The sequence below is a fragment of the Amblyomma americanum genome, chromosome 5 (genome assembly GCF_052857255.1).
Source record: "Amblyomma americanum isolate KBUSLIRL-KWMA chromosome 5, ASM5285725v1, whole genome shotgun sequence".
NCBI classification, from domain to species: domain Eukaryota; kingdom Metazoa; phylum Arthropoda; class Arachnida; order Ixodida; family Ixodidae; genus Amblyomma; species Amblyomma americanum.
This window is the reverse complement of record NC_135501.1, coordinates 120,135,865-120,207,953: the sequence shown is the minus strand read 5'-3', so window position 1 is coordinate 120,207,953 and position 72,089 is coordinate 120,135,865. Positions and strand designations below refer to the sequence as shown.

The following is a 72,089-nucleotide window of genomic DNA, read 5'->3' as shown; positions in this document are numbered from 1 at the left end:
CCATTTAATATAATGACTAAATGCTAAAACCGCATTCACATTTTTTCATGAATTTGAAAGGCGCTCGTATAAAACTTTAAGTGACGTATACTTTGAATGCATTAATTTCATATTTACAAAAGCACACTTTTAATATGCTGACAAGATGATAAAACCGCATACATATTTTTTTCATGTGTTTGAAACGGGCTCGAAACATCATTAAGTAACGTATACTTCGAATTCATTAATTTCATATTTACGAAAGTAAACACTTATTATATGGACAAGACGCTAAAGCAGCATACATACTTTTTCACGTGTTGAAACGTGCTCGAAATATCAATTAAGTGACGGATACTTCGAATTCTTTAATTTCATATTTACGAAAGTAAACATTTATTATATGGACAAGACGCTAAAGCAGCATACATACTTTTTCACGTGTTGAAACGTGCTCGAAATATCAGTTAAGTGACGGATACTTCGAATTCATTAATTTAATATTTTCTAAAGTACACTTTTAATATACTGACAACATTCTAAAACCGCATTCGTTATTTTTCACGTATTTGAAACGTGCTGAAAGCATTTCATTTATTTCATTTATTTGTCCCTTAAAGGCCCGAAGGCATTACATAAGGGGGGGGGCGTACATACAGGTTGGAGGGTAGTAGCAGAGAACACAAAAGAAAGAAAGGGGGAAAAATACACGGGGTACCAAAAAAGTGTACAATAATACACAAACTAAAAGCAAGAAATAAAAATATAAAAAGAAAACAAGGAACAGTTGGCACTTCGGTGTCGCAGTATGAATATGTTTATGAGAAGTGATTAGCCAGTTTCTCGCGGAAAAGGCGGCGATCGGAGCATGTTATTACGTTGTCGGGAAGGCCATTCCAGAGCACTATGGCGTCGGGAAAAAATGAACTGCTCATTGCGGAGGTGCGGGTTTTAATGCGTGCGATTGGGTTACTGTGGTTTAGGCGGGATGACGTACGTGGGGGTGGCTGCAGCAACAAATGTCTTGGTGAGCGATAAAAGAAAGAGTGAAAGAGGCATAGACGGGAAATAACACGGCGAGTTGCTAGTGTTTGAAGGCTGAGGGATCGTTTTAGTAATGTAACGCTGGTATTTCTTGAGTACTGGGATGTAATAAAGCGGGCGGCGCGATTTTGAATGGCTTCAAGGTCTGAGATGAGATACGATTGTGATGGATGCCAGACAGATGACGCGTACTCCAATTTAGGACGTACGAATGTTATGTATGCCAACTTTTTTACTTCAGGTGATGCAGATATTAGATTGCGCCGGAGAAAACCAAGTGTGCGTGATGCTTTGGAACAGATGGTCTGAATGTATGTTGTCCATGACAGCGATGATGTTATGTGTACTCCTAGGTATTTACAAGATGATGTTCTCGTGACGGCGACCGATTTTATGTTGTAAGCGCTATCAATAACTGTGTTTTTGTGGGAGAATAATATGGATTGGCATTTATTTAGATTAAGAGGCATGTGCCATTTGTCACACCACGCTGAGATAGTGGTTAGATCCTGTTGAAGAGCGGCAATGGCGCTAGCGCCGTGGATGGGGCTCTAAATTACGCAGTCATCTGCGAATAAACGTAGCGTTGATTTTATGTTGTTCGGTAGGTCACTGATGTAGATGAGGAATAAAAGAGGTGATAAGCCTGCACCTTGAGGTACGCCGGATGTTACGTCGAAAAAGCTGAGCGACAGTTATTAACACAGGAGAACTGCTTACGTCCTTTAAGGAACTGCTCTAGCCAGGAGAGCAAAGTTTGTGGAATGCCGAGCGATGACAACTTAAAAAGAAGAAGATTATGGGAAACACGATCAAATGCTTTTGAAAAGTCGAGAAAGATAGCGTCGATCTGGACAAGGTTATCTAAGTATTGTAGAATGTCGTGGGTGAATTCGGCGAGCTGGGTCTCACATGACAGCTGCTTCCGGAAGCCGTGTTGATTGGGATAGAAAAAGTTCATTGATTCTAGGTGGGTCATAAGATTGGAAAAAATAATGTGCTCAAGTAGTTTAGACGGTATACTAGTGAGGGAAATGGGACGATAGTTGTTAGGGCACGTGCGGTCATCCGCTTTATATATGGGTGTCATTTGAGCTTTTTTCCAATCGTCAGGGACAACCCCGGTATCTAAGGAGTGCGTAAAAATTAGATGCAGTACCTGGCTAGACAATGAAATGGTATTTTTTAGTAGCTTACTGTTAATTTGATCGCAGCCGGCAGATGTAGATATTTTCAGTGAGGCAATAAGCATTGATACACCATCTGGGTTAATTTCGATTTTAGGCATTTCTGAGAGTGAGATTTCTGGAATGTGTTCATTAGCAGTAACGTTAGCAGCGGAAAAAACTGACGTAAAGTAATTGTTGAGCGCGGTCGCACAGTCATCGCTTTTGATTGGTTTTCCATCAGCATCTAGGAGTTGTACATGGCGATCTTGTGGTTTATTAGATAGCATGCGCCAGAATTTGTTGGGGTTAGAGTGAAGGATTGATAGTAAATCTTGAGAGTAAAACTTATCTTTAGCACTTGTCAGTTCTGTGGTATACTGTTGGGCGCACAAGCGATATTTTTCCCATGCTAAGTGACTATTTTGAAGTTTTGCTGTTCGATACAGGCGCTTCTTTTTGCCAAGGAGAGACTTGAGGCGTTTGTTAAACCATTGATTCTTGGTATCTGATTTAATAAGTAGTGTTGGAACGTGCTTACTTTCCAAATGTAGTAGGGTGTCTTTGTACAAATTCCAGTTCGAGTTAGGTGTGCGATTTAGATAAGTGCAACGAAAGTTGTCGAAAAATTTTTCAAGATCATTGTTCATAGCATCAAAATCAGCCCTTTTGTAGTCTTTTATCAGTTTGCTGGTTGGTGATTTCTTCTTTAAAGGTAGCGTCATAGAGATGTGAACAAGGTTGTGGTCGCTTAATCCAGGAAGGACAGTAATAGATTTTACGTCGTCCGGGTGACTTGTGAGCAAAAGATCTAGGATGTTGTCTCCTCTCGTTGGACTTGTTATCACTTGCTGAAGGTTAAAGTCAAGGGTTAGTTCTAGAAAAAGTTTCTGTTCGTTCGTTTGCAGGTGTCGAATTTGTGTCGAGAGCAATGACCAGTTAATTTGTGGGTAATTGAAATCACCAAACAGAAATATGGGTGCTTTGGGATACTCATTCCTCATTATCGTTAATTCATAGCGTAGGGAATCGGGGAATGATACGTGACTGTCTGGGGGTCTATAGCAGACACCGAACACTAGCTTTCCGGAGGCGTTGTGAAGGCATACCCAGATCATTTCTAGGATATTATCATGCCGGATAATCGAGGACTGCAGAGTGTTACGAACGGCTGTTAGAACTCCTCCCCCTTTTCGGTTAGAGCGATCTTTGCGGTATGTGGTGAAATGGAAATCTGAAGGGAACAATTCGTGGTCTTCTATCTCTGGGCGCAGCCAAGTTTCTGTGAGTATGACCATATCGGCGTCTGTGACTTCAATGAAACTGTGAACCTGATGGCGTTTAGGTAGAATACTCCGTATATTAGTAAAAGCGATGTTGATGAGTGCGGGTGAATGACGATTGCTTGGCGGAATCGGTTCATGCAGTTCAGTAGAGTGTCACTTGGCTTGCTCTGAGGCCTGCTGTGTATTGTCCTGTGCTCCATTTATCTTTGCCGCGGGCTTGGTGTTCGTATCTGTTTCTGTTATGGTATCAGAGGCATGATCGTAGGTGTAATATTTCTCGCCAACGATAAGTTTATCGTATCGAAGCTTAAAGCTACACCCTCGGGGCTTAATGAATTGAACCAATTTGGAGCGAGCGAATCGAGTGGCGAATTCGAAGTCTTCTCGGATAACGTAAGGTGTTTCTTTCAATTTACGACCACATGCAAGCACGCTTTCTTTTGCCTTGTAGTGATTCATTTTAACTATTATTGGTCGCTTTTTTTCCGTTGAGAATTGACCAATGCGGTGGGCGCGTTCTATTGCGCTTGGTTCTAGATTCAGCATGCTTTAGGTTGCGAACGCTTCGAATGCATTATTTTAATTTTTACAAAATACACTTTTAATAAATTGACAAGATGCTAAAACCGCATCATTCTTCCACTCTCCTGCCTGCGCGTGGCAGCGATCAGCGTGGGTTTGAAGTCCTCAGTTTGGTGTGACGTCATCGCTTTAAAAACCTTGCGTCATCCTGTATCTTGACGTAATCGCTCTAAATTTGGCTCCATCGATGTCACGCGACTTTGGTGTGATATTCATTGCCTTGACACATCACTGATTTTTTGCGTCATCTTTCTTTTGGCTTTTTTATGACGTCATAACTTTTACATTCGAATTACATTTTAAAGTGAAAGCTTTACTACTCCTCTCCGCAGCTCCGCCGTGTGCGCGCGTTTGATCTCGAACCGAGGAGAAACCAGGTTACAGTGATGAAGACATTCAGCCTCCGCCGCCGAAACCGAGCGCTTGTTGGCAATTGAAGAAAAGACGTTCATAAACCTGAGAGCAGAAGACGTGGAGAACCTGTCGGTCCAAACTTGCTGAGCTTGGTCATCGGGAGAGAACCTTTAATGTGACAGCATTGTTAAAAGAGAATCAAAGAACAAGAAACCAGATTACGTGTGATGAAAACTGTGCACTGCTATGCCATATTTTTGCAGAATCAAATATTTGCGAATTCCGCGTCTGCTGAAATTGACGAAAAAAACAATATGGGGTTCAAGCTCCAACGTTGACTTCTCCTGAGATATTAAATCAAGCTTATAATGGGATGTGGCATTTTCATATGCACAGTCTCATGCAAACGTTACTAACACTATGCTCTTCTTGCTTACAATGCATACTATATATTCTGAAGGAGCACTAAAATTGCATATCTGCCATAGGAATGTCATGCCTCGTATGCACCATATGCGCCGGGTACGCGTGTTTGACTTTGAACCACGTGCCACTCTGAAGTTACTCAGCCGCCGCCGCCGAAACCGAGCGCTCGCCTCTGTTTCTATACGCCGTCGGCGTTCATTGTGTTCAGTGACGTTGGCGTTGACAGCGTTCTGGACTCCGATGATTTTTTTAAACGACGGGTGCATAGCTGGCTCCCTGTGTCAGTGGACGCCTCAATCACTCTTTGAGGTATATGGCGGTCGTGAGAGAGAGATGTGGGATGCATGCATTGAGCTCACAACGTTGTCGCACACACGCGGCTCTGCAGCAATAGGCAGCTGCGCTCATTGGGTGACCAACCTCTCGCGATCAGCCATTAATTTAACTGCCACCTGCCAGGGTGGCAGGGCGGGCACACTGCCATACAATGTGAGGGAACGCACTCAACAGTACAGACACCAAGACGCGTCTAGTTGCCCGATACACCACAGCTTTCACTCTCTAACCAGGCTCAACAGACGTGACCCACTAATGTGACCCACCAGATGTGACCACTAATGTGACCAACCAGGGAGAGGAAGGGGGGTTAAGTCTGTTAGTCACGTTGTAGTACTGCGGGTAGGCTGCCAATAGCGACTTCTTTTTTCCTTGAGTTGCAGAGCGAAGTCCCTGGGCATATACTGGAGGCAGGTTTCCTTTTGTTCGTTTGATGTGGTTCGGAGTGGTTTGCATGTGCCAGGATTCCAGAAGGAGCATTTTGTGGTAATTTGTTTCGGTTCCGAGGATGCGGGTTTCTTCAAAGATGATTTTATAAATTTAGTCCTCGGAATGCTCGGCTGCACGATTGCGCTTTCTTTCTAACTTGCGGACATTGTTTTTATGTGAGCGAATTCTTTCTTTGAGATTTTTGGTTTCGCCGATGTAGCTTGCGTCGCTGAGGTGCAAGGAATTTTGTAGACTATTCTTTGGGCTCTTTCTCTCAGCGGCCGGATTTTGCGAACAAGTAGGCAAAGCGCAAGGGTTGGAGGGCTTGTGCACAACCTGAAGACCCCCTTTCATCAGGATTCGGGCGATCTTGACAGTCAAATCTGTCAAAATGTTTTTCTTTTTATTCTGTTCCACATTTGGCGTGCTCGAGACTGTAGAGCATCTTTTAGTGGCGTTCCCAGATATGATCGGGAGAGACTCATGTTAACATCTACTTTGAAGCCTTTTGACAGCAGGCCTCTCTCGCAGGATTTGGTCCTAGGCGCTAGGCCAGAGACTTGGAAAACTCCACAGGCAACGCGGGCGCTCTCACGCTTTTTAAGAAACACTGGCCTTGATTTCGTTTGTAATGTTAAAAAATGTGCTGTCTTTTTTCATCTGCCTTCTCCCATCAATATCATCCCCCATCGTGACCCCCTTTCTTTTCTCCTCTTCCCCTTCCCCAAAGCAGAGTATTATGCATCATATTTCTTTTTCCGGCCAACCTCTCTGTCTTAATTTCCCGTGAATAAACCCTCTGTCCCTACATCGTGATACTTTTTTAGAGGTAATCGGGCTCCAACTGTTCCCTACGAATTTATAATTTCCACGGTTGTTACCTTGCTGTGAGCAACATGAAGGCCTGAGAAAATCTTGCAGAGTAAGCTGAGATACAGGACTTAATAATTGAATTGCAAGTTTTATTTAAATTCTATTGCCACAATGGATGGATGGATGCATGGATGGATGGATGGATGGATGGATGGATGGATGGATGGATGGATGGATGGATGGATGGATGGATGGATGGATGGATGGATGGATGGATGGATGGATGGATGGATGGATGGATGGATGGATGGATGGATGGATGGATGGATGGATGGACGGACGGACGGACGGACGGACGTATGGATGGATGGATGGATGGATGGATGGATGGATGGATGGATGGATGGATGGATGGATGGATGGATGGATGGATGGATGGATGGATGGATGGATGGATGGATGGATGGATGGATGGATGGATGGATGGATGGATGGATGGATGGATGGATGGATGGATAAGGCTGAACCCTGCAAATCATGCGGTGGTTCAACCCAGCGAGCCATGACTTGTGAAATTTTACTCTTGTCTTGATTTTAGCCACCAATCAGACAACATTCGCTTGGTTACATCCAGCCGCTTAAAATCTACTTTTTCTTCACTGTCCTTAAACCCCAATACTTTGAATAAATCAGCCCTGCTGCTTTCCACTGTACGGTGGAGCCCTTCACAGAAAATTATCGCGTGTCCAGCCGTTTTCTCCTCTTCTCCAAGCGCAACGCACAACGTGTCTATTTCGTGATACCTGACTCCATATGTCTTAGCAAAACTCCCGTCATGGCCACAAACAGCAAAGAGCTTCGTCTACAATTATCATAGATATTTTATTTGGCAATTTTCTGCTTAAATATTCTGTATGGTCTCAGGATGCGACTGGATGGATGGATGGATGGATGGATGGATGGATGGATGGATGGATGGATGGATGGATGGATGGATGGATGGATGGATGGATGGATGGATGGATGGATGGATGGATGGATGGATGGATGGATGGATGGATGGATGGATGGATGGATGGATGGATGGAGGGACGGACGGACCGACGGACGGACGGACGGATGGATGGATGGATGGACGGACGGATGGATGGGGACGGGGATGGATGGATGGAGATGGATGGATGAGGATGGATGGATGGATGGATGGATGGATGGGGATGGATGGATGGATGGGGATCGATCGATTGATGGATGGATGGATGGATGGATGGATGGATGGATGGATGGATGGATGGATGGATGGATGGATGGATGGATGGATGGATGGATGGATGGATGGATGGATGGATGGATGGATGGATGGATGGATGGATGGATGGATGGATGGATCGATGGATGGATGGATGGACGGACGGACAGACGGACGGACGGACGGACGGACGGACGGACGGATGGGTTGGTGGATGGATGGATGGATGGATGGATGGATGGATGGATGGATGGATGGATGGATGGATGGATGGATGGATGGATGGATGGATGGATGGATGGATGGATGGATGGATGGATGGATGGATGGATGGATGGATGGATGGATGGAGGTAGGGCCACCGCTACTGCACAGGGACAACAGCCTCCACTCGCCGATTTTACGCGACGGCTGGAGCGGCTACAACCCAATTCGATGACCTCGTCCTTGTTATGCACTCGGCGATACGGGGTTTGATTTTTCTGTTATGAGTAGTCTGATCGCCACCACTCTCCGAAAGGTTCTGAGGCCTTCCTATGGGCCCGTAATCTCCAGCGCTGGTAGCCTTGTTCTGACGTCAATCGGCGTCTGCACCTGCCGCATCCAGATCCGCGGTCTTACTCGTAGTTTAACTGGCACCTTTGTCGTATTACGTGACTGTTCAAAAGATCTCATTCTCGGCGTCGACTTCCTTATTTTTTTATTTTTTTATTATTGATACCCTCAGGGCCAAAGGCATTTCAGAGGGGAGTGGTTACAAATCACAGAAAATGAACAAAAACAAAAATTCAACATACAAGCGTCATGTTCCTGGTTATACAATTCAGAAGTAAGCATAATATGTAAGTGCAAGGTAAGAGAACAAAACAAGGGAAACTAAAGTAAACAAGGGAAATGGAGAATGATAAGTACATTTGTTGTGAACCTTAGTATACAATGTTAGCTAAATTGCTACGGAAGCGCAGGATGTCTTGAATGCAGGTTGTCGATCCGGGAAGGTGGTTCCAATCTGCTGATGTACGGGGAATGAACGACTGAGAACAAGCTTTTGTTTCGTGCGACGTTATACCGACCTTGTGAACGTGGTCTAGCCGTGGAGAGATGAAAGATGGAGGAGATATCAATTCATCGCGTAGATTGGGACAGTTGTAAAACATTTTATGAAATAAACATAACCGTGAAAATTTTCGACGGGAGGCTAAGGGTGGGAGGTTGAGCGTGTTTTTCATGGAGGTGACACTTGCAGTACGATTGAAGTTAAGTAGGATGAAACGGGCGGCGTTATTTTGTACAAGCTCGAGTGCATTAATTGAGTTTGCGTAGCTGGGGTCCCAAATTGCAGATGCGTATTCTAGTTTACTACGGACAAGGGTTTTGAATAACATGAGTTTTAGGGAGGTAGGGGAATTGGAGAAATTACGGCGTAGGTAGCCTAGCATGCTGTTAGCGTTGTTAATTATGGCGTTAATATGGAGCGACCAATTTTGAGTGGAAGATATATGAACTCCGAGGTAGCGATATGACGTGACGGCCTCCAGTATGGTATTATTTAGACAATATGCACCTGTAGTAGGTGATGTGCGGGAGACACGTAAAACTTTGCATTTAGAAGAATTAAGTTGCATTAACCATAAGTTTCACCATGCAGATATAGCAGATAGATCATTCTGTAGAGCGCATACGTCGTTAGTGTCGTTAATTTCGCGAAAAATTACGCAGTCATCAGCGAATAAGTGTATGTTAGAGGTTACGCAAGAAGGTAGATCATTAATGTAAATAAGAAATAAAAGAGGGCCTAAGACGGATCCCTGTGGCACTCCAGAATGGACGGGGGTTGGTGGAGAGGTGGCATTGTTAGCAGTTACGAACTGAGTGCGGTTGCAAAGGAAATATTCGAGCCAGAAAAAAAGCCTAGGATCAAGGTTTAGTTTGCTTAGCTTAAAAAGTAGTAATTTGTGGCATACCTTTTCGAAGGCTTTTGCGAAGTCGAGGAAGACGCAGTCAGCTGTTGAGCGGCAATCAAGGATGAGATTAAGTTTATGCGTAAATGATGCTAACTGAGTTTCGCAAGACAGTCGCTTACGAAAACCGTGCTGCATGTCTGTAAAAAATGAATTTGACTCCAAGAAGTTCGCGATACCTGTGTATAATATGTGCTCCAATACTTTACATGGAATACTTGTCAAAGATATGGGACGGTAGTTAAGGGGTGAATTCTTGTTACCTGATTTATGGATTGGGACCACCTTCCCGACCGTCCAGTCAGCAGGCAGAGCACCGGTGTCGAGGGGCTGTTGAAATATCTTGCAAAGCAGCAATGAACAGTAAGTTTGAGAACCCTTAAGAAATTTCGCATTGATTGAGTCAGTACCTGGACTGGAGCATGGTTTAAGGGATTCAATAATCTTCTCAATACCGCAAGCTTCGATGCAAATGGGATCCATAGTTATGTAGTTGTAAGTCTGCGCTTGTGGAAAAATGGTGTTAGTACAATGAACAAAGTTTTTACAGAATGTGGAGTTCAGTACCGCTGGGCATTCTGCATCTGGGATGGCAAGGCCATTCTCGTCTAATAAGTTAATGGTATCGCTGTGGCTGGGGTTGACAATGCGCCAGAACTTTTTAGGATCAGTGGAAAGAATGCTAGGAAGTGCATTGTGAAGAAAATTATTTTTTGTGCTTTTAAGTGCAGTTACGTAAACGGCGTTAGCTTCGCGGTACGCCTCCCATTTTGCGTTACTACCAGACCTTTTCGCAACTCGGTAGAAACGTTTTTTTCGATTGGACAGTCGTTTAAGATAGGAGTTGTACCACGGGGCTCTCGAGTGGGAACAGATTGTCCGTAATGGTATGTATGTATCTGTTAATTCTTTAACCTTGGTAACGAATAGATTCCAGTTAGTATCGACAGAGCGGTCATCAAACCCGTTGCAATAATAATCGATAAATTCGGCGAGTTCCCTGTTAATGGCCTGAAAATCAGCTTTTTTATAGTCGCGGATGTGTTTAGAAATCTTCTCAGCTGGGGGAGTAACGATGCAAATGTCAAATGAGAGCGATAGATGGTCGCTGAGACCAGGTAGGTAAGTGATTTCTGAGGCCATATCGGGATGGGTAGTCAGTATTAAGTCCAGCGTGTTTGCAGTGGTATTAGTAATTCTTGTCGGTTGAGAGACTAGTTGGGAAAAAGAAAAAGTGGAACAAAGGTTTAAGAAATCGGTGCTTAAGTTAGAAGAAGGGTTCTGAACTGGGGTATCAAAAGACCAAGATATGTTAGGAAGATTGAAGTCGCCAAGTAAGAAAACAGGCGCCAGGGGGTGTCGTGTGCAAACAGCATTTATGGCATCGTGCAGATCATCGAGGAAGTTAGCAGAGTGACTGGGAGGACGGTAGCATACCCCGAAAACAATTTTAGAGTGTCCAAGTTCCACGCATGCCCAGACAATCTCGAGATCTGTTGTGATGTTAATAGCGTAAGACCGGAGTGTTTTACAAATGGCAAGTAATACGCCACCACCCTGGCGTGACGTGCGGTCGCAGCGATAAAAAGTGTATCGGGATGAGTCCTGGAAAATTTCGGTGTTACGAATGTTAGAATGAAGCCATGTTTCAGTAAGTGCAATAATATCTGCGTTACACGTGTCAGCTACGGAATGAAATGCATCACGTTTGTTTACGATACTTCTTACGTTAGCGAGAAGAACAGATGTGCGTGGTGAAGGCGACGACTGCCCACGTCCCCTCTCGTGATGCTACGGGGCGTTTTCGGTGTTTTGGGCATTTGATGAAGGCGACCGCGGTGTGTCCTCTTCGAGTACTTCGGTGGGAAATTCCTTTATCAGTTCGATGTTGTTTGTCACGCTGTCGTACATGTAGCACTTATTGTTAACGTAGAGTTTGTTGTAACGAAGCTGGAACTTTGGTGACTGAGGCAGGCTTTTAGCGAAATTAGTAAGTTGCTGGCGCGCGTTACGGGTTGCTGGCGAAAAATCCTCTGATACAGAAATGTTGTCAGTTTTCAGTTTAGCTCGACATGCTAGTATTCTGCCACGGTCTTTAAATGAGCCGAACCGGATAACTACAGGCCGACATTTTTGATGTGAGAACGTACCTATCCTGTGGGCGCGCTCAATGACCGGTTGATCAAAATCAGTGCCTAAAGAAGTTGAAAATGCAGTGATAATTTTTTTTTTCAGTCTGTTCCCAGGTTTCACGTGCGTCGGGTATACCGCGTAAGATTAAATTGTTCCGTCGTGAACGGTCTTCAAGGTCATCTATACGAGCCTGTAATTCATACTGTCGCGAAGTCAGCTGTTCGACAGTATCTTGAGTTGCGGCGACGTCGAGTTTTAGGGTTTCCAGAGTTTTGCATCTGCTTTCGATCAGTTCCAAACGGTTGAACACATCAAGCAACTTAGTTTCGAGGACTGCCTGGCTTGATTTGATTGTGTTAACGTCTGCACTCAGTTTAGTTTGGCCAGTCGTGAGTTCAGACGTTTTTTTGTCAATGCCTTTAAGTAACTTCATTATCTCATTCATTTGCTGAGAATCGCGTTCCGGATCAGTAGAGGCAGAGGCGGTACGTGTGTTGGGACCAGGGTTGGACTCGACGTCGCCGCAGCATAGCAACAGATATGCAGAGTCAAAGCAATCGCAGGCAACAGCACAAATCACCCTTGGGCAAGGGAGCGAAATAAGGAATCTGTTATCGTTTTTCTTAACGAAAAGAGAGTGCTGGTTACACACCTGTGGTGCGAAGAACAGATGCGTGTTAGCCATGCTGGCGCAATGGCTGCTCCCTTGCCCACTGAAGATGGTGACGGGCTGCAGGGCCTTAAAGTGCTCGGGCTGCTGCGGTGTCGCTGTGGTAGCGAAGAGCCTGATATCTGGTACGATGACAGGAGATTGTTCCGCGATGTAGGCGCATGCGTGGCAAATGCGATCGGTCGCATCGGCATCGGGTAGACAGCCAGCTTCATGAAGTGTGACTGGCTGCGAAGCAAGCAGGCAAGCAGGCAACAGAGCATGGCGCGGCCATCAATCTTCGGGAACGTATAGCAACTTTTTCGCCCATGCGACCCGTTGGTACTAACACAGAACCCCGCAGAATAATGTTGCGCGTTTTAGGCGACCACATAACTATCCCTCCGCGAGCAAGCAAATTCGTCACAGTCAAGTGTAATGACAACACCGGCACTCTTGGCACCACAGAAGCGAACATGTCGCTGCTACTCGCTCGACAAGTTTGTGTAGCTCGAGACCTGGTAAATTTCGCCAATGGTCATACCGACATCATAATCATCAACTTTACTCATGAAACGCAACATTTGACGAAGACAGCGGTCGTCGCTTATATGGACGAACTCCGAAAGCGTACCAGCCAGTGCTCTTTGTCCAACAAATCGGACTTCGACAAGGCGACGGCTACAGCCATTCCAACCGACGAGAACCCACACCTCTTCGCCAGTAAGAAAAGCTGCGTGGAAAGCCACGTATAAAATTTCAGCAACTCTGTTGCGTCAACTTCCAAGGTCCAACAGATGCCGCTTACAAAGCACCGAATTATAGTTGCCGACGTCCAAAGACCAATAAGTCAGCGCCCTTATCAGGTGCCTTCAAAAAAACGTGCCGCCATCCGCCGCCAAGTTACACAGATGCTCCAGGAGGACGTCGTACAACCGCCCACTAGCCCTTTGTCACCACTTGTTGTCCTCGTCAAGAAGAAAGATGACACCCTACGGTTCTGCGCCATGCCACCTTACTTTTCGTTCCTTGACCTCCGCATTCGGTATTAGAAAACAGAGGTCGGCCAACGCGACCGAGAGAAGACCGCCTTTATTACTCCTAACGCTTTACACGAGTTTAAGGGGCTCCCTTTTGGCTTGAGCTCGGCCCCTGCAAAATTCCAACGAATGATAGACGCCGTGCTGTCTGTCCTGAAGTGGCAGTCGTGCCTAATATATCCCGATGATGTTATTTTCTCGGACACCTTCTCTGAGCATCTGAAACGCTTGTGTTTGCCCTTTGCCCTGTAGAGAGTGTAGTCGGGCTGCTGCTGCTGCTGCTGATGATGATGATGATGACGACGTTCCACCAGTCTCTTTTTCAAGCTATAAAAATATCACCATGCGTTTCATGGGCTGAAATTTCTGCGCCACGTTTTCAGCGCTTCAGGCGTTAGCTTAGACCCCGAAAACACGGCCGCGGTATCTTCCCCAAGCCAGCAGACAAAAGGAGCCTGCGTCGTTTTTTGGGCCTCTGCGTGTGCTATCGAAGATTTGTTCACAAGTTCTCCAAGCTGGCAGAGCCTCTGACCAGCCTCACGAAAGACGCTGAACCCTTCTTCTAGAGCCAGGACCAGGAAGGAAGCTTCACCGAACTGAAGTCCCGTCTCCAATGTACGCCTGTACATTGCAACTTCGACAAAGAGGCCGGCACGGAACTGCACACTGATTCTAGTAGTACTGGTCTCGGTGCAGTCGCTGCTTAGTGCAAGGATTGTCTACAACGCGTGATTGCGTACTCCAGTCGCACTTTAGCCCGTTCCAAAGCCAATTATTCCCCCACCGAAAAGGAATACTTGTCTGTGCTTTAAGAAGTCGCAAAGTTTTGTCCTTACTCGTATGGACGCCCGTTTCGGTTCATGTGTGATCATCATTCACTGTGTTGGCTGGCGAACCTGAATGATCCCTAGGTGCGGCTTGCTTGATGCAGCCTTTGGTTACAACAATTTCATGTCACCATCATGCGCAAGTTCAGCCAGAAACAGCGATGCTGGCTGCCTCTACCGCGCTCCTATTCCCCGCCCCACTAACGAGTTCGACAGCAATTGTTTTTTCTTCGTGCTGTCCCCTCTTCCGCCCTCGCCTGCCAAGAAAGGGCGGACTTCGAAGTGCTGCCCCTCATCGAGTATCCGAAGAAACCAATTCATCTCCGCCTCGACTTTTCAAGTCAAGCGCAGACTGTCATCGTATTGCTTGCCCGATAATGTCGACTGCAAAAAAACTACGGCCCAACGGACACTGTCTGTCTGCTTGCACCCTACAACGCTTCATGACGAAGTTCAGCGTGCGTGCCACGACGACTTTCCTTCGGGTCACTACGTATTTTTCCGTATGTTGGCGCGGATATGGCAAAATTACTATTGGCCCAGGCTTGCTGCGGTCATCCAACGCAATATACGAACCTGCCGTGAGTGTCAGCGCCGGAAGACGAAGCCGACTAAACCAGCCGGGCTCCTGCAGCCTATCGATCCCCCACGCCTCCCATTTCAACAGGTCGGCATATGCTTACTCAGCCCATTTGCAGCGTCCTTCATTGGTAACAGGTATATGACCCAACCACGCTAAATCCCGTCATTTCTTTGCGTGGCTCATTCCTTTCCACCTTGACTACCATTGGAACAGCCTGAGATGGAAGGTACACACGTGGGCTTCTACCGCACGAGGCGAATTAGGGGTTGCTTGACGGCGGAACTTATCTATAATCCGCCAAGGCAACGGTTTGGTCCAGGACCGTTCTCCCAAGTACCTCACCCTAGAAGAGCCGAGCAGCAGGCCGGAAAAATCTTGTACCCACTAAAAAACTGGTTTGTATCCGGTGGAGCTAGAGATCAAACCCAGCACCTCCAGATTCCTCGTACAGACCCTCGAAATTCTAGATCATCTCGCATACCTCCAGAATGTGGATCTCACTTTTGAAACGCTTTACAATAGTAAGCCTTAATAAAGGAAGAAACCCTTGACCAGGCTGTATTCAATTATTAGAGACTACAGATTTTCCTCGAGGGCTATAAAGTCCTTACAGGCAGATCGGTCATTATAATACCTTCTGCAATGACTGATCAACACTCCTGGCTATCAACTGGGAAATGGCATGCATATTCTAAATTCGCGCTTCTTGTTTTCTCCTGTTTTCCACTCTGTGACCCTACTTACTCCTCTTTCCATTGTTCAGCCTCTTTCCATTGTTCAGCCATTGTTCAGCCAGAGCTGCTCACATTACAATGATCATTCAGTCCAACCTCCCCGTCGTTGGCGACTTCCGCTCTGCTTAAAACAAGGTATTGTGTCTGGCAGTACTAAAACATTATTCTCTGTGGATTTTCGTACGGCATCTCTTTTATAGTTCAAAGCTTGGTTTACAAGAAAATTTTATATTTTCTTCAGGGAAACGTTTGATAGGAGTATTTATGGGTAGCTCACTCTAATTTAGACTGAATACGTTTTGGGCTGTGCCAGCCACGGCGAGCTTTTGCCGCAACACTTGACACTTCCGCGCTCTGCGTCAGACCAAATGGGCACGAAACAGCACTCGTCAGGAGGACATAGCGGTATATCGTGCGAAGAGAAGACAGCAGAGCTTCAACAAAACAACGTGCTCCAAAAAAGCTGTGGTCGTCACACACAGCACTGTCAAATATAGCGCCGTGGCGTGATAGCGCACTTGGTGCGAGAACAGCGGAAAAACGACCCATGCACACGGAATTGCGCAATACACTCATTTTCGGCTTTCTTCCTTCTTTCCTGATCTAGCGGTGAGGTGTTTTGACAAGGCGAAGTGCTGTTAGTTGCTGTTTTCTTTGCATGTAATTCTACCACTGCTACGTTTTCCGGCAGAATTTTGTGTATATTGATGCTCCTTTTTCTCTGCAGTGACATAATGGTGAGACTTTTTGGCGGTGCTTGGTGAGAAACGTCAAGGCAGGGGAAATGAAAGGCGAAAAGGGCGCATAAAACTATAACTAGACTGTAGGAATGGGAACACATGAATTATAGTATAATTTTCAGCAGTGTGTATCCAAGCGGTCTTTTTGAACCGGAATCATTCGAACCAAATGAGATTAGAACCAAAGTAATCATTGTAATATGCGCTGATCAAGTGGCTAGTCGTGATTTAGAAGTATTAGTTAGAATCTCTTTTTCAAAATTTGTTGACACAGACGAAACTTACCAACCTAAGATTTAAACAGCAGGGCAGATACGAAGATTTTTCCTCGGCAATGGTCCAACTTTGTCAGTTTTCTGCGCGTGCAGTTAGGCAAACGGTTTTTGTGGGCAAAGTTATGTACAAAGAAAATAAGAGTTCCGCAAATGTTACTTTACTGCATCTCTGAAAAAGTCGAGACATGCAATTAATAGCCGGAGGTAGCGACATAATGCGTGTGATTTTGATGCGTAGTAATATAATAAAGAACGTTCAAAGAGTATATTATCCCTCGCAGTCAAAATAGGCAGCATTTTTAATTATTTGATGCTTAATAAAGCAGCTGAACAAATCCCATTTGAAGAGGTAACTCCTACTCTACTGATCTTAGGGCAACGCAATTGTGCGAAATTCTGTTTCGTTAATATGCACGTATATATGATCGTGTTTTAGCACCAGATAATCGACGACCTCATCTCTATAGTTTCATAATAACTGAGGCCGAACTTTTAAGAAGCGTATAGAACGACGACCAAATTAGCGCTTTCTTTTACTCAGTCCTTAAATCTGGAAAATCACCGATGGACCTAGCATCGTACTGTCCAATCGCATTGGCTAGTTGCGTGGACAAACTCATGGAAAGAATGGTACTTACGCGAATTGAGTGGTATGAGGAGCGCTATCAAATATACCCAGATGTAATGTCTGGGTTTCGGCGGTGACGTTCGTCTATTAATAGCCTGATTGACCTGGTGTCATCAGTTCAACATCCGAAGCATCTGAAGCGCTTGACGGCGGCGTTGTTTCTGGATGTTAAAAAGGCGTACGATAACGTCACTGGTCAAACTTGTTTGAACTCTCGAATCTGCAGAACTTGGTGGTCGCATGTTCTGCTGGATACGCAGTTATTTATCCAACAGATCGCTATTTATGCAGACGGAGGACGGGCCAACATCTTCACGTTACACTTCCTGTGGAGTCCCACAGGGAAAGTACTCAGCGCAACGCTTTTCGATGTTGCGCTTGTCGGCCTTGTCGATGTGCTGTACTACCACAGTCGGCGCGAGTCTCAGTCTATGAAGACGATATTTGTATCTGAGCTTCCGAATGCTTCCGAAGGCGGAAGCATTCTTGCGGCCAACCTCCACCTGCAAGGCCTGGAGCTTTCTATTTAAAAATGTTCTGTTGTTGCCTTTACACGCACGAGCATGTCCCATTACCTCGTACGCATAAATAGGCTTACAATACCCTACGAAAGAAGCCATCGATCGTGATCGAACATGGAGCCCACATGTCTACATAAAAAGGCGACTGACATCGGTCGTTCACGTTCTCACCTTTCTCGGGGGGAAGTCGTGGGGAGCATCAGTGCAGTCGATGCTCCAGCTGTACACCGCATTATTCATGCGAATTCTTCGTTACAATGTCTCTGCACTAGGAAACTTGAGGAAAAGAAACATGCGGTGTCTGCAAAGTGTTCAGGCACAAGCTCTCCGCACGTGCCTAGGACTGCCAAAATGCGCGTCTGCAGCCGCAAAAACAATCATCGCTCAGGAGAATCCAACGACTGCCTATGTCACAATCGAAGCCTTGAGAGCGCATATTCGTCACCTCTCTCGGATTCCCACGCACCATCTTGCCAGTCTTCCTGCTAACCGGCCGAGAACATCGTTTGCGAAAATTATTGATGCCCACCGCGACTTCCTACCAACCCAATTTACACCAGCGTCTAGACTCTCTTCTCTATTATGGAATCTGCATCAACCTTGTGTGCTTCTTTCCATACCGAGAAACAAGAAAAAAGGCTCATTTATCGCCGACAGCACTAAAGCAGACCACTCTTGAATATTTGCATGAGAAACACGGACACCGACTGCACGTATACACCGATGACTCAGTGACCCCTTCCAGTTCATCGGGCCTCGTAGTCATCCCCGTAAGGACCATAGTAAAGAAAGTGAGAACATCACACCGAACTTCATCTACTGGCGCAGAACTTGCTGCTTTTCGTGTCGCCATTGAGCATATCAGTGAAGAAACATCCCAGCTATGGTCTGTTATCACTGCTTCAAAGGCAGCTCCCCAAGCGTTACAATCTGGTCTTCGTCATGGGTCTCATGAACAACTTATCGCCGAAATCCGAGAGCTCCACCGCACAGCCATGGCACGATATTGTTTACCGATGGCTGCCAGGGCACAGCGGCTTCGCAGGCAACCACCGCGCGGACAAGGCCTCGCGAACTGCTCACCATGAAGGTGTTTGTGAGTACATCCCCATCTCGAGAGCCGACGCAGCGGGTAGGCTTAGACCACTGTCGCGGGACATCACGCTTGCCGCGTGGTTTCAGGACAATTCTCGCGTTCGCGTTTAAAAACCTTAGACCCAGATCTGAAGCTTCTGTTTCCATCCGGCCTACCACGACGTGAAGCAACTTTGTTGTGTCGCCTGTGGCTTGGGGTAGCTTTCACCAAGCACTACTCCTTCTTAATGGGTATGGTTGACAGCCCTGCATGTGCCATCTGCGGGTGTGATGAGACTATAACCCACATTCTTTGTGAATGTCCTGCCTACAGAGCCGAAAGACAGTATCTCTGTCGTGCACTGGAGCATTTAGTACTGCGGCCACTGACGGAAACGAAGATTCTCGGCCACTGGCCGTGAGAGTCGTCGGCGGTGAAGGCCTCCAAGGCACTGCTCCGCTTTTTGAAGACTTCTGGCCTGTACGATAGGCTGTGACTTTACTGAACGCTGTGACTTTGTGTAGTGACTTTAATTTGCTGCAACTGTGTTTTCTCCTTTCTTTTTTCTCCCCTCACCCCTTTCACCCCATGCAGCGTAGCAAACCGGTTATTCGTCTGGTTAACCCCCCTGCCTTTCCTCCTCCTCCTTCTTTTAATATTGTCGCGAACTAGAAGACGACAAATTGCGCAGTGGCGCACCTCGGAGCGCTCGCGCTCTGCCCGCAGCCATTAAAACATGTCATCGCCATCTGCCAGGGCGCCTAGTTTTTGGGCTTGCCGTCACGTAACAATACACTAGTAAAACAGCCACTCGTGAGGTCAGATAGAAGTCGCACACTTTGAGTAAGTTGAAACTGGTATCATATAATTAAGCCAAAGTTCTTTAAAATCTGCTATTTGTCAGAGCGGTCCATCGACCCATTCCTCTTTTGTTCTCATACCGGACACTTTCTACGAAATTCGCTATAAAAATTTCGGATGACGTCACTTTACAAATTCCGGAAGAATCGGCCCGCAGTCACCACAGAAATTGAGATGATTAATCATCTTCAATTGAGGCTCTCAGTAAACGTGGAAAATCAGTTTTAATGCCTTACTACTTCTTGGGTTACATTTGAAAACCAACGTCATTGAATAGATTCTCCTATACCAAAACTATTCGTTGTTTTCCAGTATACGCCGCCGCGGTGGCTAAGTGGCTATGGCGCTCGGCTGCTGGCCCGAAAGACGCGGGTTCGATCCCGGCCGCGGCGGTCGAATTTCGATGGAGGCGAAATTCTAGAGGCCCGTGTGCTGTGCGATGTCAGTGCACGTTAAAGAACCCCAGGTGGTCGAAATTTCGGAGCCCTTCACTACGGCGTCTCTCATGGCCTGAGTCGCTTTGGGACGTTAAACCCCCATAAACCATTTTCCAGTATACATGGCGTAAATATCTTAGAAGAAGACCTACAATTTTTTTAATTTCTTTTACTAGCTTTTCGTAGCGACAGCTACATTACGGTAGGATTTCGAGCCTTCAGCGTGCGGCGCGCAACCCTGTGGCGGCGCCAACCATGTGGCTGCACCGCCACGATGTCACTTGGTTGGTCACGTGGCGCGGAGCAGCTGCAGGCTGCGTGGCGCCGTGGCTGATCACGTGGTTAGTCAGGTGACCAAGTTCCACTCGGCCATCTGTGGTTATCGCGTCACTACAGGTTTAACCAGAGCTAAACCACCGCCAATTTTTTTTTTATGCCACTGAAGCTGTCGTGAAAATGTGTGTACTATCATCATAGATATGATCCCTTTCGGGAAAGGAAATAACGTCACCCTGCAGCCTGACACACAGTTGCATCGGTAATGTGATGGTTAGCAGTGTAATGTTACACACCGTCGGCTGTAGCTATATACAGCTCTGGAAAACAACTATTGGGAGTAAACTGCACAGCCACCCGGAAAGCTTGCGGTGCGAGGGACCATATAACTGAGATCTATGTGCGAATTTTGGCGTTTATAAGAGTTACATACGGCAGTAAGCAACCACACGGGAGTTGATGTGGTTGTGTTTGCTGAATTCATCATGTGTTTCTTTATTGTAAAGTCGCGATCTGGCAAATTCTTGCAACTTGTTCTAAGCGCTCTCTCGTGTCTAAATATAAGGACGTGTGTTCTCAATACCCCACCCAGCCATCAGAGAATGCCATAATTAGCATTTAAATGAGCAAATTTCTTCCCACAGTAAAAGGTATGCGTCTTTTTAGCCCGTTTATGCACATCCCTACGCGTTAGGAAACGTGCAAACAGTACCGGAGCTTCTTTTCTTTCCTCGAGTAATACCATTTAGAAAGCAACTCAAGTGATGTTTCCTGTCGTCCTTAGAGGTCTTGATTTGGCTAACGTGGACATTAGGATGACTTTTTTTTTTCACCAGTTTGGAGTTTCGTGGGTTCAATGGTCCTATTCAAGTATTAATTTTTCACGAATCTATATTATTCGCGAGAAAATTTTCTAATTTCTTGGCTTGAACCATGCTCGGCCCGACGCTGGATTCAATCAGTGGATTGAAGATGTATTGCAACGAAACAAATGCAACGATGGAAATGGCGAGTGTGAAAAGGAACAGCAGTAATTTAGTACTGCACAGGTAACCCGCTAGAAAGCTTTCATTTTTTGCCTCCCTAGGATTGTTTCTATAACTAAAAGTGAAATTGATTGTCGTCCTTGGGATTATAATTTAGTTTATGAGGCATGAACTTCGATAAACGAAATATTTTTCAACATTTTTTCTTTACGAAAGCGCATTCTATTAAAATCGGTTCCTGAATGCGTTAAGCTGCAATTCCCATAATCAGGATGAGCCAGCAACTTACGTTTCATACCACTTATCGCTGGTCTAGTATGCATAACAAAGTTTCTATTCCGAACAAAGTACTTGTCTCTATCAAAAGTATCACCAACTAACCCAAAGCTTCACCATCCTGAAACCAAAGCCCGCAGCTTGTGCGAATTTGGAAACTCCCCATTGAAAAGAGTCTGTACCAGGGAGCCCCATTGTGGAGTTTATTTACGGTGGCGCCATCTGGATGCTGTCAATAAAATCAATCGTTTTATGTCCCCAGTTGCTTCTAAAAACGCTTCACTCTTCTGCTTATTTTTCCGGCAAATATATCTATCGTATAGTTAAATCTGTGGACTTCTATTAATATATCTGCTTCGCTCGATTTTTTGCCAGGCGTCTCTGCGCTGATTAACAATAATAATAATTGTTTTTTTTTTGGGAAAGGAAATGGCGCAGTATCTGTCTTATATATCGTTGGACACCTGAACCGCGCCGTAAGGGAAGGGATAAGGGAGGGAGTGAAAGAAGAAAGGAAGAAAGGGGTGCCGTAGTGGAGGGCTCCGGAATAATTTCGACCACCTGGGGATCTTTAACGTGCACTGACATCGCAAAGCACACGGGCGCCTTAGCGTTTTTCCTCCATAAAAACGCAGCCGCCGCGGTCGGTTTAACAATATGAGAGTTAGCAATTTCATGGCACTTTACATTATTCGCCACGAGCGCCACAACAATCCCTAAGCCGTCAAAATATGATCCACTTGGGAGGCCACCTTTCGATATGTTGGCCCTTCTTGCAGCCCCTGACCTTTTGCAGCCCCTGACCGAGATGCGGCGGAGATAACTCCCATCGCACTCCCCATCAATGCACAGGACAAACAAATACCAACCCCGTCATTATCATCCACTCGCGGGCTGCGTGCCGATCCTTTTCCTTCGGCCGAGTCACCGTACTTGCGCTCCGAATTTGGGGCACCGACCCCAATGAAGATCATGTCGTCACCTTGGCCCCCGAAAATGAAGGCAAAGAAGGCAGCATACCCAAGCTTGTGATTACACCTACCGACTCAACGCCCACACATAACCCCTTTTTGCCTTCTACCACAAACGCCATGAGACCTTATGACTCAATCTACGTATCAATCCCCTCTTCACAAACACTTTTCTTCGTCGGATGCCATCATGGTCTGCCGAATCTAGACACAACCTCCACTATCTACGCTGACTCCACCCAACACTCTGTATGAATGCAGGCCCATGGTATGATGAGACCTCTACATCATTTCATATCATAGAGATACACACCCATGAACCACAACTACTAAAGCAGTCAAATGTTGCCTTGGAGCACTTGGAGGGGAGGCTAACCAGTGACACCATTGAAGTCCAGGAGGCACTCATCGCCATCTCCATGGCGTCGGCCACAGCCACCGTAGTCTTGGACTGAAGTGTCCGCCAGTTTTGCTGAAACCATAATCTTGATTCCTCGAAATATATTTTTATTCTGTCCTTCCATTCGTATGAAAAACATTGCAACATGTACGATCACAGAGCTCTCACTCAAATTGCTTGTTTCTTACGATGGTGTGTCTCGTTCACATTTTCGCATTCTACGGCGCGGGCAAGGGAAATCCGCCGCCGCCGAAATATTGCCTCGTTCATACTTCCTGGCCACCAGGTCCCTGCTTCGGACGCGAGAGTTTGCGTTAAACGCCTCCATGGACGCCTAGTCGTCGGCGTGTCGTCTGCTCGTGGCGTATGCAGATGTAATGAGAAAACAGCATAAATCGACGCTGCCTACGTACCATAAGCGTATGCTCGCTTGCATGCGCTACTCTCAGTAATTTTGCGAGACGTTGCGCCATTTCTCAAATTCGCACTTTTTGTTCATCGTATGCAAAGAGAGATACAGCGATAAGCTCAGCGTAGTGGTGTAATTTTGTTATTAGAAAGAGAAACATTTTTACAACAAACAGACGTTCTTTTCCAGGCCTTCAACCATTTGAATCCTCACACGAGCCAAACAACTAAGCAAATTTACCGGCAGTAAGGTTTTGTGATAGGCGAGAACAGACGACGCGAAAGGCCGGTCTTCCCTTTTTGGCCAGTGAATCAACTGGAAAAGGGAGTAGCAACGAAGACTTCACTCCGAACCGAGGCACGCTGCTTAATAAAGCGCCGTTGTAGAGGTCGCTTTGGCAACGCAACTTCCTCGTCGCTGTCCTACTGGCTAATGGAAATCAGCATAATTTTTCCAACGGCACAAATCGGTCCGGGACCGATTGGGCTTTCAGCTGGGTATCTGGGCGGAATCTATGCATCGGCGGCTGATTCTCCTTGCTCTCACCGCCGAACAGCCCATTGTGAACGAGTCTTTAGACGTGTAATCATTCTAGTTTCACAAAAAAGAGAGCCTAGAATAAACGCTTTGAAGACCATATGACTCACTCATTGCCGCACCCAAGAGCACTAAAAACACGAGGGTCTTCATGATGCCTCAAGAGAGCCAAAAGACAAACTGTCCGACCTAGAAAGACCTCTAAGGTTATGTACGTGGCAGGCCTGTCTCTGGTGCTGTGTTCGCGGATGATAAAGACCACCTTTTTGAGTAGCTCACCTAGAGCGAAAAGTTGCGATGCACGAAGGAGGAACCCATTATCTGTGGTGCGAGAACTAGCTTGCAAAAGTGTTGTTGACAGCGGTTCGCGAGAGCCATCCGGCTCGTGCCGATGCTGCAAGCCCAAACCTTCAAAGCATCCGTACCGTCCTTACGGCCGATTTACTTCTGAATGAGGTGCTGTGCTAAAGTTCTGCTGGTTACGGGCAAAGCTGCAGGAACTTATCTCCTTCTTAGTTGGTTTTCATCATCTTTAACGCTTTTATGCACGGGAAGTTACTCATCTCCAAGGCGGCTCTCATGGGGCGTCCTACGAAAGGTGACGTCAGAATTGCGACGGTGTATGTGCGTGTGTAGCACGGGCAAACTTGTTCTGTCTTTCCTACAGCTGATTTCGCGCTGCAGAGTTGAGTAACACTATCAAAAAATTCTATTTCTGATTCAACTTTTATTCATTCCTTTGTTATACATAACTGGCCTTCTGGGGATGTGAGTTAGGGGGTTACACCTTAATAGAGAGCACAAAAAAACTAGCTGCTTAACCGCTTTAAAAGCAAAAATCTGCCTACAAACTAGATATTTTGTTACGCAATATTCACCACTTCACACTGTCACGTAATATAGGTTCATGATCAGCAAAGTTCTTAGCTCTCGTTCCTTTCGTGATATCTCCTTAACTAGTAAATCTCCCGAAAATCTACTGACCATTGTCTAAGAGCTATAGTGGCCTGATCAAGGGCGAAGGCCAGTCATTTGATTGTTGTACATTAGTCGGTGCATAAAAAAGAACAGCTTTGTTATATTTGCGATCCCGCCTTCGAAGTGCTGTTCCTGGCTCATTACGCTGACCGTAATATCAAAGAATTCTTCGAAGTTTAAGTCCACGTAGTTCTTCTCGACGTCAAGATGCTGGCCATCAGTTAAGCCCTCGTAATATTACAAGGGGCTCCCTACATACCAGACACTTTCAACAAGCAAGCCTCTTCACTGGCATATAAGCGTATATTCCTTGGATAGGAAATAAATCGTGCGAAGTCATAATTTTTCTGTTTCTACTCGGACGCTTTCTGGAGGGCCGCAAAATATTAGCCGAAGAAACTCCTCGACGCTCTCTGTACAAGAAGGTAAAGGAGCAGAAGTGATGGCAGCACCACATATCTCTCTCTCTCTCTCTCTCTCTCTCTCTCTCGCTTCTAAGAGTGAAGTCTCTTTCGGCACACTAGGTGTGTTTGTCCATAGGTCCGTACCTTCCAACGCATCCGCAATATGTCCCCAATTGCACTTAATAGATTCCCAATTTGCAAATTCACAGTCGTATACTTGCTGGCGTTCTGACTGTCCCTGCTGCGCTTGCCTCCTCTTGGCCCCATTGCGAGATAGCAGACTGTGATTAATTTGAAAGGAAGGTAGAAAGCTGCAAATGCTAGCTATCGTTTTTTAGTTCATGTTGAATACATAGTAGAGGCGGCGTGTCACGTTCTGGATGAAAGCGGATTTACTCGCTGAAGGTAAACTTCCAGGACAGCATCGCGTCAAGAGTTTTCCAGAATATTCTTGCGCTCTACGGCAGGGGTTCTTTGCCTTCAGTATCGTGCATATTAATTTTTGGCGGTGGTACGCTATGCCTTTTGTGAGAACAATCAAGCGTGGACGTGGCGTGCCATTTGCGCCACGGTGTTAAGCTATTTGACGGGCGTCGCTCGGCGCTCTCCGCCGGAGCGGGGCTTTCGAATCGTGCGAATAAAGGCCCAAATTTGTTGCACAACAGCGGCGAAGGTAATCGCGTGTTCCCAATTCTGGAAAGTGACATTTCTGTTAGTAATGGCCAGCTATAAATCTATAGTTGCAATCAGGCGCCTTTCTGTAACTGACAAAAAGTTTACTATTACAACACAGCTAATCACTTCGATTGATAACAATATTCGTGGTTTTCTATTGCTCATCTGAACTGTTACAATGGCGCAAAAACTTATATTTACCTAAAAAACTCATTTTTAATGAACAGTGGCAGGCTTCCGTGAAATACCTTGTAAATTCCGTTGCGTGGAGAGGGCGCATTTGTGTTCCCCTTTTTCCGCTCCCTTCCAAGAAACATTGTCGAGCAGCATAGTAGAGGCGCACGATGATGAAGCATTCACGGCAGGCCACTGTGGATCATGGCGATAAGAAGTTCGTTAAGGGAATTTTACATGGCGTGGCACAAACCTTCCGCAATCGGGAACCAAAATCGACAAAATAAGCTGAAAACGCCGCCCGAGTTTTGCTGGTGACTCATCGTACGGAGGCCCTGATGTCGTGTAGGAAACACTCAGCAGATTTAATCTCAATCGCGTGTCATTCAACCTACCCCCCCCCCCCCCCCCAAGAAAAAATTCAAGCTATGTCGTCATTGAGAGTAGATGTATTCAGGACATGCACTTCTTCTAGGACTGCTCTAGGAAGATTCCTAGGAAGATTCTAGGAATCTTGTAGGACTGCTCATAATATACTGATAGCTACACATAAGTCTTGAGAAGCGTCTCTTATCATCCGATTTTCTCAGGTTTTCTTCGCGAGCGAGAGCGTCCTCTGTTTTGCCGTTTTTTACGTATGGTGACCCCTACGCCAGCGCTCGCCACGCGCCGTAGCAGAGGGGATGCTGCAGTAAGCCATAAAAAATTGTTATCTGTACTGGCGGTTTCTGTCGACTCCACCAGATGGCCCTCAGTTGGTGCAGAAGGCGACCTAGTGGGCTCTTGCTGTGACCCGGAATTGTAATCCCGGATCAGAGCTGGCCAGCGCGGTCTCCCACTTTGGTGAACCGACTAGCTTCAAAAGTTGCAAACATGGGCTTTAGAGAACGCAGACTTCCACATCCACCGGACGCCGTCAACACCTCATCCGCCGACAACGACATTGAAGAAGAAATTGGGGCTGGTTACTAGCAAGGCTGATGGATGGCGCCACGAGACCTGCGCTCTTGGTTTCACTCGCAATAATTAATGACTGCAACTCGCGCGGTGCTGTCTCCTCTCTTATCAAATGGCACCGCGACACGCCCACAACGGGAACTAAATGCATTCCATGCTTTAAAGAAAATAACGTTTTCAAAAGTTCTCAGATTTCTTGCTCACCGAGTATGACAAAAAAAAAAATCTGCTGTACAGAAATGTCGAGGTGTTGCACTCAAACTCAAACGTCGCGTTTTAACACCTTCCGCGTGACATCTACAACTTTCACAGCCATTTTATCAGGACATTTTATCAGTGGAAACGCCGGCGCCGTTGTGGTGCATCTCGATAACTCACGATTGCCCGAGAAGGTCTTGACGTCATGACCACATGACCTCACTCCGGTAATTCAAATACTCCATACGATCAGCTTCACATAGGGTCAGAATCATCGGCCATAGCGTAGGATGGCGTAATCATGATAAACCGGAAAGAAATGCTTTCTTGTGCACTAATTGTCGCTCTTCTCCGGGACTATGTTCTTGCCGTCTTCAAATAAGTTACTCCACGGATGAAGCCATCGGTGGAAGCCAAATCCACTTCGAACGGGAAATATTTTATTGCAGGGATTCTGTTCAACGAATGCGCAAGAATTCTTGACTGATTCGCTGGTTACTTGCCTAGTGAGGGTTGGATAACGGGTGAACGATTTCAGCCTTGCTTGCGGAACCGTGGCTCTTGAGCAGGATGAAGAAAATTAGAGGAGAAATTCCTGAATCAACTGACTAGAGCCTTTGGGCTTAAGCCACATCTGACACTGCTATTAATGAAGCCTCTTCGCAAACTTGTATGTGTTGATGTACTTCCTTTGTCACTGGTATCTCTTCAAGGATTTTTGAGGCCTGGTTATAGGAGCTTTCAGAATTCCACATCTTAGGGAAACAAACAAAGGGCATTCTGAGGACCATTACTGTTTTACGCTCGCCGTGCGTTGCCGTGCGCGGAGTAAGGATTTGAAGAGAGACGAAAGCCCGGCAAGGTTCACATTCTTCTGCGGTTAAGTGAATGGGATAGACCACCACCTGGTAACTAGGTTATCCAGAATCACCAGGATATCCGGCGCTGGTTTATCCCGTGAACTTAATCTCAGAAGAATATGAACATCACCGTGCCTGCGACTCTCTTCCAATCCCCAATCCGGGCATAGCAACGCACAGCGATCGGGAAATAGTAATGCGCCTCACAATGAGTTTGACATGCTTCTCTGCGATCTGCATTCTGGTAACCTCGCAAGTAGGCACAGATTAGCAATCATAAATATATATCCTTAATAAATGAAAATAAACATATCCCCTATTCAGGCTAAGCTTTGGAATCATTCAACTTTTCTCTAGCCGCTGATTGTTGCATGTAGTCGCTGCCATTTATATAAAGAAGTTGTTGTACGTTGAAGTGCGGCGCTCCGCATATGACTCTTCATCTACCAAAGCACTGTTTGTAAAATTGGTGCGACAAACAGCTGCCAACAAGGTTCTAAATGCGCTTAGAAGGAATGCTATTGTTCTATGTCGTCAGTGACTTACCTGTTGTGGCTTATCTTCAACTCTGTTGCTAACTTCATCTTACGGTCGGTGTGCCTGAGCTCTGCATAAGACGACTTTAACAATATTACCCAACGTCAATTATATGTGTACATAACATTTCATTCCGGTAAAGTTTAAGCACTAATGCTCTGATACCATATCAAAAAACGTAATGACCGAGAAGTGAACGTATTTGGATTGGCACATATTTACCTCTTCAAAATAACCATTTTTAAGAACATTCATTGAGATGCAGTTTCAAATACGACTTCAGGCAGTAGCCCAGGTTTAGTTTCTCAGAATTTCACCCTCATCCAGGGCTGTGTCATAATTGGATAAAAAATTCCGCTACAGTGTGTGTCGGCGTATCGTTAAATGTTTTTGAAAATGAACTAAAACTTCAAGTTTATTTTTTATTAAATCACATAAGTCACAAAGACTATTGAGCCAGAGTATCAGAACCAGTTCTCCTAAACCATTTTCACATGTGTTCCCAATTTCGTTGAATGCATTATCAAATAAAAGGATAAAAAAGATTATCTCAAGAAAGAAAAGAATCGGCCACAAGCGCACTGACCAAGTAAGCTAGCCATATAATTATTTGTTTGTTACAGCTCTTTAAAATTCACAAGTTGAGGCAATTAACCTGCTATAAACTCTGTTCTCTTTTTGTGCTCTACTTTCTGCTGCCGTCTCATGTTCAAGCGCGAGAGAGAATGCCCATGGACGTCTTGCATTTGCTTTCGCAGTCGGCATAGCTGTAGAAGTTGTTCGCATTCCCTCCACATCCTCCGTAGATGAACTGCTCGCAGGACTGGGTCGTCGCGTTGTAGTAGAAACGTGGCATGTAAGCCAAGCAACGTCCAGCCTCTGCCGGATAAGTGCACTCCAAAGGCGTTGCCCCTGCGGAAGCAGGAAGTTCGCGTAATCGGCAGCAAGTTCTAGCGCAGTCATGACCAAGATAACCTGAAATGACGAAAGGATGACCGCGAAACACTAATAGTGCCGTGCTGTCAGAACGTGTACGCCCGTCAGCACGCTTAACAAAAACGCTCGACATGGCGGCTTGGTCTGGAGCCTGCACCGCGAAACGTTGGCCGCTGTCGCCGAGATGATATCAGAATCAGAATCAGTCTTTATTTGTTAATATATTTCATACGTACAGTACATGATGCAGAAGTAGGTCCCGAAGTCGAAGACTATAATGGGACCTCCTAATCAAATACACTGTATAAACATTCAGTAGTTGAGACAGATCAGATGAATATGAGAAATTGAGCATATAAATATGGAGTACAACTGAAACCAGACACATGGGAGACAAATAGACAGTGCTAAAATCTGTAGCAAAGGGCCACCGAAACATACTAAATTATATATCATACTGAATGATAACGAAGGTTAGGAAGCAGTGCAAAATACGTGTATGAAGAAAAGGAAACGAATTAATCACACTGAGTGCTCTTAGCTAAATATTGATTGTTTAATATCTGCTTTAAACAGGAAGATTGAATGAACATTTTTAGTTCTCTCGGTATGGTGTTTCAGAAAGCAACTGATGAGAAATGAATTGCCTGTTTCCCGTAATTGCTGAGAACTTTAGGCAGGACAATATTGTTATTGAGTGCAAACCGGGTTATGTTATCGTTTACAAGATAACACTGTGGTATGAGAGGAAGAGATATTTCATTGTTTCCAAGTTTGTACATGAGAACGCCAAGAGAGTTGTCGGAATCCGGGCTTCCCGCCGTTGCCATTGCGCAGCTGTTGCCGGCATCCCGCGTTGTTATCTTTCCCTTCTCCCGCCTCAGGCGACGGACAGGCGGCTGGGTCACTATCCACTGTCATTCGGCAGCAGCTCCGCCCCGGCTTCCCAAGGGCCTTTGCCATTGGTGCCTTTTGGCGGAAATTAGGAACCCCCCTTTGGCGGCCGCGTCCCGCGCGACCGTCCGAGCGGAGCCCAGAGAGAGACCCCTCCGAGACAGCGTAAGGTGCGTACGCTACTGTCTGTCTGGGTCGGCCTTTGCCGTTCGGACCGGTGCATACTCGAGCCTGTCCAGGGGCCCAGCAACCTCCAACTTGTCCGCCTTGCGTTGGCTGCCCACTCTGTTACGCAAACGGCCCAACGGTCGACACGCGAGATCACAGCTCTGCCACGGGGACCATCTCCTGCAGCGACGTGCTAGCGGCGCGCATTGCTCTTTTCCCTCCGAGCGCGCAGCGGAGCCTTGCTCCTAGCGTGCACCGGGACGGGGTGACTGTTGAGTCTGTGTACCGCTGGAGGACGGCGTAAATAAACGTCTCCTTCGCGATCATGGGGGCCTGTGTCTTTGCGGCGAGTCGCTCTCCTCTCTGCAGAGGTTGAGTGCGCCGCAGCGGTGCCCTAGGGTGCGTGCGATGACGGCTGATTGGGGCCCTTGGCTCGCGCGAAGCTCGAATCCCCGGTGGTTAGTGGTCTGTGCCCACTGAGAAACCCACAGAGTATCTAACAAGCTGTGATACGGAGAGGATGTTTTGACCCTGAAGAATAAAGGATGCATCGATGTAATAAGAACTGTAGGTAAGTATACGAATGGCTTGATTTTGAATTATATGCAATGATTTTAGGTGAGTAGCATACGTGGTTCCCCAGCATACTATACCATAACTAATGTGTGGGTGTCTAAATACGTAATATGAGGATATTAATGGGCTGTTAGAAAAGTTTTGACGCGCTTTAATAAGTATTCTTAAAGCGTATGCCAATTGCTTCTTTTTATTGCTTATGTGTTTATAAATGTTTAGATTGCTGTCCAAATACGCTCCCAGAAATAAGGCGAAATCGCTAGCCTCTATGAGACACTGATCAATTGAGACAGGAGGAATGGAAAGAGACGGAAGTTGATGCGAGCTGAAAACAATAAACTTCGTTTTGCTAGAATTAATGGTCAAACTATTTCGATTGCACCAAGATAGAAGGTTCCCCAGATCATGGTTAAGTTTTGATACGGGATTAGTAACGCTTGAATCTGAGTTATAGATTCTGGTGTCGTCCGCATATGATATGCAGTTGGAGGAACCGAAGCACTTTGGTAAGGTATTAATATAAATAAAAAAATGAGAGGGGATCAAGAATAGAACCTTGTGGTAAGCCTAAGTTTGTAAACACAACATCAGAGTATACATCTGAAATAGTGACAGTTTGTGATCTATTTTGCAAGTAATTTTGTAGCATTAATAACAGGGGCCGGCAATATCAATTTCTTCTAGCCTAGAAACAAAATTCTATTATTAATGGTGTCGAAAGCTTTCCACAAGTCTATAAAGACGGCTCCCGAAAATTTTCCTTCATCAAGGGCAATTATTAATTCGTCTGTAATAGTTAAAAGAGCAAGTTCAGTAGAATAGCAAGAACGAAATCCATTCTGACATCGCGATAATATATTAAACTAATCCAAATATTTTTACGAGACGATTCGCAATTAATTTTCACTTAATTTGTTGAAACAAGGAAGAATGCTATTTGGACGATAATTTTTCATTAAAGGAATATCACCCTTCTTAAAGACCGGCATAATCTTTCGACGCTTTAATTCATGCGGAAAAATACGATTTAAACATCAGGTTCACAATATGTGATAGGACGCCACTAATTAGATGCGCAATCATTTTTATATCAACCGGATGTATGTTATCAAGGCCAGGACTTGTTATTTTTAACTTACGGATTATACCATTATTTCCTGTGGTGTGGTTGGAAAGAGAAAAAAAAGAGTAGGGAAGGCTATTGGATAAAGGGGGTTGGAGAGTTTCCTTAGGAGGCTTGTTGCTCTCATTAAAGAAACAATTAAAAGCAGTTACAATTTCTTTTGGGTTACTGTACTCGATACCATTATGTTGGATAAAGTTATTTCTTTGCGCTTATCGTTTCTTCCTAAGAACGAATTAATTATGTCCCACTTTTTCTTGCACCTTCTTGCCACACTCAAGAAATTTTTGTTTATGATAGGTTTTTTAGCAGTTTTTATTCAGACAAGGTATTCTTCTATTTCGTGTAACGAGCAAAAAGTGCAAGGTTGAAGGGCTGCATTTTGTTTCTTTTTTTTGTTCAGATTTCATTTTTTGCGCATTGCTTTAAGAAGGCTCTCTGTGAGCCAAGGGCTCTGTGGACGAGCTAGTTTGTCTTTTCTACACTTTCTTATCTCGGAGTGGGAATGAAGACAGAAGTGCTAAAAACTGCGAATAAGCTTCTTGAGGATAATGCAAAAACATAATCTACTGCCAGTCAGCCTCAGCCACTGCAGTTAAGAAACTTTCTTTATCGAAGATAATCTTATTGTATATTGTTCTTCTATGGTTTTGACTTGTACTTGGAAAGCGCATGACTATTGAGAAATGATATGTGATGTCTATATCAAGGACGCCAGCTTCTGGAAGGTTTAATAAATTTGTGAAAGCGTGATCAATGAGTGTGTTGCTACCAGAAATGGTGAATCGAGTTGGAACCGTGATGATGCAAACGAAGCAAAAGGTGTGGAATGAGCTGCTGTAGTTTATGGTATCTAGAGCGAATTCATCGAGGAGACTGATGTTTATGTCACCTACTATTATAAAATTTGCATTCCAAAATGAGAGATTACCTAATTTCTCCTGAAATACGGTACAGAAATCGAAAACTAGCGACGACGATGACCGGTAAGTACAGGCAAATATCAGTTTTCTATTATCGATATCTAAAAATAAGGAATCAACGTAGACCCCAAAAAATTCACAATCAGGTATGTTGAATTTTAGAATTCTTCGTTTATAAGTGAAATAACTGATGGGATATATGTACGGCAGCTCCACCACGCTTAGAAAATTGTCTGTGGGAGAATTGTGAGGCGTATGAAGGAAACGAGAACAATTTTTTATCATGCTCACTAACGGAATATATTTGATGGGGCTGACGATAGCTGGGGCTCAGCTCGATTTGACTTGTCGACTTGTCTTCCGCTTGTCTGTGTGGTGGGGAGAGTGGGCTCACTTGACACGTCTGTTTCGCCACGTTGAGAAAACAGAAAAAAACGTCGAGGTTTGCGTATCTTGAAAAAGCCATATGGCGTGCAACAGTACGCGCGCGTTTCGAGCATGGACTCAGCGCTGCCTCTTGAGAGAAATAACATTTGGAAAAAGAACAGGGAGCGGTGGTTTGTGAGGCATATAAATGCTGGACTACAAGAAAATCTGTAAGCCACTTAACACGCTTTTGCACGCGCACACGTATGTATTATGTACATCCGGTGGCAAAATAAGTTGCGGCACGCGATAGGTGGCCGAATTTCAGATAACACTGCATCGCCGCACTATCTAAATTTGCGTTTCTGGGGTCCAAATATCGCAGTGCGAGCGCACGTCCTTTCATGCTAGCAGCCGTGTCTTTTTCTCGCCTGGAGCGGTCTGTCGGATATCATTCACTTTTTGGCGTTTCTAATTTAGACAAAGCAAGCAACGAACGCTTCACCCCTCCAATGCGCCCGCCGAACGGCGAGCGTAAGGCACTGAGTAAAGAAAGCGACACTAACGCCAAACGCTGCATGCAATCAGCTAGTCCGCTGCAAGAGAGAAAAATAATACGGCTGCGAGCATGAAAGGACGCGCATGCGCACTGCGATGTCTCGACCCCAGACGTTCAACTTCAGACGGCGCGGCGATGCATTTTTACTGGACTCTGGCCCCCTGTCGCATGCCCTTAGTTATTTTACCAACGGTCGTACGTGCATGCGTGTTTGAATAGCCTACCACCTACCGTGTTCTGCGCGGAAGCGAAATACAGGCTAAACAAAACTGCAGTGTGAGGTTACGTCGCCTCCTGCTACATAAGTGTCATCTCCTCGTTACTGTAAAAACTTCACGCTGTCATTTCTGTTTGAATGCATAATGGTGTTTCTTTGTACATTCTGTGTTTTCGAGTTTTGCATGCAAGTAAGTCACTTCGCCATGTTTGTTGCATATTCTGCATTTTGTTCCTTTTCATGTGTTTTTGTTATGATATTGTTCGCTGTCTGTGAGGCGCTGCCATTCAAGCCCTTTCATGCTTAGGTTTGCCTTATTGGGTTTCAATGCCAACTGAAACAAATAAAGGTATCATCTATCTGTATTTAATTTTTGACGCTCCTAAGTTTAGCCCACCTGTGAAATTTGACCTTCGATTTGGACCAAAATTGAATATCCAGACTAATTTGAGTACGGGCGTCACGATTTGTAATCCACAAATTTGACCCCAGTCACACCCCAAAACTAACCCACCCAACGCTAAAAATCTGACCTTCTTAAATTTGGAAAACACCATGTCAAACCTAATCTGACTCTGCTCATTCCATTAGTTTTATATTGCTTCGACCTTGTGGGAAGCCTTGACATTGAAACTGAATCCAAAGTATGTCGTTTAGCAATTTTCGTGTGATAGTTTGGCAAGATCGTGATGCTCATAGTCAAATTAGTCTGTACATCGGTTTTGTTCCAAATCTGAAAAGGTCAAATTTTGGAAGTAGGCAAAATATAGGAGCGCAACGGGTGAAATTTGTACACTACCGTCGTATCGAGCACATTCAAATCAGCCTGGACATCGATTTTGGTCCTAATGAACATTGAAACGTAATCCAAACCATGTCGTTTAACGGTACTGGCGCAGTAGACAAGTAACAGCAGCTGTCGCTCGATCATTCGGTGTAACGTAGTTAAAGCGCTACTAGTTTTTCTTTCAGTCACGACGAGCCTTACATCCACGACGCGCACTCAAGCGGAAACAGCCATGAACGTGTGGGGTGCCGTCCACTTCTATAGTCTGGGACCCAACCAGAGAATTTCAGGCCGTTTAACATCTGTCGACTATGTGGACACATTGTAGCAGGTGCTCATGCCTCACGTGCTGGATGAGCCCTTCACGGAAGAAGCGTCTACGGGTTTCAGCACGACGGCGCCCCCATCCACACTGCACGAGCTGCGCAGGACTTTCTAGATTACCAAGCAGGTCATGCAGCTTCACTGGCCTCGCCGAAGCCCCGATCTAAACATAAGTGAAAATGTTTGAGGAAAGATGAAGCTACGACTTCCCAGGTTTCGGAGATCGAGTTGCACACGGCGGACCAGGTTTTGATTGGCATGCAACAAGAATGTGATCTTCTGTGGCGCAGCAACGAGTTCGCAAGCGCTCTCTACATATCGCTGCCCAAGACAATTGACGCTGTGCATACTGCACAAGGTGAGAGCACGTCCTACTTTTCTACATGATTATTTGTACCATGTAGCTTTTTTTTTGAAGCGATGTTTATTGCCTCATGGCCTAAAGGTTATGAATTGAGAGATGAGTAAGATGCCTAAATATATGTAAAAAAGTGGGCTGATCTGATGAAATCAAGAAGGGGACGATGATATGTACCTGTGGCCAAACAATATAGGAATCCTGATTGTCCGGTGAGAGACCCACTGCCGGCAGGTGCCGAATTCTCGTCGGCTTCAGCGCCGGGCAGTCCCACAACAGGCGGTGGATATCCGCCTCACAGCCTCTGATTTGCACACTGGACACCCGTGGCGGGGATACAAATCTTTGAAATGCGGCCACTTGCGTGTCACAGCTGGGGTTAGGGCAACCCCGACCCGTATCCTCCGAAGCGCAACCTCCTCTGCACGGTTAAGACCACGGGGGAGGGTTTCCGCACACAGAGCGATCAGAGCACGTGTGCGGTGCCCGAGGTGTTCCTTCCTTGTTAAAAGGAGGGTGGAGTCATCCAGAGTGAGGACTTGAGGCAAAGACGAGTTCTTCGTGTGTTTCTGCTCCTTTAGCGGTCGACAAGTTTTTCAGTCCTTATTTCTCTTACAAACCGGGACTTGTTTGTCCTTGATTTGTGTTTGTGTTTAATGCAAGCTCGTTTAGGTTTTGTTTAGTGTCTGTTATAAGGTTTAGCGTCCCAAAGCGACTCAGGCTATGAGGTACGCTGTAGTGCAGGGCTCCGGATAAGTTCAACAACCTGGAGTTCGTAACTGGCACTGACATCGCACAGTACACGGTCCTCTAGCATTTCGCTTTCATCGAAATGCAACTGCCACTGCTTGGATTGAACCCTTGTTTTTCGGGTCAGCGGGCGAGCACCATAACCACTGATCGACCGTGGCGGCGGCACTCGTTTTGTTTTATCTATCTGCACCTTCAAACGTAGAAGATGGCGTATAGCGGGCACTGTTTAATGCTTCAGTATTACTAATCCCATTAAATTAAAATCTCTTGCAGTGTTTGTACCACACAGATGGTAGAGAAAATCCCAGCGATGGCCAAAGAAAAAGGGTGACGTCATAAAGCGGCCGCACGACGCACACGTGTAGCCAAGCACCGCCACTTCAAGCAATATTCTACATTCGTTCGTCTATATATACCCGCCCCTGAACGGCATTCATAAGGCGCCATTAATGCGGTCATATTCGTAAAAAAATTTTTGCGCAACTGTTTTGTCGTACAGCGTTCTGGGTGGTGTCATACACGCCTGTATGAGTGTGTGGCTGGTGTTGGGCCCTGACCGCCTGAAATAAACTCAGTTTGCAAACCTCAACCAAACGCCTACGTCTTTCGTGCATGACATGCCTTCGCATTCCCACACTGAAGCAGTCCTAAGTGTGCCGAATTTTTTTACGTACGAAATAAAATACGACCGTTAAAAATATTAAGCGCAGTTGTGCGTTTTAGAAAACTGGCAAAAACATATAATGCATGTCTGAATGGGATAATAACGACCAGATGTCGTGTCTCGGTTCCGCACTCTCCGGTCTGTTTTTATATAACACTCCGCATATAGTACACGCTATTCTTGGATGCACTCTAGTCCGCAATTCTCGTGCATTTTCACAACGATTACATGTGCCACGTTAGCGCACAATTTAGGAAAGCCGCTTCGTTCTTGGTGTTTTCTGAGAATAAACAAGATTTTTAAGCATGAAAATTTTGCTTGTGTCCGAAATCTGACAACCAATGTTCTTTCTGCTTGCCTCTTATTTGTGCCACCCTCTGTGCTGATCAGCGCAGCGCAAGCTCACCTAGCTCACAGTCCTACGAACCTACGAGCGTGAACCTCCCCGAAGGGATCTAGTAAGTTATGTTCCGGGCATGCGCCCGCAATGGCATCGGAGCGGATAATCGCACTGTCACCACCATTACATCAAAAGTACCGGCGGCAATTCCGAGCATTATAGGATACTACCACAGGCACAAATTCGAGCCCTGAGATCAGAGTGAGCAGCGGGGAAAGGGAGGTGGCGAACGAGTCCTCACCAATTCTCGCCGAGCGAGCGCCGTCTCGTTGTGGAGTAACGCTTCGGCCCTCCTGGCGAATATTTATCCTACGCTGTTATGTTCTAAAAACTTACAATATGACATAAACTCACATAACTTTACACAACAACGTCCCTTCCCTTGTCTATTCAACACCTAACAAGGGCCTCGATTCTGGCAATCTAGATGCCGAAGGTAGCATGAGAGGGTTCTCGCACAGCTTCCGCCCTCACCATTCAATCAAGTTCCTGCGAACTGGTACGTTACTGTGAGTGACATACACGGGTAATAAACCTTACGTTTGTTCATGAACAGATTTATGTTTTCCGATTTTGGAATTATTTTTTGCTCTAAACTTTCACCTGTTGATTTTAAACACTACGAGACACCGTACTCGAATATTTGAAACATATTTGCTTCAAAATTCTTAAAAGATCATTGGCTTGCCCATTAACAATCTTTTCGTTGTATTCTTGTTCCACCTGTGGCATGCCGCGGAAGAGGAGGTGGGACCACCTTACACAGTTTCCGAAAACTGAGAGTGAAATATATCTCATGCCTTGAGGACGAGCCGTAGGCCGCATACGCGCCTGGCTGCGCACAGCTTTCGTGAACGTAATTACACATTTTACGAACATAGATTATGTTGCCGCTGTGACTCAATGATATAAAGCTGCTTAGAGATCAGGAAACCGGGAGCACAAGCCTCCTCTCACCGCGGACGCGTAGGGCTCATTCGCTAAGCATGTTAATACAGCGCAAAAAAAGAAAAAGAAAACGCGTCACACAAGTCAATTTGAGCACAACGCGAGTTCTGATCATCAAGTGGGATTCTTCACTCGTTCGAGCCTTGACCTTCGCGGTCGAATGCGCTGATATTTCTAGCATATCTCTCGGAGAGTAGTTACCGCGAGCCATAGAGATCGGCTATTTCGAGAAATGATCGAAGCAGATGTGATCCAGAAATAATACGTTCTTGAACGTCACGCCTGCAGCCTGCAGTGTAAAAAGTCTCATTTTATGGAATTTTTTTTAGCTCTTGGCAGTAAGAATGTTGAGGCTTTGCATAAACGCATTTATCGCTGTGCGCTGAAAAAGTGATCTCCTCTCCCGCGAGAAAGAATTTGATTAAATTTTGTAGGTCGCATTCTTCGAATGGAATAAATATTTCGTTTCCTCTCAGTCGGAATTTTATTTGACAGAGTTCATGCGGTATAGAAGGCCCTTTCCGTGCTTTTTATGGCATAGCGTTCGATGCCTCGTGACGGAAAAACCACTGCGTGCCTAGTGATGACGTGAAACGAAAGCATGACATGGTCGAGCCCTGATTAGGCTACAAGGTGCGCGAGGTCGTCAGACAAGGGGACGTAGCCGACTTGTCAGGTGCGCTGCAAAATCTCGGCGTGGTGAGTCACAAAAAATAGTTAGTAAAAAACTTCGTTGCTTTGCCACGATAGAGATAACGCTGCAGGGTCACCGGACATGGCCTAACCCTGACTGGTCGGCAGGGTATGTGACGTCCTGAGACCAGGTGACATGACCGGTTTTGCAGGTGCACTGGTCACGTGACGTTGTCAAGGGAGGTGGTCGGCAAGGGTTGCAGTTGGTAGCTCTACTTGGTTCTGCCCAGAACTGTCTGGACAGCTCCGCGTGTCCAGTTGAAATGGAGCTAGGATCAGCGCCCGCGTGCGTCTACCGCAGTGAAAAATCTTTGCAAGCGGACAGACTGGCGAAGGAGTATGTCGCTGAAGACGGAGTATGGCCGGCTGCACAGACTCAGCTTTGAAGCGAGCAGCGATGACGGAGGAGAAGAAGCAAGCTGAGCGGAGTTCAGAATTGAATGCTATCGCATTCTGAAGAAGTGAGGTGATGCAATGTCGCCTAAGTTTTTTTTTCCCGCAGTTTTCATATGAATTAGCACCAAGTGGGAGATATTTTCGTTTTCTCACTGAGCAACTTGTACTGGTCTTTCAGATAGTTTCTCAGCTACATAGTTTTCCAAAAGCAATGGTGCCGTACGTTCTCAACTTCCATTCGACAAAACGGCAGTCTGCTACGTTCGCCGAGCACTCCCTGCAGAAGCCTACTCACTATTGAATCACGTGGTCACGCAACATTGCCGCACCAGTGAACACAAATATATCTTTGCATTCAATTTGTCTTTAAAAAAACTACAAAACTTATCACGTTATCTTGTTCTCGTTATCGGCTCAGGCTTAGCACCTTGCTTATTTCCGGAAAAAACACCATACGCAGCCAATGCTCTTAAAGGAAGCCACATAAGCAAGGTCGCGCTCCAGTTCATGCCCTCTAGACACAAGCCAGGGCCCGAGTGTTACGCGGTGCGGCCGAGTTTAACGCGTTAAAGCTCATTTGTGGCCTTGCTTTATAAAATCAGCAAACAAGGAGAAAAAAGATGAAGGCTGCGAAGCCTGTAGAGTAAGCCAAACCCGCATGATATCTGAAGTCCATTTGAGCGTGCCCCCGCAAGAGTAATTAATGGTCACACTCATTCCAACCAAACTGCCACTCATAATTCGCCAGCGTCAACAGATTAATTTTGGTGCCCGCCATTTCTGAATGCATGTTCTATAGTAGGATAAACACTACAATAACCTGGCGTCGAACCATACCCACTGCTAAGTTTACTGCATAAATTCGCCGCGGTTTTTTTCCTGGGACACAGGAATCTCATCGCAATAACTGTCAATCAGTGATCGCCCCTCCGGGAGCTCTTTCTTCCCTCCGTCGCTGTATGTGGTATTCTCTCGCTATCTTTCGCATTCCCTGTTCTGCACAATTCTTTATATAACCTCCTGATGCTCCATGCCAATATAGAATGCACAGCACAACGGCAACGAAAACCACTCGAAAATGATTTTCTTCTAATCATTACATCCACGCTTCTGTTATAATAAAAGCTATTCCTCGTCATTTCAAGTATATTTCTAAATATTTTATTCATGGCAACACAGCGTGCTGGTTACACAAAGCAGCATAATTTCTTATGTTCCTGAACAAGTCAGCTTTTCTTCATCTCATGAGCTCTACAAAGACTTCTTATAATCTACAACACCTCGTAAAAAGTTGCTGTCAAACACTGACACAACACTGGCTAAAATACATGACCTTGCAATATACGTCATAAAACGAGGTACGTAATAATTGATTGCTCGCTTATCAGATTAAAACTGTGAAGTTAAGTAGAAACCTTCATAACGAGAATTACAACATAGCTAGCACGACGAGGAAAAAGACCGACACTTCAGGCCTCTCCATTAGCGAAAACAACAATAAGGCGACTAGCACTTCTATTTCGAGACGACAGGAATGTCAGCGATGTAATTTGATGATTCCTGGATGACAGAAACCTACGCAGTTTTGATGAAAGTGTACTTACACGGCCTGAATGGAGCTTGAAATGCTTCGCTGACATCTGCTGGATCCTGTTTCCTTGAGACTAGAGATAAAGCAATAGACTTAGCAGAGTATGCTCATAACTTCAATTACATATCTTCGTACAAAAATACCGTTAATTCATGAAATGCTATGAAAACTAGAAAAAAAACTGCGCTGAGGTTTCCAGCCGTGAGCGCAAATCACAAATTTAAGCTGTAGCTTCAGCAGGACAAAAGTACTGGTATTAGCATGTGCTCCTTCTTGCAGAACGACATTGTTCAGGCATCACTGTTCATATATGACATAACTGTCTTGTCAGATGACCCAATGTTCCGCAAGATCCCTCAATGCGTAGCACGTTTTTGGCTTTATTATTTTCAACCAAGTGTTAAGAAGCCTGCATTTAGCCTACATATAACCGCCAACATAGCACAAAGCCTTGCAGTACGGACAGCACAGCAGGAGAACATGTTGAAAAAACAAAGATCAAGGCAAAATATTTCCTGTTAGGTCCACAGCACAAAACAACGAAGGGAGATGACACAAGAACTAACTTCTACTAAATGCTTTATTTTGCGCCCACAGGTGATAGGTAAAAATGCACATAAAAAAATAAGAGATAATTGAGGCCTTTGCAACTGAAGAGCCTGGGATCGAAAATTCTGCGAGCAGTTCCTTCTTATTACTATCAAAAAGAGGCCTCACCTCCTTGGATGCAGGGCAGAGTGCGAACTTGTGAATCGTGCATAACAAATTGAGCTTTTTCTTTGTTCGCATTTGGTTTAAGTTTGTTTTTGATTTTCAGACATCTGTTGTCAAATTTCAAGCTATGATCCGGGTAGCCTTTCATGTGTTTTCCCCGAAATAAAGACGAGAGGATAGCTTTTGGAAATTATTGCGGAAGGCAACAAGAACAACATTGCGGAAGGAAATGAGAGGCAGCGGTCGCACTCACCCCAGCATGTGTTCTCGCACTCTTCCAGAGTCTCGAAATTGTTCTCGTTGCCCCGGCAGCCGCCGTAGATGAACTTCTCGCAGGTTTTTGACCACCGGTTGTAGTAGTAGCGGGGGTAGTGCGCGCCGCATGGCCCGGGATACTTTGGCTCGAAACAGAGGGGGTTAACATTCCCTGCAAACATTTCACAGGCAAAACGTTAGAAAAGACGACAATCAATGTATTACTATTTTGATGCTGCCTATTGATGCCACTAGCACCTTTCCGTGCGATGTTAGTCGTTTTTTCGCATGTGAAAAAGTATATTTTAAGTGTAGAGGCATGTCAAGCACAGTTGCATCACCTTTATCGGCCTGGGTAAGTACAACAGAATCACTCGGAACAGGGTCAAAAATATTTCAAGAAGACAATATTTAAGAATGCACGCGTAGATAGCTGATTTTCAGGCACTGTCTTCATTTACTGTAATACGGCCTGTCAGTGTATGAATCGTCTTCACGTATTGCTTACGCGCAAAATTAAACGGACAGATCCTTTTTTCTTTTCCACGCGAAGATGGCATGGCCGCAGCTTTCACATGCGAAACATTTATTTGGAGATGAATGGCCCACGCCTGCTTGCCTGGCTGGGGTGTTGTTACTTCTGCTGAGGATGATGTAATGCCAGCGAAGGAAACCCGGCTTTAACTGTCGTAATTCTTTTTGCACCTCGCTCTAAAAGCTTTATAATACTCATATTAACAGTCATATTAGCGACCATACATCATATTCACTGACTTTGTTTATCACAACTTCTACTCGCTATAAGCTTACATCTTATTTCAAAACTGTTGAAGCAGTAGTATCACATCAAAACTACTGGCCTCAGTTCTGTTGATATCTCGCCCTCTTCACTTTCTCATTCGTACATGTCAATTTCCTTTCCATTAAAGCATTAAGCTACTCTAAAGCACCAAGGCCGTCCGATAGGAGGCCCGCTATTCATAAACACGGGATTCAGGCTTGTGCAGAGAAGATTACAAAGCCGACAAACGACGCCACTCTTAATATGCGAGCCGTTCTGTTATTGTCTCTCAGCATCCCATGCTAAATTCCTGTAACAATAACGTAGCAATAGCATGTGACATGCCACTGAACGTAGGCGTAGGGCTATGCTACAAAGGTATTCAACTCTCTCAGATGCTGGAAAGTTGCACAGAAAGTTGAGAAGCTGCGCGTCTCCAAAATTGGACGACTGGCTTGCGGAGAAAGTATTTAGTTGACTGCCAACTTTCAGAGAAAGCTGTATAGTTTCTCTGTACCAGTACGGCTAGGCGAATCTTGTTTCTAAGAAGCAATTATTCCCTAAATTGACATATACTGCACTATGAGGGTAAATACAGTCTACTAGACCACACCTACAGAAATACATACTGAAAAAACATCATTACCTGGCTGACGCAGGCAAGTCATTTCGCACTCCTCCTTGGTCCTATATTTGTTATCGTTGTCCATGCATCCAACGTACCAAAACTGCTGGCATTGGGCAAGGGTCACGTTGTACGTCCACAATTTCTGCAACATCCTGCAACGCCCTTCCTTTGGCTTGATCAGGCACTTTCTGTTGTACTCATTTAGAGCTGTCGAAAACAAATCAGAAGAAACACACGTGTCTCTTTGACAGCGCACTGTCTAGATGAATGACCGCGTGGCCTCTTTATAAGACGAGTTTTGTGCGAGACAAAAAACTCCAGCTGAAATGTCGAAATGCAAATCCAGTGCACACAATCTGTGTTATTGTCTTTTTTTTTGCTTTGCTCAGTAACATTCTAGTTTCAGTTTTTTTTATTCCTGTTTCGCTACTAAGCATTCCGGTGGTAGCTATAGCAGCGTAGCTTTTCAAGAATTAGCATGTATATCTTTTCCTCATGACGTTCTCACCAGCTCATTTCTGAGCGATTAAGAGGAAGTGTACACGTGAAGGGTGAAAATCCGCAAACACCCGCTGTGCGGGATGACCCTCTGTGACTACACTATACGCAGATACATGTGCCGTGTGGGCCGCCTTCCTCAGTCCTTGCCTTTTAGAGCGCCGGTGTTATGCGTCCTTTCGTGTGCTGAGCCCCGTAGCCGTCGGTGTAACTGAGCGCAAGGTGAGCGAGGAGACCGGAGGAAAGCGAGGGCGCTACCCTCGAGACAGGTTTTACCGCGCAAATGAAAGTACCGCCGCTCGCTCACAGATGGCGCCGGAGTAGTGCGCACTGCCGTCCATCACGACTGCCATCACGTCCATCACGTCCATCCCAACTGAAAATTTTCATATGAAGAGTTCCAAAATTCCATGGAGTCCGTATCAAACATATGGGCCCGAATGAACTATATAGAAGCAGGCATGGAAACATACGGACTTCACGTGACGTCATGTACACTGTATCAAAATGGTATAGAAGTTATGTGGAATGCATATGGACACTTTACAGGCAAGATATGAATTATCCCATGTTTGCCGTACCTCATGGACTCCGTGTTTTCAGTTCCATGCCAGCGACTCATAGGGACCGTCTCAGTAGGGGTGTGCAAAGGAAGGGTAGCTTTTCTGCGGCGGCACGCACCCGCGAGCTGCCACTTCGCAGTCGCACCACGGTCCATTCCTTTGGCGGGCGAGGCTGTGAATTGAACTGCTCGCGATAGATTATCCGCGTTTGCCACGCCACTCTCAGCGTTGTCTTTCTAGTATAAATAGTCTTCTCATGAACCAGGCATCGCAGCAGCAGGTCGAACGTATCTCAATCCATTGCTCCGATCCCAAAGACATCTTCATGACAATAAAAAATGGGAGAGCAGTGCTAAACGAAGCACTTGCGCGAAAAATAAAGAGTGTTTTGTAACTGGAGATATACATATCTCTCAAGTTTCTTACGCCAACGTATAGGAAAATAAATATCAATGGCACTTTGGTGACCTAAAGTGCGATGAGGCGAAAGCCTTTTGCGCGGTGTTGCTGACCCTCCCGCTGTTCGTGTGCTGAAACTACTAACCAAAGACAATGTCATTGTTAGGAATCTTTGTACTGTCTTTATTCGAGTGAATCGTCTTCGGCTAGGTCAATTTCAACTTGTACCATTTCTACTACGCCATTGAGGACGACATTGGTGACCTCATCAGTTTGATCGACAGCTATCGTGAAAACTATAGTTTCAGAAACACGACCGGACACGCTGGCGAGACCCAGGCTAACTCGATAGTTTTCTAGCGTGGAGTCCGTGGTCTGTTCATTGATAAGCGTGGACTTATGAACATTTTACAGATCTAGGAAATTCGTGCCATCCGGCGAGACTAGCGTGGTTACGTCCGCTCCTTCGAGCATATCCTCCGGAATTGCTTCTGCCGTTTCGTTATCGGACTTATCAGCTTCTGGCTTCGTCATGAGCGTTTGCAGCTCGGAGCTGTTCGCTGTCGTCATGGAGCGAATGACTACAAGAACGGGATTAATATCAAGCTAGACGCCCGATTCACTGAGCTGCCTTGCCGTTCTGTTAGAAAGAATTTACGGACAGCTTGGCAATATTAGGTTCATTTCTACTTGTACCATTTCTACCACAGTGTTGATGACATCATCAATAACGTCATCAGCTTGATTTGCAGCTGTAGTATAACAGGAAAGCGACCGGACACACTGGCGAGTCATGAACCTATAATGGCTTTCGCCTTAAAAACACCTACAAAGCTGCGCTCAAATTTCGCGTTAAGGAATATTGTAATCGTCCTAACAATTTTTTGGGTATACTTGGATTGCGAAAACACTGTTCCAATAGTAACCGTGAAAAAGCCGATGGGCCTGTGAAGCCTCGACCTTTGAACCTTGAACTCTGTTCTCTGACGAAATAATTTTCTTGAGGTGTGGCTAAGGGAAGGTGATGTGGTAAGAAAGTTTTAAAGAAATTGCCTTGAAGGACAATGCAAGGCAATCTCTGGGCAGGACTCAAGCGAATTCTAAGCCTATATTAGGGTTATATAAGTGTCACAAAATTCGGCGCATATTTAAAAAATCGGCGCTGCGCGCAAGCAATCGCGCCCGCGTGCTGTAAAATAAAACAAAAAAAGCGGAGAAGGAACCAATGAGAGCGCGCAGCTTTGCGTATGATGCTGCCCTTCGCTCCCTGGCGCGGCGCCAACGGAGACATAGACGCGCGCACTGCCGATTGTTCGAGAAGGCCAGAGTGATTTCTACTGATTCTCGACAGAGAGGGCATAGCCTCGACCATTCTAAGTGGTGCCCTCTCTCTTTTCCCCCTCGCGTCGCCGACGGCGCAAGACGAGCAAGTCCTCGATGCTTCTGGAACCTAGTCTCCGAGCTTCACCAATGGAGTCGCGCGCCCAGTGCGAGGAGAAGGAACTTGTGCAGTTGATACTGCAAGTATGTGCGCGCCTACCTTGGACCAAAGAACGAACAGACGCGCACCACGCCTATAAATGAGGGCTTTAACCGCTGTCTGTCAGCCCGAGCCGCCGTTTAAGCTTCTGAAAAGCGCATCCGCTTGACTCCCGAGACAACACCACTCGTCCAGCCACGGACCAGGGAGGCAACGTGCGCCAACCTGCGGATCGGCCCCGTCGTGCTCCTCAGGTCGTCGGACTGTCAGAGTGCCCGTTGAATAAATTGTTTTTTGTTGGTTTGTCTCTCTGTGTTAGCGCACTTTAGGTACATAGATTTTGTTGAATTGTAAACTCTCTCGATTGTTACTTTTCATGAGTTGCCTTTATTTGTCATTCAGTTTGTATGGGCTCGTACGAATGATTGTGAAATCCTCTGTATCGTCTCTTTGCTGTACAAACTGTTTTAATTGTGAACCTTTGGCTCCGACCCACTCTCTGGCTTCTGAAAGCTGGGCGCCAAACGACCACCCCCCTTGTCACTTGGTCGCTGGGCTCCGGCTGAGCTTGCCACGCCAAGTCGAGGGCATCTCCTTTGTGACCGAGACCGGTCACACGCTCTAAGGGTGTCTGGGAGTGCACGAAAAACTGGGCGAAGTGGTGACAGTAGGGAAATCGCAGCTAAAGGACAATCAAAGACAAGACCAGTTGCAAGTACTTCTTAATAGCCATAGAGAATTGCTTAAACGTTGCCCTAAATAATGGCTTTAGCTATTCCGAAACCAGCGCCGCCGCGGTGACTGAGTGGTTACGGCGCCCCTCGGCTGCTGGCCCGACAGACGCGGGTTCGATCCTGTCCGTGGCGGTCGAATTTCGATGGAGGCTAAATTTTAGAGGCTCGGGTACTGTGCAATGTCAGTGCGCGTTAAAGAACCACAAGTGGTCGAAATTTCCGGAGCCCTTCACTAGTGCGTCTCTCATAGACTGATTCGCTTTGGTACGTTAAACCTCCATAAACCAAACAAACCCTCATTCGAAACCAGGCGCTTTCCCACGTCTTACTCGGCTTAACGGCGTTAAAAGTCCAGTTTTTTCCGCACATATTCCTGCCGCGGTGATATTCCAACATACGGACCAATAACATGCACATGCAAAGATAAAACCCAGCGCATAAAGCGTCCCGACGCCGCGCTGGAGCAGTGGGAGGTAACACTGGCCAGCCACAGCCTGACTGAGAGACGAGAACGCGCTAGTCGTTATTACCAAAGCGTTGGCTACAGGAGTATCGGACTGAGGACCTCAGCCCCAGTCTCCTTTTTTTGCGATTAAAATTTGTTCTCTCTCTTTCTATTTCCCTCAGTACACTCAGCGTTCATGTAGCTCCAATACGAAAACCGAACTTGTTTTCACCATCCCACTGAGGATTACTTGATGCGTTTGAGTGAAATTTACGTAATAAACTTCGCTCTCTGAAGTTCTCGGCGAATATTACCCTTGATAGATTGCGCTCCATAGTTTTTGCAATAGAAACACCTTTTCTCTGCCGAATGACCCTTGTTTTTCATATTGGAGCTAGTTGTACAGTAGGAGACAAAAAACTCTGTAGCTCGCGCTCCGTGAATGAACCCGACAGCTTTATTTTTAGGTGCCGGCTAGACACCGCGCCTGTTGAGGTGCGAACCAAATTCATGTCCATTCACCTCCACAAATGTGCGCTCCAGCCGGCAGTTAATAATGAATCTATTGGCTTCCTTCTGGGAGCACGCGGTCTAGAAAATTTTGTCCCCGAGTATAGCAAGGTCGATTTAAATCACATTATCTCGAACTACCCTCAGTCCCTACCCGCCAGTCACTTCATTACCGTGTCTGACCATGAGGAGGCTTTAATGATCAGCCCCGATCCGGGAACACTTATCAAGCTCCTACAGCTGGCTGAAGATGCTGCAAGTTGCCCACGGGATAGCGGCCGTCGTTTAAGCGGGGGGAGGAGGGGGGCGCTTCGGGTCTTTCCTCTGTATCCGCTGGTAATAGTTTCACCGCCACCACCACCCCGAGTAAACATTTCCACCCCATTTGGTAGCCCCTGTCAGAGCATGAGTTAATAAAAGAAAGGCTGCGTAGTGTTTCTTAGATGTTTTAACGGGACGTGTGAGTGAGGAATGAGGTTAACACTATGCAAGGCAGCTCTTCTTTGTAGAGCATCCTTGGCGTGAAACATCAGAGACACATTTCTCTTCTTTGTTGCAGTAACTTTAAAAAGTCGCGACACCTTGCGTCGTCGTTTACCGTAACAAATCACAGACATATTCTGGCACGTACCGGTTGAAGCACCACACTTCTCTACAGATGCGAGATAAGCGTAGCATGGAGCATTTAAATTTTGTCAGCTTAAAGGAAACCAGATAGACAGGAGGGAAACCCACAAACAACACACATGTGCCAATAGACTGAACATTCTCCTCTCCCAGATTGAGGGCCGTGCATCTCAATGTGAAAGACTGTGGGCAGTGTCCTTTATAGCTCCAGCCTATTAAACGCGTTCGAAAACCATACTTCACGTTGAGAGAACCGACGTCCTATAGTTTTGCATCTCTTCACCGAGTGTCGTTTCTGTAAACAAAGTTGAAAAAGTTCAATACAACCGGTATCCGCAGCCGTGCCCTCAGAAACTTATAGTTCGGGTTCCTTTATTTCATTGCGACGCAAACTCTTCATGGCGGACCGCGTGAGGAAGGCGAAGATACGCGAGCCGCGTGGCAGATAAGCTCGGGCTCAGATTCGGCTCGTGGGAACTAGAACATGCCTGCTTGTGGAGTCCGGCAGATGGCTCAGTACGGGTCCTGTCTCCGCCATTGCTGTACAGGTGGTGACCCGGATGTGATAACTGTGGCCATTGGTATGAAGTTGTAGAGCCAAGAAACATCGCGAGCACCCAGCTAACAACGTCCTATCATAAAGCATGCAAGTCAGTCTCGCCTCCGTCGCACCAGGCCATGGAAACCTCAGCTGATGGTGTCCTACGGCCGTCGTACTGGGAGAGCAACCCAGCGCTCTGATTTCTCCAGATCGAGGCACACTTCGACCTTGCCAAGATGAGATAACACACCATACGGTATTTTCGCATCGCCACCCCACTACTTTCCACTTCTGTCGAAGAGGTAGCCATCTTATACTGGTTCCTTATCAACCCTCCGGCTGATCACTGCTACAAGCTCAAGGCGCCGGCGCTCCTAGTGCGGTTCGTCATATAGGCGCAAGCTTCGTAATCTGCATTGCACCATTGAACCTTGCACGAGGCGTGGCAGCTGCAAAAGCCGCAATTAGCACTTAGCTCTCAAAATCGGTAGCGTTTTTATAAGAGGCTAGAAAACAGGCCTGCCTGCGAAATGGTAAACATGCGCACATCCAACATCAGGACCCAACATCCGGAAAGGTCTGCCAGTAGGCATGGCGGTACGCATCGGTTGGCACTCGGATATCCCGCCTTACTACTTTGCTTGGTTTTAGGCTGTGATCGTGCTTTCATGCTTTCCCTTGAAATGAAAATGAAAACTGTTTTTTTGAATAAAATAAATGACGCAGTAACTGTCTTAGATATTTCTGTGGACACTCGATCGAACCACGCTATGAAGGAAAGGATAAAGGACGGTCTGAAACAGGAAAGGAACAAAGAGGTGCGTAGTGGACGTCTCCGGAGTATTTCGACCACCTGGGGATCTTTAACGTGTATTGACATCGCACAGAACATTGGCGCTTTTTGCGTTTCGCCTCCATTGAAACGCGGCCACCGCCGTCGAGTTAGAACCCGGGGTACTCCGGCTCAATAGACGAGCGCCTTCCATTGAGTCACTACGGCGAGTCTGCTTTCCATTGATAAACAGAAATTCAGAGATTCGCTTTTCTACTTCGTATTGCTGAGAAAAGAAGAAATACTGTGAAAAATTCAAAACTCACGGTTGCACTTGGCCATGCATTCCTCTTCTGAGTTGTAGTTGTTGCGGTTTCCTTCGCAGCCACCGTATGCGAACAAATTGCAAGTCGCCGACTCCGGTTCGAAGTTATAACGATAAATAGTTTTATCGCACGGTCCCTTGTCTGCCTCCACAAAGCAGTCCAGAAATGCTGGAAGCGATAAATGCAGTTTCGTAGCCTTGTACCAGTTCTGTTATGACAGTCATGCCTAGGATTATGACCAACAGCGAGATGCATTTTTTGCCTTTATCTCCACCATTGACTTCATGAGTCCTACCATTGACTTCATGAGTCGAGCGCAGCAGCTGTATTAAAGGATGCTACTATGTGCATCCCTCTACGGCACTATTTCCCCGCACCACCTACCTTCGCCTTCCTTCACAAATATAACAAAACTACCAGTCTTTGTTTCTACTCATTAACGGTCCTACCCGAGTACAGTGTTTTGCAAATGTCATCAGGCCACAGGTAATTTAATAAACCCGTACATACCAGTCGAAAAAGCATAGAACTGTTCTTAAAAAAACGAGAGAATGTTTTGTTGCTTTGTTATAACCACAGATATTTTTCTAGCATTGTAGTATATTTGTTTGGTACTGAAGCATTATTCTATAGTCTTCCGTAGCTAAGTCGCTAAAACGAAGGCCAGCACAATAGTTAACTAATTCTGTTGTTACAACCTGTAAATGGCCAAACATGCCATTAAAATGTAGCTGTTATAATATAAATTATATTTTTTTGTTTTTCGAAAGCTATTCGGCAACTTGCAGCGATACTGGAGCTCTTGAGGTCCTTCGAGCATAGGATGAGGCACTTCCCGACCCTGCCGATGTTTTAAACTTCATCCGTGTTCTGAATCCTTTATCACAAGGCTCAAAACCTGACTCCCTAACCACGACGAATTTTTCCTCAAACATGTATAATAAATCGTCTTCCATTGCGGTAAATTATCAATAAATAGAATATTCTTCTTAATTCACGCTGTTCTCTTCTTTTCGGTCCTAACTGCGCTGTGGACAGAGCGAGGAGAAGGCAAGTGTATGCGTCGTTTCGTGTGCACTGTCCGGCGGCCGCTTTTGCGAGCGCACCTGGCGTAGCTACCGGCAAGGCTACAGGCTTGAGACAAGCGAGAGTCCGAACATAGTACTCATGTTGCGGTATGTTGCGGCCCGCACGAATACCAGCCTGCTTTAAGGCATTGAGGACGTCCACTCTCTTACAATCTGAGAAGAGCGGTAGTGGGAAATTTCCAAACCGTTCAATAGAGCATTGGTTTGTTTCTGTGAACTGAATTCCAACACACTCTCGTCTAAAAATGGGCACTCCCGGTGCGATCACTAGCAGTCTCTCTGAAACGTGACAATCTTGTTAAAAGTTTTTGCGCAAGAAGGGCAGACAGCTTTAAAGGCAACACACACAATCATGCGCTGAGAAACGTTTTCATTGGCACAAGGTCACACCTTATATAGGACGAAGTGAACCCTGCTAAAGATGGCAAATATAGATAACAAGTGTTGATCACAGAACCATGATTCAGAACGCATGCGCTCTCAAGTAGGGACGCACCTAACTAAAGCAAAGTTCCTTTAGTTTAGCATTTTATTTTTATATCAGTTGTTAGCGCTTCTGCGTGTGTGTTATCTTTCACTTGGTCTGTGTCTTTGAAGCGTAAAACATCACAACACCGAAATGCACCACTAGCCCAATAAGAAGTTTTATTGGCGACATGTCATGTCCGAAAAGATTAACCGCATCATTCACTCCAGACTCAATGGATGCGGAGCTGCAGAGCGGGATGTTGTGACCGCCCCAATTTAGGGCTCAAGAGAAAACGAGCAACCATTGTGGTTGTTCTCATTTTTTTCTGTTGTGGGTCTGCTCCATAGCAACAAAAAAAAACAAATGAGTTTAGCTATCTTTGCGCAAAGCATGTAAAACAGAAGCAAAGTCTGCTTCATGTTTGCGCCTTAATCTTGAACGCTTCCGTGGGTACTTCAGGGTCTTTCAACTTACGCAGGTTTAAGTCGAGTAGAACTCTTGAAATTACAGTAAAAAACAGAAAATTCCACTCCTTGCTGGAGCAACAACATGGCGTCTTTAACTAGTCCCTTTGACGCACAGCCCGTGCCCACTTGAAGCACGCAAAGCTGCCCCAATTTGTGAAATCACTTCATTGGGTAGCGTGAAAGCGGAGGAAAGAGTAGGTTTGGGATAACTGTCACTAAGAGGGCATTTTAACTGTTATATTTGCGCATTAAAAGCACCAAAAATATGTGAACGAGATGGCAAAGTACATAATAAAACGAGCCTGCTTTGCCCAGAATTTCTCAAAATAGAAAGCGCTATCCTGAAGAGCGGACAGAAGTCAACGACTCGTCTCTCTTTGAACATCACATATGTTAGGTTTGTAGCATAATTCTTTCTGCTGCCGTTCATGGGCTTGTTCTGTTGTTAGCGAACACAGCCAAGTTGCAGATCATATAAAAAAAAGACATAGTAGTAGTTGTGTTGTGCCTCTATGTGAACTCGAAGCACATTATTTTTTGCAAGGCACATGAATCTTGAACATCTAGGACTCAAAAGGAAGTTTTATGGTTAAAAGAGTAGAAAACTGAGCTAGTTGGTTCATTCTTCTTGGTGGGAACAGCCGAAAAAAACCAAAAACGCAGACACAGAAAGGAACACACAGAACGTAGACGAGGCTGACTGTCAACTAAACTTTTTATTGGAAAATCCGCGCTTTTTGTTTCCTTGTCAAAAAGATCTTGCTTTTATCTCCAGTGGGGTTCGTTCAAACATGAAGAAGGCATTGAAAGGGAGAAATTAGCTGTGGTTCCGTATGTTCATGGATTGACCCACAACCTCATGAAGATTGGCAAGAGGCACGGGGTCCGGGTTGTTTGCTCTGCACCGAACAAGGCAATCAGCATGTGTGCTCGAGTCAACAGGCAAAGGAAGCAGCAATGCCAGATCGCACACCGAACAAGATTCAGCGAGTGTGCTAAAGGTGTGGTTTATAATATCCCCCTGTCCTGTGGAAAACAATATATAGGACAGACGGGAAGGTGCCTTAATGATAGGATAAGAGAACATGCATCATCGCTATCAGGTGCCCCAAGCAGCAATCTAGCCCTGCATTGCAGAGATTGTAAAGAAAACAAAAAAGGCAAACAAGTGCGCAAGTGTGAGCCCAAGTTGCATGAAGTCATGAAAAGGTATGCAGACAAATTGACACGTGAGATCCTTGAGGCATTGGCGATACGGGAAACAGGACAGCGGTGCGTCAGCACACCATCCATCTCTCTATCAAGAAAAGAAATTTCCTTCTTGAACGAACCCCACGGGAGATAAAAGCAAGATCTTTTTGACAAGGGAACAAAAAGCGCGGATTTTCCAATAAAAAGTTTAGTTGACAGTCAGCCTCGTCCACGTTCTGTGTGTTCCTTTCTGTGTCTGCGTTTTTGGTTTTTTTCGGCTGTTCCCACCAAGAAGTTTTATGGGGCTAGAGTTCGGAGTGTTCGCGAATGCAAAGAAGCTAATGGTATAAGCCGCCACGTTAAAGTTTGAAATTCTGTCTAATAACCGTGAGGCCAGCTCCGGACCTCAGATTCTCTATACGCAATTAGTTCATTTTATTCTAGAGGAATGAATTAAAACATAATCAGTGGAGCATACTCATGCGTGCTCTATCCACATGCCATACCTCTTGCTGCTAACCTTCCGTGATTCTTCGAAACATCAAAAGCGGAAACACGGCAAAACGAAATTTGAACCAAAATATGAGAAGAGAAGTTTTTGGCGTCTTTGTCCTCATCACCCTGATTAGGTCTGCACAAGCAAGAACCTTACCACTGACCGTACCCTGTCACAGCTGCAACCACCTTGTTCCCTTAACACTTTCATTCTCGACCACTCGTTCGTCTCTCTGCTCACACCACAGCGCTTCTCTTTTATATGAATTAAATTCATAACTTACTACCGGCCCTAAGTAGACGTATTCCCTAACCACTTGCCGTGCCTCACTCTCAATTATAGACTGCTTTTTTCTCGAACATAGTCACGCTGTCTTTCAGGTGGCATAAAAGCGCTCAGAATATAACCAACCCTTAAGTATAGCCTTCATAGATTACGAGTAAAGCACTTCATAACGCCGTTAATTCCCATTTATGCCACTGCTGTGGCCCGAACCTGCTATTACTAGTTGCCCTAGGTTGACCGCATTCCCTTGTCATTTCCGATTTTCCGCTACCTGTCATAAGTTTATTTTCTTGTAGTGTGGAGCAGTGGTTTTCTTCCTATTTATTTTCGATGCAACAGTCTCCCATGCCAGTTAAAGTCCCCATTTAAAAAGCGATACATCCCCTGAGCTACTCAGCATTGCAGTGTTCACAGCAAATCTGATGTTGATGAGGCGTTATTTAATACAATTATCCGCTGGTCCTCCTCATACAACTAGCCGAATGCGCCTTTGAAACATGCAATGAACAGTAGTGTACAGATTGTGTCGCCCTGCTTGACCCCCTTCTTCGATGTTACTTTATCGCTCTTTCTCGAGGATGCCCATCGCAGTACTAACGCCATAAATATTTTCTGGGTGTTTACATGAGCCTGTTCTTCGCCTTTGGCAGAGATATTGAAGATAGATGGGTCTCTTGAAAAACATGAAGTGAGCAAGAAAGGAGGCCTCAGAAGAGATTGGGGACCTGTCGAAACGTTTTGCAAGCTCGCTGAGGTTTTTGCCTGCCTTGTTCGCTCTGTGTCTTCTTCTTTGTTACGAACACCTGCTCTAGTTTTCATGTCGCTGCCATAACTGTGGTATATTTGCTGAGTGAGAATAGCGCGTTTAACATATGCGAAAGCATGTGTGGAAAACGTTTCTTATAGCATGAGTTTTTTCCGTACCTTGCGGGTCCGTTTCCTTTATGTCCGGATTGCTCGTTTGCGAACCTCCTGAAACAAAAGCATGTGCATTAGGCAATACTTACATAAGAAGCAGCCCTGCATTTGCAAGCATTTAGAGAAGGGCATAAAAGAAACTTACCGAATGTCGTTTACAACAAACCAGTTCCTAAGCCAAAATTATAAAGAAACCATTTGAAAGGGAACTTAAGCGACAGGAACAAAATGTTTCACAGCCATATCTTCTCTCGTTTTCTTGCTTAAATTTAGAGGCCTTTCAGTTTCCCAGTCTGAATACTCCGTGAGCGATACCTGAAACACATTCGTGTGGTTGAAGAAATAAAAATACTAAAGAGAGCCTATTTTTTTCCTGATATGAGGGCAGACATATGGCTCTCAACATATCGTAAATGTGTATCAAATAGAATTCTGTTGTTATCGACCCCTTTTTACATTGCAGAATGAATGTAACATGACAATGCTGCACCAAGTTTTTCTGAGACATCATTACGGGCAGGAACACTGCAGGAGACTAAGAAAACTGATATGAATATGTGCTTTCGTCTTTAGTCGCATCAAAATTTCTACTCCGTAGCAGCAACCAAGGAGCTGCCATCGCTCAAATGCTACGCAACAAAGTTTTGAGCACCGCATTTTCTAACCCCGTCTGTGTTGCTTGCAGGCGCTCCTGTTTCAAGCAGAATGCTCCTGCTGCTGCTCTTACCTCTTTTTGATATTTTGATTGTCAGAATAACGTGTATTAGGCCAGCAAACCAAGCGCCGAAAAGATATTTCGCCGAGAAAATTGGTTCTTTTAACATGTTCTCGTTATACTTCTCCTACAGCCGCATCTACTATGCTCATGAACCTTTTGTAGCTCTTGCTTGTGTTCTGCGCGACAATACCCCAAAGTGAGAATCTACCGCCACCACAGTCAGTACATGGGGCACGTTTAGAAGCAGTGTCGATGGCTTTTTGTACTCTTCTCTATTGCACAATTCTGAAGAAGCAAGACCTTAAGCTTTGATTGTGAAAGCGTGCAGGCGGTGTAGCGTTCGTAGCGGGCGCTTAATACTCTTGATACTGAATAATTGCGTCCGCCGCGACGGCTCTGTGGTTATGGCGCTCGGGTGCTGACCCGAAGGACAAGGGTTCGATTTCGGCCGCGTGGGTCACATTTCGATGGAGGCCAAATTCTAGAGGGCCGCGTACTGTGCGATTGCTGCCCACGTTACAGATCCCAAGGGGATCGAAACTTCCGGAGCCCTTCACCCATTTGGTGTACATCTGTCGGGCTGAGGACCTACCAATTATATTATTCCTTAACTTCAAGCGTTAACGAAGCCTGCCCGATTGCCATTCTATTTTCCCCTCGTTCATTAATATGTGAAAACAGTCACAATTAAAGACAAAACAAAGAGGACGTAGGGAGCACAGATCTCACCTCCTCGCCTCAAACAGGTAAGTTCACATGCCTCCTTGCTGACGTAGTTGTTGTAGTTGCCCTCACAACCGGTGTACACGAATGGCTCGCACGTTCTCACCACGGCATTGAACCACCAGCTAGGAAAGTGACCTCTGCAAGGACCACGCTCAGCACGCGGCGTGCAGTATGTCTCGAAGTCGTAGTCGGCTGCAGGATCGGAAGGACATTTACGAACAGGCCCATTTTAACAAGAAATCCCCCGCCTTCACTGCAATTGCCACAGTGTATCCCGTGTCCCAACTGAAAAGCCTCTCTTTTGGGCCGCCTGCGCACTTGCTCTGCCTACATGCCGGCATGGCTGCACAAAATCCATCTTGTTGCATTACTGTGTGCTATATTTGTGCCTCTGCGAGAGATGAGCAAGCTTTTACTCTAATGTGCTCAGGTTTCCGTGATGAGCGCGCGACACTTTTGCGCAGCCTAAGAAAACGGCAAGTTTCACAGGACTGCGACTCTCACGCGGAGATCTCTTTAGATCATTTAGCTAACACGCTGGCTATGGCAAAGATAATTACAAAATTCTTAGATAATGGCCTTCTGGGGCAGTCGTAAAGGCTCTGTATTTGTTAAAGCTGCACTACACAGCTAGAAAAATTGCCGTCATGCGCAATGTGAGGTTAATATTGCCTCAAACCTAATGCCACCATCACCACAGTAGGGAATGGCAGAAACGTTGTGTTATAGAAAATCTGACAGCCTCGTTTAGTGCACATTAACAAAGAAAGTAGACTTAACTGGTGATGTTGGTTAACTGACTGCGACGTGCTAGCTAGCGCTAAAAAACTCAAGGAACAACGAAAATACAAAATTGGTGTGTCCCGTCGTTATTTTTTTGTTGTCCTTCGTGTTTAATAGCGCTAGCCGTCATGCCGTAGCGTAAGTGCTAATAACACAAAAACAGCTTTCGATATATTTGATTAATTTTGCCTGGCATAGTCCGGCTGTCGCTAAAGGTTTCACCGAAACATGGCACGGCTTTATTCAGATGGTAGGTATTAAAAAAGGCTTACCGGCCAACAACAAACAAATTCCATCATACATTCCTGCATCTCCTAATTGAACAGGTCAATCCGCCAGTTTGGCTTATTAGATGTGGCGTCGGCAGCAGGGCCCGAGGTCACCAGACAAACTGCATGCCGCAATAGCGCCATGCTTCGTGTCTTTGTGTGCGATGCAGAACTATTTTGATAATCGCACCTAGCCATAATTTTTTTCGAGGCGCTCCATACCCATTCCTATCGTCAGCCACGTGGGACGGACGAGCTCACCAATCAATCTGGTAATAACGGCAGTGTGCACCAAAAAACATGCTCTAAAATTTCCTGGAGTTGTAATAATCTGTGGTTTATGGTCTAATAAGCAAAACAATTTGCGATGCATGTGTCACTTATCTGATGAACATAAACTCTCTCAGCGCATTATTCACAATGGGAGCTGTCTATTTAGGTAGCCAATATTTCAATGCATATTACACTCTGCGTGGCTATATCATGATTACACTCTGGCAATCAAATTGGAACAAAAGAAAACCATCCCAATGGCTTGTTTATGAAAAATTTATTATCTCCGAAAGGAATATTTGGAGCTGATAATTTTGCTAGCATCGTGATAGGCGACATGGATTTGCTAGAATATATATGGCTTTCATTTTCAGCTTGTCAGTGGGAATAAAATTCTCAAGTGTACTACTTGCCCTCCGTTTCTTCTTCGGCAAGGAGCGTGATGGTATTCGGAGCCTGGGCGGTGCACTCTGCATGTAACAAAAAATGGACTTTGCGTACTTCGTTTGCTTTCCTCACTTTTTAATCCCAGCAATACAGGTGTGAGACGTGAAGAAAGCGATTTAATTTTCTTCTTTTTCATAATGGTTTTGGGTTATTCGAAGTTAGTTTGAGAAGTGGCGCTTGAATTGTGCCTAACTAGTGAACTCATCAAAATGTATGCCATGCACAACTAAGAAAACGGTGCTTAGAAAAGAAGTCGAGAAAAATAGTGTGAAGCAATACATCATTGGGCACAGATTTTGATATTTTCACACACAAGGCCACAGTTATCCATCAGAGAGAAATTTCAATAAAAAATATAGCCTGAGCGTTTTTAAATAGCAACAAGACCGAGCGACTTACACTGGTAGTGGAACCTGAAATTTTTCGCCGGCTAATGCTAAATTCTTCAACAAGTGTATAAGAAACTGGAGCGTGAGGTCGCAAAGCGAGCCTCTCGCTGCGGCCTTCAAATGTTCGCCGTTCCCTGAGAGAGTTGCAATTGTGTCCCCTGGGAAATCTTCAAAATCGTGGTCTCATGCCAAGGCGTACGCCAAAAATTCACTTGCAATCCCTGTTCTCGCAACATCTCGAAAACAGGAATAGAGAACATAATTTTAAAATGCACGCACCTTACCCATAAAGAGGCGAGCTTCACCACGCCCTAAAATATTTGCCGCGCACATTTTTAACTACCCTCAAAAGGAAGCACTAACTTCCGTTGCATTTTGAGAAGCCGTATAGAGCGCAGGACGCTAGAAAATGCACTACCTACCTGCTTCGACGCGGTGCAAATCAGCCCGGCCAGTTGAAACAGATTTTCGACTAAGCGTCGTGTGTACCAAAACTATGTTTACCGCTTTCAGAAAGGTAGCTGTACTAAGTGCGAGTATCGATTTTCAGTTCATTTAGTCATCTCACATTGAAATGATCATCGGACAATTTTTTCAATTCCAACAGCCTTAAGTAAGATATCGAAGGATACTTTCGCTATGGCCGATTCGAAGGTGCTCACAAATTTGACCCCGGTCGTTAACAACACTGGCCCACCCTGCTCACAATATTTGATCGCCACAACCCCGAAATCTCACCTTCATCGATTTGAACTGAGATCCATGTGCACGATGCGCAATACTGTTCTGTCCTCCAATTTTGTCCCGGGCCATTTCTTATGTTTGCCAACCTCACTCCCAAATTTGACCTATAATTTTGAGCAGAGTCTATATGCAGGCTACGTTGAATATGGGCAATAAGATGCTGACCTCTAAATTTGGCCTTGGCAAAGACCAAGTTTGGGCCAACCCACGATTTTCCAACATCTCGAATTTGAATCAAAATCGATACACAGGTCAATTTGACCATGGCCAACACAATAGTGGCCTCAAAAACTGACCCAGTGTACTTTGACCGGGGCTAAATGGTTAAAACTTGCAACTGAGCACTTCATCCGAGCACAAATAGTAGCCGCAAGCAAGCCAAGCGAAAAGATAATAAAGAGCAAAATCATAGTAAAACAAGAAAGAGCTATCACTCAACCATCGGTGTAACGCAGTGAATCCAATGTCACTTTTAGAACATCTGGACGAACTGCGTAAGATACCTCTGTTTGTGTGTGTCTGTATATACGTGCCTGTGTGCGTCTGAAATTTTCACACATTTGCAACTTAAAGACGACTTACACCGATGAAATTCAAAAGCCGGAACCGGCGGAGAGGCCATCCCTGTGCCTCATTGTCGCCGCATTGGTGGTTCTTGACAAATTAGACCTAATACCGAGCCGCAACGGGATGGTCGCAGGTATGACGTTCTGGTCTGCCCATGTCGGCAGACGGTGTTTCCCTTCATTGTGTTTCAGCCTGCACTTGTCATTTGTTCTTAATTTCTCTCGTCATTTAAACCCGCGTAAAGACTTGTGTACTGCACGCTTTGACCTGTTGTAACCTACAATCCCTGAGGCTTCAATGTACCTCAATAATCTATAAATTATAAGTGCACGGTATTCTTTTATAAACGTTGTTGTAGTTCTCAGCTTGAGAAAAGACTGCAGGCACGTATGAGGATGGATAACACCCATCGGTGCGCTGAAGAAGGCTGAGCGATATGTACGATCATGAACTTGAGGGCAGTTGAAGCGCAATTGCTTTTTAAGCAACCTCACATTCAGCAATAGAAGTAGAACAATATACTGGGTGACTTGCTTACATGAAACAAAATCAATAAAAACATGAAGTTGATTTTAGCAGTCCCGTAATATTACTCTTGTACGCTACAGTTTCACTTGGTACTTTGCTGTATGTTTAAAAACCTGGGATACGAAAGTATACAAATATTAAAGTAAAGGAGGAAAAAATTGCTGGCGGCTTAGCACTCCTAAGCACGATATATTGTGCGACAACAGTTCTTTTCCACGTGGACACCATGGCTGCGTACTTGAAAGCGCGACAGAGGTGTCCACTCACCTAGGCAGCCAGTTGTCACCGTCTTCAACTTTTCCACCGTGAATGGAAGTTTACCTAGAGGGCGCCGTTTGCCTATGCTCTAGTGCTTACTTTCTCAAGCAATGCTGTCAAAGCGAACGCGTATTACTGTAGTGTCGTCGTTCTGCAACAACGTTGTCCACGCTAACACATGCAGCACACATCTGTTTGTCACTACCGCTTCACAGCTCAACGCGCGAGTATCAGTTTGATAGTAGCATTACTTGATTGAGAAGGCGATGTGCAGTGTGCACAGCATGAAAGTGTGTTGCACTTCAACACCAGGCCTGCTCAGCTGCGGCGGTAGCCTAGTGCTCTCCTGCAGTGGCCAGCAAAGCTGTTCTGTCCGCGCCGCGGGTTCGAATCTCAGTCACGGATATTTGTTCCTTTTTTTATTCCTTTCGCGAGGCACAAACGCACAAGCATCGCAAGATCTTAGAAAACCCGAAAAAACATCTCAACGTATTGATCGGTGTTTACCCATGGGAATAGGACTTTCGCACTATTGAATGTGCACGAATATGTCGATTTGTAAAACTTGCTGATGGCAGGCAGCCAGCATGTTTGCATAATAAATGTTTGCCTACCATTCAGCCTCCGCAATCAGGCTTCTTTTAACAACAAAATTCGTCAGGGTTACAGCCGTTACTCAGAAAAAATTCTCAGGACCATCAGCTGCATTAGGTATCAAGGTAAAGCTGGCCTCATGGAGAAACCAACCAACATTAAAGCGTCGATGAAGAGTTTACTCACCCAACCCGACGCCGAAAAGCGACAGAAGTACGAGCACCTTCATGCTGTCTCGAGGGGTGCTCAAGCTGCACTGTCCGCGGGGCAAAAAACTCGCAGGGTGTACCTACGGGACGCCTGAAAAAGCAGCTGTGTTGCATAAGTGATAAAAGAAAACCTTTCTGCCGAGCCTACGTGGAACTGATACACGTGGTTCACGAAGAAAAAGTGAGTCGACAACTGCCGAGGGCACTACCTTGCAAACAAGCTGTTTACGCTGGCATGTCAGCGCACTGCTGTTGTGGCCAATTGGAGACCACATAGATCATAAGAAACACGCGAGAACCGTAGCTCTAACCGGCTTGCTAAAAGGCCACGCTCTTCTTGCAATGCTTCAATCATCGATCATCGGGATAATTCATATGTTTTTTCTTTACACGGACATTCATAAGGTGGAAGGTACCCTGCCGATAGAGGATTCCTCGTGGTGTTGGTACTAGGCTTGTCTCTTCGCGATAAGCTGTGGCGGCACCGTGCGGCTCTGGAGGCGTAAACACAAGGGGCCTTATCGTATCATTGCCGAGGTTGCTATTGAACTCATGCGTTCAGCAACACTTATGTCTTTTGCAGCTTCAGCAGGGAGCTCGTAGAGAGATGCGGCCTTCCTTCATATCATGGCAAAGTGTCCAAATTGAAAATTCTGGTTCGTTGTGTGTTGTTTACGAGCATGTACTATGTGCTCGCGACCTCGCTGTCGATGCGTGTCTGCACTGCAGTTACACAGGCCAACACAGATGCAGATTTTCTGGCTGTCCGCTACCTCTACGCCTATATCTGGAATCTTTTGAAAGGAATTCTGACGCAGCTCGCCACAATGCAAAGCGCTTTAGCATGCTTCTCTTGCTGCATTGCCCAGAGAGATAACCAATTGAAATATGAGGGTGGTTGATGCATGCACAGTGCCTTATTTTGCCTCTAAGACCACAGGAGTACTATCGCTAATGTGGTCATTGGTCTTTTCGTACAATTAATTTTCGCTGTGGTTGGCCATACTTTCTTCATCCAGATCGCTGTATTCCGTGCGTTCATCGATTGCGTCTGTATGACGAAATTACAAAAAGGTAAACAAGGCACTGCACTTATAGAGGGCGGGCCTCTCTTAAATCCAGCCTGTTCTCTTACACATCTACCGCAAAATTCAGAGCAAGCGCCCCTCCTCTCCCCATACTTGAATGCTAATTTCACATTTCGGTGCCATTCCTGGAAATCGTCCATCATCCAACCCGCTCAACGCCTTTATCATGCACCGCGCCCAACAACACTGACCTAATCCAATCTAGTCCAATACAGTTTTGCTTTGCTGAACATTCAGGCGGTCGCGACGCGCCATTCGTTGTTTTGTTTCGGCGGTGTGAAGTAAAATCAAATAAAATCAATTTTATTCAGCAACAAAAAAAAGGTTACAAGGAGGGCAGGCAAAAACTGTGAAAAACAGCTTGAGGAGCCCTGATCCCCTACCACACGGGCAGCATAGAAGCGAGCTGCTAAGAAAATAGACTTGGACAAAACACATACATGAGTTAAGCTACATCATACGAAGAGGAAAGTACCAGGAAAAGAAAATAAGAAAAAAAGATCAGTGTATGGCATCATTATACAAACATTTCACGCAGTTCTTTTGGTGATACACCAGATATGTCAATGTTAGTTTCTTTTAATACGTGATTTAGTAGCGTGGGAAGTAGAAATTTCAGCATTTGATGTCCATAATTGGTTCTGCATTTGGCGACGTACCACACTTCGGGATGTCGAATATTATAAATAGGAAAGTTTTCCGTTAGCCGTGCTAAGCTTGTTATGGCATCATTATTTTTAGTACACAGAGATTATACAAACGACATTGCTTGTAGTCATACATTGATGAAACCTGAATTATACATGGTGCTTCTTAAATAAACCTGCAGCATGAGAGCGATAAGGGACTTGACAGGCTAGGCGTAATGCTCTTTTTTTAAGACGGAAAGTTTACTAATATTTCCAGCTGTTGTTGACGACACAAGAAACCCGTTACTTAATAAAGAAGAAAATAAAGAATTATATATGAGTATGTTAACAGACGTAGGGAAGAAGTAGCAGTGACGGCGCATAATGCCGGTTGTCTTAGATAGTTTATTAATAATATATTTCACGTGATGATCCCACGTCATGTTTTGTGAAAAGTATAAGCCCAGTGATTTAAAGTTTTTGACCACTTCAAATTCAGAGTTATTTAACAAAATAAGAGGCAACTGCACACGTGTATGGGGGCCGTAAAATAAAACAGCCTTTGTTTTATTACTGTTAACTTTAAGGCAGTTCATTTGGGCCCATGCATTAATTTTGGACAGTGCGCGATTTGCTCGACTAGCTAAATCTGCACATGATTCACCTGAAAAGAACAAACTCGGGTCATCAGCATAGATTATATGATGGGCCATTTAATCGATGCGGTCTATCCGATTGATATATAGGATGAACAGAAACGGGCCCAGTATGCTTCCCTGCGGGTCACCTGCTTTATTAGATTTTATCAAGGAATGTTCTCCTTCAATGACGACAAATTGAGAACGGTATTGCAAGTAGGACATAATTCATTTTTTCGCGATGCCTCTTATGACATAGTTATCAAGTTTTTGTAGCAGAAGTTCATGATTAATTAAGTAGAAGGATTTTGAGAAATTCAGAAAAAGCCCAAGTGCCATATTTGTGCATTCAAATTTTCCTAAAACGAATTCTCTTTGGGCGAGTAGTGCGAGCTCAGAAGATTTGTTTTTGAGAAAACCATACTGTAAGCAGCTTATCAAGTTAAAGCGGTCAGTGAAAGAAGTCAGGCGTTTAGAAATTATTTTCTCAAGAGAGAGAGAGAGAGGGTTTATTGATAGGAAAGGCAGAGAGGTTGGCCGGAAAAATAAATATCTGGCCTGCTACTCTGCTCTGGGGGACGGGAAGAGGAGATAAAAGAAGGTCACGATGGGGTACGATGATGATGGGAGGAGGCAGATGAAAAACTACTTAAAAAAAAACAAGGCACACTTTCTGACATCACAAACGCGAGACAAGGTCCGTATCGCTCAAAAAGCGTGAAAGCGCTCGCGTTGCCTTTACAGTTCTAAATCTTCTGGCCAAGCGCCGAGGATCAAATCCTCAGAGAGGAGCGATGTGTCCATAGGGTTCAGAGCAGATGTGAGTATGAGTCTTTCACGTGCATATCCTGGACACGCCACTAAAACATGTTCTATTGTCTCTAGCACGGAACATGTGGTACATTCCGGGGAGTCCGCTTGTCCTATTAAGTGCAAGTATTTGCGCGTGAATGCCACGTTTAAACGTAGTCTACGGATAACGCATGCAATAGGGCGAGGTATTCCGCGGGAAACTGAAAAGGTCATCATCGGATCTAGCCGTTTAAGGCGGATATGGCGGGTGTCTGGCAGGGCCCAGTACCTAGCCGTCGCCCTCCTCATCAATTCCGAATGGAGACAAGTTGTGTCCACGATAGAGAACGGTACAGCTGTACGCAGGCCACTGCTGAAGGCGCTCCTTGCTTCAGCGTCGGCGGTCTCATTTCCATCGAGTCCGCAGTGTCCTGGGATCCACTGAAACACTATACGTTGGCCGTTTCCCTGAGCAAATGATACGAGACTAATGATATCAATAGCCAGAGCTCGGTAGGCTGTGTGGCGTAGGAAGCATCCTAAAATGTGTAGCGCAGGTTTACAGTCGGTGAAAATGCACCACTCCTGAGGCGGTTCTCCGCAGATGTGGCGAATCGATTCCCGAAGGCCCACAAGCTCTGCAGCGGTTGAAGTAGACTTGTGTCCCAAAATGAATCTACGGGTCGTCTGTTTTGCAGGGATAGCGAAAGCTGCTGTTGAGGCATTTGGAGACGCAGATCCATCCGTGTAGACGTGCACACATTTATGGTATTCTGACCAGATGTAGGCAAGTGAGAGTTACTTCAGTCCGCTAACCGGCATCGCATATTTCTTTATTATTTTCTCAAAACCTTGGAAAACACAAGTAGAATCGGCATAGGACGGTAGTTGGACAAATCATTTCTGTTACCCTTTTTAAATACAACTTTAACTTTCGCAATTTGCAACCATCGGGGAAAAATTCCCGTCGACAAACTAATATTGAAAATAAGGGTAAGACAAGGAGCTAGTAAATCAATTACGTGTTTTACAGGCTTCATTTGAATATTGCCCGCGTCCGCGGCTCTGCTATTGCTCAAGGCTAAAAAAGTGGCTACAACCTCAATATTTTAGACTGGCTCTTGAAATACGGTTGGATTACTTCTGTCATTTATATATATTAGGTCAGAAGTGCTGGGGCTAGGGTCACCAACTGAAAGAAAGAAGTCATTGAATGCGTTGGCTAACTCAGCGCCTTCAATTACTGTCCCATCCTTAACTACATTAGTTACCGCTTCTGATGCACTTTTAATTACAGTGTTAAGTGCCTTTCCTACATTGTCTGGGGGACCTTGTATTGAGTTGAATAGGTTAGAATAATATTGCTTTTTTGCATCACGAAGGTGTTTAGTGACAAATTTTCTGTATTTCTTGAACCTTGAGCGCTTCGGGGGATTTACTTACTATAAATCTCTTGAACAGTTTATCCCGATGTTTCATAAGCTTACTGCTTTATTTATCCACGGTTTCTGACTTATTTGCATGTTTTAAATACCTTGATCGGGACACACGCAAAGTATCTTTCAGAGAAAGTTTCTATAAATAAATCGTATGCTAAGTTGGGGTCGCTCTCTGTAAGCACATCGCTCCAGCTTACTATGCTTAAGCAGTCTCTAAAAGCAGATAGCGTTTCAGGAGTTATGAGTCTGTAGAAATATTCCTAACGCAGTTTTTTAGGTGCATTTTTAACTTGACTGACGAATAAAAATATAGGCAAGTGGTCGCTAATGTTGTTCATTAAAGTGCCAGCTCTGACAAGAGAAGGATATGAATTGCTTATAAACTCATCAAGAAGTGTTGCTGATTGTGGGGCGATTCGCGTGGGCGACGTTATGTAGTTTTGACAGGAATGACAGTTTAGTAATGATTCTATTTCTGTTTTAGCACTGGTATCAGCTTGAGAACCTCTCGCCTGCGGGAGTGATTTGCTGTCTATCGATGCAGCAGGATGATCGACGCAGTAAAAATTCCCACGGAATCCGTCATTGCCACATTTGCAGGAATATTCTGCCCTTTCAGAGATTAATGTGTGGCCATTGGTATTTCTAGTAGATAGATTTAACTCTCGGCCCTTTCAGGGTCGAAACTGCTGGCGATTTGGCCACGGCGGCAAAACCTGCAAATCGGCCTTACGCTGCTGTGCTTGTGTGGAAGGTCATTGCAGAGAGGAATGTCACGAACAGCAAGAGAAATGTTGTTTGTGTAGTGGTGCTCACCCTGCTAATTCGCCTGACTGCCCTGCACGAGCACAAGAAGTTCAGGTGCTCGAGCTTATAGACCATCGCAGATTAACGTGGAGAGAAGCTTTTGCCGCAGTCGAGGAGAGAGCCCCAGTACTCTAGTGTGGCCGCCAAATGCCCACCCATAATGGATGCCAGATGGTCCCAGGCTATTACAGCGGCAGTTGAGTAATATGTGGAAAATGCAATGAATCGCATTATGGAAATATTTTCGACGTGCATTTCGCAGGTAGTAGCTACCTAGATGACAAATATGCTGCAGGTTCCCACCTTTCCGCTCTTGCCTTCTTTGGCTTCGGAAGCTGCTCCTCCTTCTGTGGTAATATGTTCCGCTCCGCTGGGCTAAAAACAATATGAGCAAAAAAGATTTCTCAGGCCTCTCCTCCGAACAGTGTTATGAACGCATCCTCCATGGACTGTGTGGATATGGAATCTGATCTCCACGCCCAGAAACGAAGTGGGTTTCCTTTGAATATTGCATGTCCATCTTGCCCCCAGTAAAAGACAAAGAAAAGTAACGCAAGTCAAAATCCTAAGACCAAGATTATAGAAAAGGCAGTCGCGGCTGCGGCACCGCCGAAAAGATAGGATACTTTAGTGTACTCCAGTGGAAATGCCGATCCATATTCCCCACTTCAAAATATTTAAATTGCCTATGCAATCAGCTTCTACCAGATTTATTTGCATTAGAGGAAACATGGCTAACTACATATTTCAATTATCATCTCAAGAATTACCGTCCGTTCCAGCTTGACCGGTCATCACAAGGGGGAGGGTTATTAGTACTCATCTCTGCAATGTTTTGCCACAGGGCATGCATATCTTTCCAATATGCGGACAATTAAAGTGAAATGCTAGGCCAACAGTCCTTTTCAATAGCTGATGCATATTTCCCGTCCGGTGTGCATGACACTGGGCCCCTTGACTCACTCATGTCTAGTAGCCGTTCTCAGGTTTTATTACTTGGAGACTTCAATTCGCACCATGTGACGGGGTGGTTTAAAACAGACATATTTGGTTCTAGACTATTTGATTGGATTTCTGACAACAACTTGATCTACAAAAAGTCCGAATTGCCTACGTCTGTTTGGAGTCAATGCCGCTCTGCCCTGGATTTAACTTTTTCCTCCCAAGGAGTCTCTGTTATGTCTTGGGCGCCTGATGACTGTGCAACAAACAGTGATCATCTACCGATTAGTTTCAAGTTTGCGTGTAAATTAACTCTTCCTGAACGACATCAATGCACGTTAATAAATTACAGTTGCTCTAAAGACATGCTAAAATCAGCTCTCCAAATCACATCAGACCTTTGCGCTAAGAGAATTGCGGATGTAAGGCAACATATCTATGTTCAGTACTGGACCATGCAAGGCAAAAGTCTGAATTTTGGTTAAGGAAACCAAGGGTGCAATCGCGAACAATTGGTTGAATCCTGAGTGCACGCGTGCATATAGACGACGGAAAGCAGCTGGGAAGAAACTTCTCATCAATCAATGCCAAAAAATTGGTTGGATTATACGTATGTTGCAGCAACATTTAACCGCACTGTCGCCCGTGCGAAGGAGGAGTATAATGCACATCATTATGATTTCCTTTCGCAATCAGGAAATAAATGAGCTTTGTTGAATTTCATGAGGCGCAATAAGGTGATTCCACCGGCTGTCAACATTGAATCCCTCGTTCAGTCCCCTGCTGACATCGCAAAGGCCTTAGAGGATATTGGGCGTGGCCTAGAGCTTCACTTTACATCCGCTCTACCTTCTCCTGCTATATTCACATCCGCCTCATGTGATTTCAATGAGGTCTCTATGCATGAGCTGTAGCAAATTGTTCTGAGCTGATCCCCAGCGGCTCCTGGCCCCGATAAGGTCACTTCATCTACAATCAAAATTTTTTTCAATGAATCTCCTGAAGACTTGTTGGCTCTAGTTAACCATTCTATTAAAGGTGCTTGGCTACCTCATGAGTGGCGCCTTGCTGAAATAGTTCCATTCCTTAAAAAGCAAGGGGAGGGCTTGACTTTAGACAACATACGCCCTATTTCATTAGCATCGAACCTATAGTGAAATTGGTGGAAAGGGTCCTTCTCAGCCGTGTCATTCATTTCACAAAATGCTCTCTTGAATCCGTGTCAAATTTGTTTCAGACCGGGTTGTTCAATTTGGTGTGCTCATACTGACCTAGAGAGTCGTATTAAATTAGCACGCAACAGAAAACCGTTCGCTGCGCTTGTCTCCTTGGATGTGAGTAAACCGTACGACAGCGTTAAGCACTCGACTCTGTTACTCAGATTACAGGAACTCAACTTCCCAAGCTATTTTGTAGCCTGAATTTTTGCTTTTTTTAAATATAGCGAATTTTATTTCTGCAAAAATGGTGTTTCCTCAAAGAGATTTCAACAGACAAGAGGTGTACCGCAAGGATCAGTTCTCTCACCTGCTCTTTTTAACACTTTCCTAAGCTCCATTCCATGCATTCAAACTGTGAAAACTTATGTTTACGTCGACGATATTGCATTTTTTGCATCAGCAGGTGACATTCACACTCTTTATCGAATCCTGCAAAATTTCCTCAATGTTCTTGACAACTGGTTGGAAAGAATTCATCTGTCCCTCAATGTGAATAAATGCGCATTTTTAGTATTTCCAGTTTCTGTTCCTGTGAGTATCGGTCTGGTCTATAGAATTAACATAATTCCTCAAGTTCAGACAGTGAAGTACCTCGAAGTAATATGCTACTCTACCCTATCCTGGAGGCATTGAGCACACATTGAGCAAGTTTCTGCAAAAGCAGTTCAGGCCATTGGCATCCTGCACAGGCTTTGTAGTGCTAGGTCATGCATGAGAAGGCATACACTTCCTATGATTTATAAAATGTACGTCCGCGCAATTTTGAAGTTCGGGTGTGTTTTATTCCCAGGAGCTCCTGCCTATAAACTTCGCCCTCTTGTGCTCTTGGAGTGTGAGGCGTTGCACCTCTGTCTGGGGCTTCCAAAATATGTCGTCAATGCTGTTCTGCACCATGAGGCGCGAATTACATCGTTATCAGCTAGGTTTTGCCTTATAACAGTTCAAACGTTTTTAAAATTGTGCGACTCACCTCTTCATGCCTCCAGTATAATATTTCTTAGTCAACCTTCCGCCTTTTTTGTGTCGCCTGGTCTCGATTTCATACTCCGCAGATATGTTACGTGCAGTCCCTCCTTGATCCCATAAACATTCATTTCACAGATGTCCGCCAAATGTATAACAACTCATCTTCTGTCCAGATTGAATTCTATGACATTTTCCCATCGAATGCAAAGCTGCAGCCCTTTCCGCTTCTTCAGAGTTTGTTGCAGGACCACCTAAGGTCCTTTCCCTCTCATGTTCTTATTGCTACCGATGCCTCGCAGGATCGCGAAAAAGCAGGTGTGGGAATTTTTTCGTCTTCACTGGATTGGTCTTTTTCTCTCCGTCTTCTCCGGCTGCCCGGCTCTTACATCATCTCCCGCATATCAACATCTTCTGCATCCTTGGAGTAGCAAAGACTGGCGCTCGCGCATACTAGAGGTCTCTTTCAGACGTTTGCGTGGCCGGGTTCCTCTTCTAAATTTCTACCTTCACAGATCTGGCCTGGCGGCTTCCCCATTGTGCCCTTTTTGTGCTGAACTTGAGACAATAGATCACTTCCTGCTATTCTGCCGCCGCTTCTCTCATTTGAGGAAGCGTCTTTTGCAAATTCCATTTCATCAACTGGGTTTTCCTGTGTCCTCCGAGGGGTTCTTTTTTTCATTGGCGCTTCTTTGCTTGGACGAAGCGACAGGAGTGTGCGCTCTGCTGTGCGAAATTTCCTTCAAGAAACGCAGCGACTCCCATTTTAATTTACTTTTCCCGCTCTCAGTCAGCACGACATTGAAAAATTACAGGCGTTGTATACTGTTATGCACATTAAGCCATTGTCCCGCCTTCGATCTCCAAGTTAACAGGACCCCTGTCCTTGCGTCTTCCAATCTATCAGCCTACATACTATTGTCATTCCTTTTCCCGTCAAAACTTTCCTGTATCCAGCAATTAACTACCTGTGTGTTGGCCACTCCACCGCAGTGGGTATGTGACATCAATGTCTGAGGCCTACCTACCTACCTACCTGCACCAAACCCTGGCCAATCCCCCACCATGGGCATGTGCCATCGTTTTTGAGACAATAACAACAACCGGAAAATTAATAGGTTTGCAACATTACACGGGCAGAAAGGTGTGAGGGGATAAAAAATTAAATAGAAATGAAAGTCACTATGAAAAGTCAGCGTTAGGTAAAGTCACAGCCTATCGTGCAGGCCAGAAGTTCGCAAGAAGCGGAGCAGCGCTTTGAAGGCCTTCACCGCCGACGATCGCCCCGGCCAGTGGCCGAGAATCTTCGTTTCCTTCAGTGGGCGCAGGTCGAGATGCTCCAGTGCACGGCAGAGCAACTGCCTTTCGGCGCTGTAGGCAGGGCAGTCAAAAAGAATGCGGAATATCGCGACGGGCAGAGGACGTGTTGATGAC

At 45.4% G+C, this 72,089-nt stretch overlaps 1 protein-coding gene across 2 annotated transcripts; it reads right to left on the bottom strand.

Annotated features, from left to right (window-relative positions):
• Positions 1 to 29,187: 29,187 nt before the first annotated feature.
• On the bottom strand, positions 29,188 to 62,544 carry LOC144132632 (carboxypeptidase inhibitor SmCI-like). Of its 2 annotated transcripts, XM_077665178.1 has the most exons (9): positions 62,115 to 62,540; positions 58,815 to 58,871; positions 57,080 to 57,268; positions 55,639 to 55,686; positions 50,719 to 50,886; positions 43,842 to 44,030; positions 42,413 to 42,586; positions 41,459 to 41,518; positions 29,188 to 29,681 (listed from the first exon to the last, which is right to left on the bottom strand). In XM_077665178.1, the coding sequence occupies exons 1-9, from the start codon at positions 62,155 to 62,157 to the stop codon at positions 29,479 to 29,481; spliced, it is 1,131 nt and encodes a 376-aa protein (XP_077521304.1). In that variant the 5' UTR covers positions 62,158 to 62,540; the 3' UTR covers positions 29,188 to 29,478. The 2 variants fall into 2 exon arrangements, with proteins under 2 accessions (XP_077521304.1, XP_077521305.1); XM_077665179.1 differs by lacking the exon at positions 57,080 to 57,268 and having other exon boundaries at positions 62,115 to 62,544.
• Positions 62,545 to 72,089: the final 9,545 nt, after the last annotated feature.

Coding starts and splice junctions, on each gene's coding strand:
- LOC144132632 (XM_077665178.1), bottom strand. CDS start 62,157: ATGAAGGTGCTCGTACTTCTGTCGCTTTTCGGCGTCGGGTTGG. Junction 44,031..50,718: donor ATGCATGGCCAAGTGCAACC/GTGAGTTTTGAA, acceptor TGTTTTCGACAG/CTCTAAATGAGTACAACAGA. Junction 29,682..41,458: donor TCAAGCTCCATTCAGGCCGT/GTAAGTACACTT, acceptor CTGCTTCCGCAG/GGGCAACGCCTTTGGAGTGC.